The 72,089-nt window shown below is 38.6% G+C and overlaps 2 protein-coding genes and 1 pseudogene across 2 annotated transcripts in view; all 3 read right to left on the bottom strand.

The window, feature by feature from the left end:
- LOC114401836 (probable N-acetyltransferase HLS1-like) overlaps positions 1 to 4,011 on the bottom strand; it is a 6,734-nt gene extending 2,723 nt beyond the window's left edge. The window contains exons 1-2 of the mRNA XM_028364421.1: positions 3,998 to 4,011; positions 2,625 to 2,735 (exon numbers count right to left, since the gene is read on the bottom strand). Coding sequence (XP_028220222.1) covers positions 2,625 to 2,735; positions 3,998 to 4,011 — 125 coding nt within the window. The remainder of the gene's footprint in view (positions 1 to 2,624; positions 2,736 to 3,997) is intronic.
- A 19,411-nt stretch (positions 4,012 to 23,422) lies between these two features.
- On the bottom strand, positions 23,423 to 26,734 carry LOC114401835 (annotated as a pseudogene).
- A 15,224-nt stretch (positions 26,735 to 41,958) lies between these two features.
- Positions 41,959 to 45,381, bottom strand: LOC114401834. The gene is made up of 7 exons (XM_028364420.1): positions 45,315 to 45,381; positions 44,272 to 45,131; positions 43,485 to 43,681; positions 42,919 to 43,398; positions 42,460 to 42,564; positions 42,272 to 42,371; positions 41,959 to 42,171 (listed from the first exon to the last, which is right to left on the bottom strand). Exons 1-7 carry the CDS (start codon positions 45,379 to 45,381, stop codon positions 41,959 to 41,961), a joined length of 2,022 nt encoding a protein of 673 aa, XP_028220221.1.
- Between the last annotated feature and the right edge of the window lie 26,708 nt (positions 45,382 to 72,089).

Here is a 72,089-nt window from a genome sequence, read left to right as displayed (position 1 = left end):
CAAGGATTAAATACTTTTATAAATTCGAACCACCTTAAATCTCTATGCATAATAATAAGTAAATTATATCCTAATTTTCTCACATAGGGATATAGTCACAAATAACATTATTTAAGACAACACTAGAGCTAGTGAACCGTGTCAAAGTTTCCTCTTCAAGATATCATTTAGAAGTGCTAGAAGTTAATTGCAAGCTAAAGCACATAATACCCAAAACTGCAAAATGGTGAAAAAAGAACTGAATTTTCTTTCATCCATAATAAACTTCTCCATAGTTTCCACCATGAAACATCGTGGGCACTTGTACAAAAGCTAGATTTGGCATGTACTGTTGATTCTTACTGTCACTACTTGGTTACCTAACTTTAACAACCACAAGATTTATAGAATTGTAAGTAAAGCGTTTTCTTTATAATAACAATCATATATATTATACACCAGCTGACCTATATGGTTGTACCTTACCAAAATGAAAGAAAAAAGATTCCTGAGCATGCAATAGTAGCCACAAGAAAAGCAGATCCCAAGATAGAATCTACATCATTTTAGTAAAGGAATCTGGTTTTGGTACATCTAGAGATCTAACTTCTCTACCATTAAAAACATGTTGACTTTCAACCGGATGCAGCCATGTATCAACCCTCTTCTACACTACCCCGTCAACTGCATCTCTTACAAGTTGTGACGAATATGTCTCCTTTCCACTAGTGATATATAGAAGCACCAACAAGAAATTTTAAGGGTTAAGTTAGTCCTCCATGTCTCAAAATATACAAGTTGACTGCTCTAAAATGACATCTTTATCGATTAAATGAGGTTGTCGAGTTATCCTCATACTGTCCCCTTCATGCATTGTTGTTATCTATTCCACTACAAGCTTGATTGGGGACTGGAACATGACCTAAATCCCTATCCAAGCTCATTTTCTGTACCTCAGCAGATGACAATATCTTTATGCTCTGGACACAGCTTACAAATTCTCTACAGGGAATTATAAGTTCAAGAATAAGATAATAAACCTGAATAAGATAAAATAGTAGGGGCTATGAACTACAAGGAATTGACTACTTACTCCCTAGGGTCGTCACCAACAAGAAGAATGTCGTTTTCCATCAAAACACTCCCACTTTTCCTTTCCATTCCCCCTAATTATTGCACTGCTAATAGTTATGATTAACTTCTTCAGTCATTTAAAATTTACAGTATTCAATATGTGATTGACCAGTTTTCTTCTTGTCACTGCTAATAGTTATAATTAACTTCTTCAGTCATCAGTTATTGTCTTTGTGACGTGCTAAATTGTCTGTTTGGGCTGCAATCTTTATCATGTATACATGCTTCTACTTCTATGAAAGAAAAAATTGTAAAGTTGACACTGAAATATTTTCTATTATAATCTTGTGAAATTTTTATATAGTGGCTTAATTGATGCAAGAAGAGTTGTTGAAATAGAGCTTTTGACCAGATTTCCATTTGGAGGTACGTATTTAGTCTCTTACATTGCTTCCAAGGAGGTCTGAATTAAATCTACTCTAGTTTTACAAGTTGGTAAATTTTATCTTTTGGCTTGTAATGTGTTTGCTATCCTAGTGATAATGTGTTTGCTATCCTAGTTGTTATCCTTGTAATGTGTTTGCTATCCTAGTCTCTTACATTCCTATTGATTTTGCATACAGGGCATAACAGAAAAGATTTTGATTCTAACATAATTACAAAATAGCAGGTAGGATAATCTTCTAGAGCCAATATCCTCTTGCCATGTCATCATTCTCTTCGCTGGACTTCCTTGACGTAATCTTGCAGATACTAAGGTTTGTTTGCTACCCTTTTTGGCCTGTGATTCATATCTATGCTTTGTATGATTTGCTTTGCTGATGATTTTGTTGGTGAGAATTGCAATTGTTATATGGTGAAATTGATTTGGTGATTTTATATGAAAACCAAAAGCCCAGTCAAAAAATAGGTAAGGAATATAGATTACTTCATGAATATAACAACCACAACAAAGTTGTATGGTGCAAGAGTCAAAATTGAACGATTAAAATCTCTTAGCCACAAATAAAGTTGTATGGTGGCAATAATTGCCCAACTGCATATAGTCATGGCAATTAAAATCCCTTAGTGTCACATATCATATGAAAATTTAAAAAGCTATAGTAGTGAATATTCATTGACTCAAAGGAAAAATAACCAAATACAGCTATGAATATGAGTGTGATTGATTACTTCACAGTTGTCGACACACACACACACACACACACACACACACACACACACACACACACACACACACACACACACACACACACACATACACATCTCCCAATCACACACACACACACACGTGACAAGATATTCCTATCTCCCAATCTCTCTTTGATATATATATAAATGCAAAGATGCCTTATTTCTTCGAAGTCTAAATTGTCCCAGCCCAACTAACCTAATTAACTAACTACCTTTCTCACTGAAAAACTAACTCTAACAGTCATCTAACAATTGAGAGACAGAGTTTAGTCACCTTTGCTGGTACATCCTCCTCCACTCAAGAGGTCAGGTCTACTGGTTTCGTCCCCCATGGACGTCAGGATGTTCTCACAACTGCTATTGGACGTCCAGAGCACCCTGGAAGTGTCTGTGCTACTGGAGCCGGTGTCACCATCAAGCAATACTTTGGATCAGCACCATGGATGTCCCACAGCTCTTCCTCGCTGCCTCCTGAAGAATTCCAGCAGCTGACCCAGCAAATCAAGGACCAACTAGAGGAGTCAATCACAGAAAAAAAGTGACTCGGCAGCTCATGGCATCGTTCAGCCAGATGCAATCCCAGTTTCAGTCCCAAATGCAATCTCAAGGACTTGCACTGCCTCTGGAGCATCTGGTTGGTCCCTCAGGTCCTTGAGTAAGCACAAAAGAGAGTTATGTTGATCCTTCAGGAAACGATCTTGAGACGAGTGACTCAGATACGTGCGGCTTGTACATTGAAGCAAATCCTGCCCACCTGGTTACCTTGGGGAGAGTTTATAAGGGATCCACTATTGTTCATAACACTCCTTTGTTGCCTGGGTAAGTAAAGGTGGGTGTGGAGGAGGTTAAAGATCCAGATGCTCCAGTTCCTGTACCCACTGATGAGGTTTCCTTAGTGGGACAGACAATTCACACCTTTCTTGCTTGGCCGACACATCTAGTCTAGTCTTTATCACAGCAGGTACTTTACTCTTACTATATGTTTCTTCTTTTTGAATTAATTCATTCAGCGTGCCTCAAATTAGGCCATTTAACTTTGTTTCATGAACAACCAGTTGTTTCTCCGGCAAAGCCACCTCGAAAGCCAAATTCGGAGGTCAATGATCCAATTTATCTGATGACATTGACCATCCCAAAGCTTTTCTTGAGGCCTTACCAGGTTACATGGGATGCCACTGTGTTCGGAGTCTTTAATCCAGACTTCCCGCTCTACATAAAGCACAAAGACCTCTCCGAAATCGCACACGGTGGTCAATGTCTCAGCATATCAGTGTTACAGTTGTGGATTTTGTAAGTCATTATAGATTACTTTAATTACCTAACTTATTGCTTTCAATTCATAAATATTTAACTGACTTAACATAAACATGCATCTAACTGAAATAAGTATGCAAGTGAGCAATTCTGATATCTATGGATTCCTCGAGCCACAGTCCATTCAAAGGTCTTGGCAATCGTAGTTTGAGACTGAAAGTTACATAAAGAGTTGGATACAGAGTTCAAAACGTGATGTCTACCTTGGAGCCTACCTGAATGGGTAAGTGTCACAAAATAACTTAATTTAATTAATTTTTACTAATATACTAACCCATATTCATCCCCACCGCAGTGGACACTGGCAGATGGTGGTCATCGTGCTTAAGGAACACCTAGTTGTCTGATTTTGTTCATTGCATAACAGGCCAGACAACTACCTTAAGGGGATAATTAACAGGTTAGTGTTCTTTTCAATGCATTTGCATTCAAATACCTCAACAACGCCATTTTTTAATTGTTCCTCGTCTGGAACAATGCTTTAAAAGGTCTTGATGATGCTCCACAACCTAAATCAAAGACTCCTACTAGGTGGATTGTCATCAAAGTATGTCATTTACATAAAACTTTCACTTATATATACTTCTTATGTGTTTGTACACCAATTGTTTAATTAATATCCAAATTTCATAATGTATTTAGTGTAATAGACAAAAAGGAAGTACTGAGTGCGGCTATTATGTCATGCACTGGATGTCCACCATCATTTTAGGAAGTTTCAGGAATAACTAGGAAGCGGTACGTTTATTTCAAACAAATTCAATTTTTTTTATAATTTGTATTATATTATTAACTTATTATAATTTATTTCATGATGCAGTATTTTAACAATCCTAGACCATTGGAGCCAGAGAGATTAAAGGCGCTGTGGATCCAATGGGCACAATATTATCTTCGAGTTAGAGCTCAGAGCTAGGATTTAGGGATATTAAGTTTAACTTAGTTTACTTTGGTTTAACATTTTTGTCATTTCCTATGTAATTTGAAAATTGAATTCATTTGTTGATAGTTGTTAATAATAAATCAATTATTCAATGTTTATTGTGATTAAAACTGCTTGAAAGCAGAATAAAATGTTTATTTGCTGTGAATTGGATCAGAAATTGCATTTTACAGGTACAATTTTGGGTTTATTGTAAAAACAAAAAGTTTATATAAAAAAAACATAAAAACAACATCGATTATTAATAAAAACCGATGTTAATATAGTAAACAACATCGGTTATTTAGAAAAACCGATGTCAACATGCACCTTAACATTGATTATTTATACATAACTGATGTTAACATACAAACGTTAACATCAGTTATTTATAAATAACCGATGTTATATATAACTAACTACAACAAAATAAGTGTATAGATGATGGACGTTGACATCGGTTTACTAGAAAAATCGATGTTAATATATTCGTTAACATCGGTTTTCTATAGAAAACCGATGTTAATCTTATAGATTAACATCAATTTTGTATATAAGATTAACATCGATTTTCTATAGAAATGAAAATCGATGTTAACGAATATATTAACATCGGTTTTTCTAGAAAACCGATGTCAACGTCCATCATCTATACACTTATTTTGCTGTAGTTAGTTATATATAACATCAGTTATTTATAAATAATCGATGTTAACGTTTTTATGTTAACATCGATTTTTCTAAACCGATGTTAACAATAATACATTCAACATTGGTACTTTCAACATCAGTTTTAAAACCGATGTAAAATGCTGTAAATAACCGATGTTGAAAGTGTATTTTCTAATAGTGACTCCCAAGGATGCCAAAAGGGGTGACTGTAATTAGTTTGGTTATTCGCTTGAAGCATTGTGATTTGTTGGAGAAGCTTCACGAATTGGCAACTTGACGAAAGTGAGTCGCATCTTGACGCTTTGTGACTTTGTTAATTATGATTGCCACGTGTCATCTGGTGAAGGACGAGAATTTTCACAAAAGTTGAAGAGGTGTGAGGAAAGAACATACGTGCATGGCACATGCGATATTGTAATCAATGTGGTCCTTAGGGTTCCCACTCATGTGCACTCGTTGGGGACTTATAAATATCTCTGGGTCCACGAGGGGTCCTCCCACTTGTTAAAAATCATTCAAAATCCCTCGTCAACCTTTCTTGTTCTTGTTACCGACATTGGGTGGCACAATTTTCGATGAAGCATTTGCAATGGTACTAGCAGTGGCCAAGGAAAAAGCAGTTGTTGGAAACTGGGTGTTGATTTCTTTGGAGAAGAAGGTACATCCCCCTTGTTGTCGTCTTTATTTTTCAAGTTCTTTAATTTACTAGGGCACGGGGTCATAGAGGCATATTGGTGCCTAGCATGGAGGTTGATTATGCAACACACTATCCTTGGGCCAAGGAGGAGGTTATCAAAGCGAGGTCAATGTATTATGATTGGCCGTCACTAGAGCGTGTAAGGGACGACTTCGTTTTGACCATTGACGGTTATGATGAGAATGTGATCATAGAACCATGCTTGGTTAGTGAGCTAGCTTACACCGACACCGACACCGACAAAGGAATGAGAATAATTTTATGTTATATTTTTGAAATAGTGCTTTCTAAATTAGGAATTAGGTTTCCATTGACCGAATTTGAAAGTGGGATGTTACTAATGCTAAACGTGGCCCCCACTCAACTACACCCTAATAGTTGGGCCTTTGTGAAGGTCTTTCTACTGCCGTGTAAAATCTTCGGCCTTACATTGACGATAACACCTATGAAGGGGTTTTGATGTTGTTTATGTCATCGTATAAAAATTTCAAAGATAAATTCTTTATGGTTAGGGCCTTAGCTCATAATGCAGAGGTACTAGACAGGTTTCCTAAGTATTGGACTAGTAACCCCCAAAATTATGGGAATTTAGATTTGGAACGAATGTTGGATGCTGAGCAAGCTGGGATCGAAGATATCAAATAGTTAACAATGTATACAATCATGTTCAAGACGCCTAGGATTATTGAACTTGAGTATCGTTGGGTGGATTTGAGGGTTTATATTGGTATGATATATATCTTGTTTTTATTTTCCTATCAATTCAATGTGTTGATTGTTGACTGAATGTGTGTATGTGTTGCAGAAAGGACAAGAAGAAAAGCCATGGCTCCCTTGAAAAAAGACAAAGTTGAGAAGCTAAAGGCCGATCTAGCTGCAGCTAATTAACACTGAGTTGACAATTCAATACGTTTATGGTTTCCAAGCGGCAATGGAGCAAGTGAATGTTGTTGCTAGGGATGTAAATTTTCATGTGGTTGACCTTTTCAAAGAAGTCTTTAATGGTGAGATTGTGGAGGCAGCCAACTGAGATGCCATAGATCAATTTGTTTTTTTTTTTTTCCAGCATTGTTAGTACTACTCAATGTCGACCTGTGAGCCCTCTAGTTTTGTTTGTAATAGTTATTTGTGTAAGTGCCACTAGGCAAGAAATATGAATGAAAATGTATTGCTTTTATATTTGACAAAGTTACTAACTATTTTTGTTGAATCATTCACTTTCTGATGTACAAGTGTGAAAGAAACATAATATTTGGATAAGTTAGAACTTGTCATTTTGATCATTTAATTGTTGACACAAAAGTGAGAAAGACATAAAATTCAACTAAAGTTAGAACTGGTTTGGATTTCTGATTTAGAAAGCAACATAATATTTGGCTAAAAGTTAGAACTTGCCATTCAATCGTTTAATTTCCGATGCATAATTAAGATAGGAACACTACTTGGTCGTGTATATTGCGCTGAGTTAACACTTTCCAATCAATCATCTAATATCTCCTAAGTTAAAACTTGTTATTGAATCCTGTTGTTCGTCTAGATTTTGACCATGTACTTTTGGTATCATGGTGGCTATTAATCTTGTTGTGTGTGTTGATTTTGATCTTGTACTCTTGGTATCATGATGGCTATTAGTCATGTCATTCATGTTGATTATGACCATATACTCTGTATCATGACAACTATTAATTTTGTTGATTTTGATGACCATGCACTCTTGGTATCAAGGAGGCTATTAATTGTGTCATTTGTGTGGATTCGGACCATGTAGTTTTGGTATCTTGACCACTGTTAATCATTTCATTCATGTTGATCAATCAAATTAAGAATCAAATAAATGAATATATAATCTCATGCATGCCTCGTTTTTCTGAATGGTAAAACTTTGTGTCAACAAAGATAATTGAACTTGTCCTGCGGTGGAAGATCGATTAGAATTAGACATCCCAACTGGGTTTACCTCCAATTCTGACCACGGTTCAGATAGGCATCCTAACGAGATTGACACCCCTATTTATAATTATATATGAAATGTATCCTTATAATCATATATATTCATTCAACAAGATACATTAATAATTAATATATTTATCCTAATTTAAATTCATATTGAACTGTGAAATGGCTCCTTCAAATTAATTAATATTCACCAAAATACATTAATAATCAGTATATTTATAATTATATATGAAATGTCTCCTTCAAATTAATTAATAACATTAATAATAAATATATATCCTAATTTAAATTCATATTCAAATGTGTAAAAAATACAATTAAAAGATTTTATTTATCTATCGCAATCCTATCTCCCTTCACGCAATTAACATTTTTTCCTATTTTTTTTATGTTATTTGTGATGAATCTTATCATTATATGAAAGTTTAATTTATCATTTTTAAGGTATTGGTACATGAGAAATTCTTTCTCTACTTCGTCTTGTCATTTAGTCTGCGGTTTGTTACAAATAATAATATTCAAAGTGATTGAAAGATGTAATAATCTTTAATAATATTTTCACTATTACTCAATTGGTTTATTTTTAGGATTAGATCTTCGATCATAAGAAGAGTCTTTGTTACAAGAGATAATACTTATTTCATGGATCTTTATCTCCGAATAAATTAAATTAATAGTTGAAACGAAATAATTTCATTTTTTTATCTTCCTAAATTGTAACTAATAGTTTTTATATATTTTTTTCATTAATTTATTATTTATAGTTTTATTTTTTTATTTTATGATTTTATATTTTCTTCATATAATGTAATGTTTATTTTTTATTTACCTTTTATCATTTTAATATAAACATAAATAATATTTTTTATACAAAAATAAATAATATTTTGATTAAAATAAAGTAAAATCCTAATTATATGTATTTATACTCAAAAAGTCAAGAGAGAGAGAGATTTTCTGATTGTAGAGGATCACAAATCTTGTGATGAGTTAGACGTACGCTTGGTCAAAGCCTTCGATGCCCAAGTGCAGCTATGTATGCATGCATGTCGAAAATGAAGACAAATCCACATGGCAATTGATAGGTTGTTGTTAGATTTGCAGCTTCTTTAAGAGAAAGTCACATGGTGGCACAATGTAACGTAAGGATATCATTATTCATGTCATGATAACTCATTATCAAATTCAGCCTTTTATTTGAAACTTTCAACAAGTGGGTCAATAGCACGCTCTATCGTATAAAATTAAATTTATAACTCACATGCTTTTCTTCTATTTTCACACAACACATGGTATCTTTCTACCTTATACATGTACTTATCAAAAGCTGGTATACGTCGTAGTAGACGTGACTATGGTAGAATCTCGAACCTCACACATGGGATTGAAAATGATCTTTGTTAGGAGAACAAGAAAGAATCTTTAATACAAAAGATTTTGACACTCAAGTAAATACATAAGTTAAAAGAATAAGTGAAAATATATGTGTAAAGAGAGTACAAGAAAACTTGGTACTTATAGTGTTGAGTCGGAGCTGCCGATCTTTGTTTATAGGGACTGTTACGTTATCGTAACAATCATTGCAATAATTATCAGCAGATAATAGTTGGTAGATAATGGTGACTTATAGATAATGTTACAGATAATAGGTAGCTTAAAGATAATTACTAGTAGATAATTGTAACTTAGGAATAATGTGTAGCTTGTAGATAATTGATGATAATATATTCAAATAATAAGAGGTTAGAGGTAACATATCCATTAAAAACTCGACTGCTAAGGGCTGAAGTTGGTGCTCCTATGCTAGGACTCGCATGTGTAATGAAGTATCACGTAGTTTGTCATGTGTACTTTGTGGATCCTGCACAATACAATATATATGATTTATTAGGAGTAATGCATTGTTGGAGTACACTACAATTAGGTCACTATATCATATAAAAATGATATAAACAATGAGGTATAGGGGTGTACAAAAACTAGTTCGATAAAAAAAATTGAATCAAATTAATTTTAAACTGTTTTAATTGGTTTGATTTTATATTCAAATAGACAAACTAGTTTGGGAATCGGTTCAAAATCAAACTAATTTTAAAAAACTGATTTTGAATTGAATTGGTTTTAAATAGATTGTAAGAGTCAAACCAGTTTTAAACTATTTTTTTTTCAAATTAAAAAATATTCAAGTGAAAAAAGTTGGATTAATCAAACTGATTTTGTAAAAACAATCTGATTAACCGAATTAATTTTGTAAAATAATACATTCATTTTTTTTCTTAAACTAATTCAAGAAAAATCAATTTAATTTATGTTTGATTATAATTCAATTCAAACCGATTTTTTTCAAATCCCGAATGGGATGTGTCATGTGTGAGTGTGTACTTCATCGGATTATTATTCAACCAATATATGAAAATCCCTCTTATACCACAAACCAAGTGGACTTACGATATCTAGCTAGCTAGCTACTTACAACTCATGAATATGAAGATACTTTTCACTTAACCCCACAACATTGCATCAATTTGCATGACTAGGAGGTAACTGCCTAAGATCTTTATGATGAGTGGAGATCACCATAACAAGAGCTCAATTAATCTTCAAAGTTGACTGCTGTGATGATGAGCACGTTTGGCTTTTTTGGATATAGTGGTAGAAAGGGACTTAGCATGGGCTAGCTTATCAAGATGTTGGAGATGCTATTATATTTATAATTTTTTGGCATCCTTTGTTATTCTTTCTATCCTTTTCCCAAAAGCATCAATTCTTGTACAGTGTTAGACTTATTATAATATGAGTTTAATGTTAATTTTATAACCTTTTATTTTTTTATTAATATTATATGTTTATTTGCCTATAAAAAAATCTCCAAGGTTGATGCCGATATAAAAAACCCTTCAAGGTTGATTATTTTTTTTGGTATTGGTTGACCTAATTACATATGAGATTTTGGATAATTTGGATGAGATTTTAAATTTAAACTACATTATTGTCACTATAAAAAATGACAAGGAGTTGGGTAAGCATAATTTGGTTAAATTTAAATATGTCGGTCAGTGTTAAAAAAAATATATTTGAGATAAGACATTTTTTGCTTTTTCTAAAAAAAATATTTACCGACCAAAGTCCCCATTAAGACTAATTAAGGTCAAATTTGAGAAGTTTGTCGTGTTTTGATCATTTCCCCCATTATATGTTTTGTTTTATTTATGGGAAGGCATGTTCACACTACTACAAAAAAAACATTATATATATATATATATATATATATATATATATATATATATATATTATGTTGGACAAGTGATCTCAATAATTTAAGAGGGAGGGTGAATTAGAAGAAGAAGAAGCAATCAATTTAACAATATTCTTTTAAATGCTCAAGACAAAGTAAACAGCAGTAAAATAACTAAGATAAGGGAAGAGAGAAATGCAAACTCGATTTATACTGGTTCGGCCACTTCCTGTGCCTACGTCCAGTCCTCAAGCAACCCACTTGAGATTTTCCGCTATCTTTGTAAAAATCATTTTTACAACTTTTGAACACCCAAGGAATCCCTTTCCCTTGTGTTCAGGAAACTCACAATTCAAGAGACAACCAGTCTCTTGATTACAATTGACTTTCTAAGAAAAATAGAAAGATTTCTCTCCTTTAGAGTGGATAATACAATTTGAAGTTCCTGGATGAACTCTCAATAGATTTGCAAATATTTGCCCAAAAGTTTTTGAGAGAGCATTTGACAATGAAGTTCTCTTGGAATATCTCTCTTTTGCTTTTTCAAATTAGACACACATATATATAGGCCCTTCGTGCCTTTTCAAAATGGTTTGAAGAGATGTGTCTTTTCAAAAAGCTTTTTCTGAATTTTTTAACTCGTAATCGATTACAGGTTTTTGGTAATCGATTACACAGTTATATTTTGAAGGGTCATGACTTTTGAATTTGAATTTCAAGAGTTCCGTTGCTGGTAATCGATTAGAAACATCTTGTAATCGATTACATGTTCAAAATTCAAATTCAAAATCCTTTTTAACATCTATTTTTCAAAATTGTCTTTTGATAATCGATTACACTGCCTGGTAATGGATTACCAAAGCCTTGGATGTCTTGGAAACACTTTGTTTTGAGGCAAGGCTTGATCTTGAGTTGATCTAGAAGCAAGACTTTGTTTGTTGAAGCAACCTTGTATTAATTTTGAAGCAATGCTTATCCTTTGAAGCAACCCTCGCTTAAGAGCCCCAATGGGACGACCAAGGCACCGTTAACAACAACTACTCCTCTTTCTCAAAGACAATCATCAAGGACAGACAAAACTCAATCAAAAACAATTATCAAAAGCAATCATCAAAGACAATCAAAACTCAATAAAAAACAATCATCAAAAGCAATCATAAAAAACAATCAACATAACTCTCAAACACAATCATCAAAAGCAATCAATCGAAGACAAGTAGCCTTTTGGTATCATTTGATACCACTTGTTGGACAAGTGACCTTAATCACATAATTAATGAATACTTAATAAACCATGCATAAGATCATCAATAAGTAAAGCATTTTTTTATGGAGGTAGAGGGATTCGTGCCTATTTTTTCAACTCCAACAATTTTACCTTTGTTTGTTGTCTCCATAGATCACATATTCACTATCTTTGGGAGAAATATGAATGATCTTTGATGCATCTCCCATCATGTGTTTGGAGCAACCACTATCAATGTGCCAACTCTTCTTCATTTTCATAGTCTTTTGCAATGAGACCCAGATTTATGATTTTATTTTCTGAATCACTTGATGAATCTTCAGATGAATCCATGTCATTGTCTTCCCAAGTGATGTATGCTTTCTTTTCTTTGAAATTTCTTTTGTCGGATTTTTTCATCCTTCCTTTAAGGATAGGACAATTGAATCTCAAGTGTTCAGGTTGATCGCATTCATAGCATTTTGGGGGTAAGGAGGAATCTTCTCCTTTCTTCTTTGGATTGATGTTTGCTTTTCTTTGATTTCTTTTGTTTCTCAGAAACTTATTGAATCTCTTCACAAAAACTCCGAAATCATCGTCTTCTTCTATTTCATTCAAGTCCTCTTTGTCACTTTCTTCTTGAATAAAAGATGATGAGGCTTTGAATGTTATTCCTTTCCTCTTTTTATCATTGTCTTCATGTTGATGGAGTCTCATAAGTTCCATTTCATGTTCTTGAAGCTTTCCAAAAAGAGTGGCAAGAGACATATTAGTGAGATCTCTTGATTCTGCAATTGCTGTTACTTTTGGTTACCATTGCCTGCTTAAACATTTCAACACTTTGTTAATGAGATCTTCATTAGGAAATATTTTTTACAATGATGCAAGATGATTAACTATATAAGTAAATCTCTTCTGCATATCTTGTATGATATCATATTGATACATTCTAAACAATTCATATTCATGTGTGAGAGTGTTTATTCTAGATTTCTTGACATCAGTTGTGCCTTCATGGGTTACTTGTAATGTATCCCACATTTCTTTTGCATTTTTACAATTTGAGACTCTAAAATATTCATCCATGCCTAATGCAGAAGTGATTATATTTTTGGCCTTTAAATTGTATTAAACCTTTCTTCTTTCATCATCATCCCATTCTTCTCTAAGTTTTTCTATAGTTGCATTTCCCACTACCATTGTAGGAATAAAGGGACCAAATTCAATGGCTTCCAATATATTTAAATCTATGGCTTCAATAAAGATTTGCATTCAGGTTTTCCAATAGTGATAACCCTTGCCATTGAAAACAAGAGGCCTATTAATAAAATTTCCCTCAGGAAATGGAAAGTTAGATGAGGCCATATCTATTCTTGAAGTTTTTAAACTTTAGACAAGAATCTTGCTTTGATACCACTTGTTGGACAAGGGGCCTCAATAACTTAAGAGGGAGGGTGAATGAAGTTTCAAAATTTTCCCACTTACAAACTTAAACCACCATTTAAATGATAGGCTTAGAATGTAGAAGAAGAAGAAGAAGCAATCAATTTAACAATGTTCTTTTAAATGCCCAAGACAAAGTAAAATGTAGTAAAATAATTGAGATAAGGGAAGAGAGAAATGCAAAATTGATTTATACTGGTTCGGCCACTTCCTGTGCCTACATTCAGTCCTCAAGGAACCCACTTGAGATTTTCCACTATCTTTGTAAAAATCCTTTTTACAACTTTTGAACACCCAAGGAATCCCTTTCCCTTGTGTTCAGGAAACTCACAATTCCAAAGACAACCAGTCTCTTGATTACAATTGACTTTCTGAGAAAAACAGAAAGATTTCTCTACTTTAGAGCGGATAATACAATTTGAAGTTCCTGGATGAACTCTCAATAGATTGCAAGTGTTTGCCCAAGAGTTTTTGAGAGAGCATTTGACAATGAAGTTCTCTTGGAATACCTCTCTTTTGCTTTTTCAAATCAGACACATATATATAGGCCCTTCATGCCTTTTCAAAATGGTTTGACGAGATGTGTCTTTTCAAAAAGCTTTTTTGAAATTTTTCCCTCGTAATCGATTGCAAGTTTCTGGTAATCGATTACACAGTTATATTTTGAAGGGTCATGACTTTTGAATTTGAATTTGAATTTCAAGAGTTCCGTTGCTGGTAATCAATTACAAACATCTAGTAATCGATTATAGGTTCAAAATTCAAATTCGAAATCCTTTTTAACAGCTATTTTTCAAAATTGTCTTTTGATAATCGATTACACTGCCTGGTAATGGATTACCAAAGCCTTGGATGTCTTGGAAACACTTTGTTTTGAGGCAAGGCTTGATCTTGAGTTGATCTAGAAGCAAGACTTTGTTTGTTGAAGCAACCTTGTATTAATTTTGAAGCAATGCTTATCCTTTGAAGCAACCTTGTTTGATTCTTCTTGGGCATCATCAAAATCATGTATTGATACATTCACACTCTCCCCCTTTTTGATGATGACAATCATTATCAAGTGATATCTTTTCAGCATCATCAAAACATGCATGATTCACATTCTCCCCCTTTTTGATGATGACACTCATTATCAAGCAAATTCTTTTTGACATTATCAAAACCTGCATTATTTACATATTATATTTCTCTTTCTCCGTGTGGGACTCCCTAAGAAGAACCCTAGGCTTTTCAAACCCTCTTTCTCCGTTCCACCCAAGCTCTTGTGAACCCTCGCTGAAGAGCCCCAATGGGACGACCAAGGCACCGTTAACAACAACTACTCCTCCTTCGGCGTTCTATCCGACCCTAACTCCCTCACCGAGCGAGCCTTCTCCCGATCCTCAAACTTTCGATTCCATATCTACCCGAAGTTGTTCGTTGTACACCACCCACGCATTTTGCGTCTTGTGAATCTTCTCAAACACCATGTTTAAGCTCTTGAACCGCTCTTTCAGCATCGACTTATGCACTTTCCCATTCTCGTTCAAACCTTTAGGGCTAAGAGAACTCAGAATCTTGCTCCATGTTTCAACCTGGTAGTTCTTGTGGTAAGTTCTCAGCTCCATGGATCACTTGCGACACCACGTTTCTCCCATCACTTCGTAGATCTTTGTAGAGCCTTTTATCTTTTGAACTATGTACCTTCCGTTCATCATAAACATGCAGCTTAGTGGTACTTCTTTGTACAGCTTCGCTTTTCCTTCGAGATTTGTGTCTAGAAGCTCCATTACCCTCATTAATTGCACCGTAAAAGGTGACACATTTTCTTTCTATTTGTTGTTGTTGTTGTTCTTCTTCTTCTTGTTTGGTTTGGTATCTTCGTAGTGTGGCCTGCTTGTTGAATCTGCATGCTCCATTTTGGAGTGTTCTTTGAACACCTCTTCTAAAGTTTCTTTGTATTCACATGCTATCCTTAAACCTTTTTTCCTCTGTATATTAGTTACTCATATAGTTATATTCTTTGTGCTTGAGTTGCATTCACTTTTCCTATTACCTTTAGAAACCGAAGTAGGAATTTTCAAACAGATTTTAAATGGAGATCTTGATTTCGTTTCTAAACCGTGGCCAAGTATCTCAGAAAATTCTAAAGAAGTGGTAAAAAAGATGTTGGATAGACCCTAAGAAAAGAATTTCTGCTCATGAAGTTTTATGTGAGTTCCTTTAGTGCTAGTTTTAATTGGATTTTTATTATGTGCTATTGGTATACTATATGCCAGATCATTGTAGTGTCGTAGCTTTATAGCAGATCTAATAACGACTATGGAGTCTTGTACAATCAGGTAACCCTTGGATTTGTTCTCACTTTACTATCTTTCGATAATTGTTCTCACCTCCTCTCTCAAAATCATAAAGAACATATAATCTTGTTTGGAAAGGGAAAGGTTATGCAAACTACATTTTATTGGTTTCTTTCTATTAGTAAGCATCCCTGTTCAAATGTACCAATGCATAGTTAGGTGTTAAGCTGATTAAATTGACATGAATAATCATAGTGCATTATATAGGTTTTTTATTCATTGAATGGTGTGTCAGATTCCCTAGCACGCAGGGACTAGTTAAATAGTTGCAACCGGTAAAAATTGCATGCGATTTAGGCCTATATAATAATTTCCTGGGTGAGTCTCTGGTGGTAACTCCAACGTGCCAATTTTGTCAATTTTACAACACAAAATTAAAATCAGAGTGTGCCAAATTTAACTCAGGAAAACATGTTTTGGTTACCCTTTGTATGACATGGTGTGAACAGTTCCATGCTAGGTTATTTCATGGCTCAAACATATTCTGCCAAAAAGGGAAGAATGAATAGAAATAAAAAAAAATTATGTGCTTGCATGATGTGCAGATGTTCCTCCCACTGTTTCTTAGACAAAGTTAAGGCATTGAAGGCCGAGATGGCATCTTCCAGGCCTACATTAAGGCATTGAAGGAAGATTCAAAACAATACAGGTTAGAACATTGTGTAATTATTGTTATGCCACGGAACCAACAATTTTGGACAAGGATAACCAATTCATTTAAGACTTATTATTATTATGACTTGAATTTATTCAAATACTCATTTCATTACTGTATTTTGTTTTGCAATTTGAAGTTGAAGCTACCAAGTCAAGTTCTCATTTCTCATCTACTCATATTTTGAAGTGCTTAATAGATTTTGCCTGATAAGTTGTCATCCAAGGATTGCTCTCATATCATGATTGTAAAAATTTATATTTCATAAATCCAAATGAATCTTTGGTGTTAACATAACAACTTTGTGTAGCTTTGAACATCAACAAAAGAAGTGTCGATCGGGACTTGGATGTGTATCGTATCCTACTTTCAAAGTTGGTTCAAGCAAAACAGTTGTTGAAGGAGTATATTGACAGGTATGCATCAACCTTTCTATGTTGTTCATTTTTTTTTCTCTGTTCTCATGGCTTTTAATTTAAGATATAATTGGTGAATGTAAAAACTTCTACCAAAAAAAATTCTAGACATTGCCACAAGTTTGAATTTGCAATTATATTAAATATATGTGATACATAATAATCATATCTGGTTTGAACAAAATTACCTTTCTTAAAGGACACTTATGGTTTCTACTAAAAAATAGAATTTATGTTTCAACACATAATTTAAATGAGATGTTTTACTTGACCTATTTGAGCTTGCAGTTGTAGCTCTAGTGAATGTCCATTTGATTTAGAATTTGATAAAAGTGATTTTGAAATATTGAATGTGATTGAGATGTGTGCTTAAATTAATCCGATAGGGACTAAGTTCTTTAGTTTTAACGCTGATTGACATTCTATCCTAAGTATCTCCCTTTTAGAAAACATGAGATGAGATTCCACAAGTTTTTGGTAATGAACTAGCAAGTGAGATCAATAATCTCAAGCTCACATTTTATTTTACTTCAAAGTCTATGTAGTCCTGAACATAAATCCTGAAACAAAAGGCTCCATTCTCAACTAGAAAGTAGAAACCGAGTAAAGCCTCAATCTAAATAGGGAAAAGTTGATATATTCATGTAATTATTAATCCACATATAACAATTAGCAATTACGTATCAATTGTGGACCACTGGCAGAAATTGAATTCAAAGCAAATTTTGGTTCTTGCTAATTAGTGTTATAATAACATTGGTAAAAGAATTAATAAATAGATAGTTTCTATTGAAGTATTGCATTCAAAATATGGGAGATTATATTATTACACTTTTTAATAAAAAAAATTCTCAAAGGGCAAGATGCAAGCAAATTCTCGTGCTTAACTGTTGCTCCCCAAAAATTTGAATGTTATACTCTTTGGCAGATGGGGTACAAATGAAGATTAACCGCTTTTTCAATTCCCCCCCACCCCCCATTTAATCTTAAATAAATGGGATCTTGGGATCTTAACAATGAACACAACAATGTCTCTTCTCATTTCTTTTTATGTAAAAGATTCAACACTGCTGGAAAACAAGAACATAAAAATGGACCAAATAAATAAATAAACACTACATTAAAATTTTGAAAATTTACAGTTGTGCAGAAAAAAATACAATTGTCTAGAATCTACATGATAGATCAGACATTGTCTACTTATTAACTGAAACTTTATTTTTATTAATTAGATTGTAAAATGCTCCCATGGTATAAATCTTATTGTTAATGTTCCTTTGTAATGTGTAGCAAATATGTCAACAACTTCATGCACTATGGTCAACATCATTTCGTATCATTGTAGCTATTGTTCTCCTATACTAGCAACTAGGTGTCGCTTCACTTATTGGATCATTAATGCCAGTTCTCATTATCCCTCTACAGGGAAGTTTTGTCACTTCTTTTATACCTCAAACATGTGTATTATTGTTTTTGGTGTCAGAAAGCCAAATATTAGGAAAGAACCTGAGAGAATCCTTTTCTAGTAGCACTTGATATCTTTCTATCCTTTGTACAATACATTTGGTACATTAATAATATGATTATATTCCTATTGGTGAGAAGCTAAAACTTAATTAATTTTAATAAATAGAGCAAATGTTATGGTTGAGGTACTCAGACTCAGTACTCACCCTCATGCAATTTCTCTCTTCATTGGAATTTGATCCCTTCCAATGAGTGTTTGTTTGTGTTTGGTCTTTGGATTGATGATGCTTGCTTTAAGTTGAGAATGACATGTTTTTTGATAACCAAGGTTGTTGGTGTCTATGTGTGTGGATTGATGATGTATGTTGTCGTAGACTTTTTAATTTTTTTTAAAAAAGACATTCGAAGACGGTTCTTTGGAAAATTGTCTTAGAATCCTAAAATTATTTTAATTTTTTTGTTTTAAAAAAATTATAGGACAGCTTTCTGAAAAAACCGTCTTAGATTATAGGCATTTTAAGACGATTTTTTGGAAAACCGTCTTAGAATCATAAATTTTTTAAATTTAAAAAAAAAATATATTCTAAGAATGTTCTAAGAACCGTCTTAGAATGTCATTTTAAGATGGTTATTTTCCTAAAAACCATCTTAGAATGTACAACTCTTCTAAGATGGTTTTTTAAGAACCATCGTAGAAAGTTTTGACTTTCAACATCGTTGGCTACAAAGACGGTTCAAAATCGTCTTTAAAAGTGTTATATAACCAATGTAGAATCATTTTTTTGCAGTAGTGTCATAGTAAGTGATTTATAAAAGAATAACTAATTCGAGTAAAATAGAAATTAATATCATTTTCCCCCTAAGATTCTCTGAAAACAAATATTAAAAAAATAGTGAAATTAGACAAACCATTTATGTAAAAGGGCACCAATTCGTTCAAGTAGTAATTTAAAATGGTAAGACCAAGTATCGTGTCCACATAGATTTTCTTGTACGCAAATAGTGCGTATTCAATTTATATGCAATTAATAATTTGATTTTTACGAAGTTTAGTAAATCATTTGAGTTGCGAAGTAAACAATAATTTAATTCTATGTTAAAACTGAGTATTAGAAGTAAACACCGAGCTTAGTGAACGAAGGTAAATATAGGGTTGATTATGTCGGGGAGCACCTTACCGGAACCTCTCTTGACGTAATTGTAATAATTTTTCTCTATTTAATATTATTCTAAATGTCACTTACACCTATAAATTTACTCTAACTGCAATTCCTCACATGAAAGAGTCTAATCCTCCTAGTTTCATTCTCGATTCCTCAAAGAAATCAAACTAAGTGAACATCATGACGAATGAGATGCAAGCTATAACTAAATTCTTCATTTAAATTACTTCACACTATCCCTAGAAATGAAGAATTTTAGCTACTCTACCAAGTTCTAAGGATTAACCCTATTTTCCAATACTTAAACCCTAACATAGCATATAAATGGATGATCAAACCAAATACATGGAAATAAACACAGGAAGAAGCAAAGACAATAGTAATAATATTAAATAAATAGTAAGAGTTTTTACATCAAGAGGGTTCAGTAGAAACTCCCTAACAATAGAGTGTTTAGCCCTCCATTAACATGAAGAGCTCATCTACAAATGAAATAAAAAACAAGGGAAGGATGATATGATGTCACAAATGAGGAAGAGGTGGGCTAGTAAAATTCCTTCCTTCAGCCTAGGCTCTAGGGTTATTGCTTCATACTCCTAAAAAAATGATCCATCTTCCACTCTTTTTGTTTGCTTTAAAGTCTCTTGGGTTTCACAATCCGTGAATAAGCACTAAGCGCGCAAGTTGCGCTAAGCGCGAGTAAGTGGTTGGGCGCTAAGTGAGCTGGCTGCGCGTTGGGCACGAGAAAATGTTGACTGCAGATTCTAGGGTTTCTTCTTCGTGCTGGGTGGATGCCTTCCGTTGAGCAGCTACACTCGCTAAGCGAGATATATGCGCTGAGCGCGTGCCTTCAGACTTCACCTCCTAACTTTCCTTACTTGATATCTGCAAAATTTCAAATTAAAACAATATAAACTATCATGTTAAGACCTCCACTCTGTAAAACTCATATGAAACCAAATTTCTAATGATTTAGTGCATATTTTACTCCTGAATATCAATTATCACTTCTCTTTAGTTATCTTGATTGAGCAGCGTATAGTGATAATATTTATAAAAGACCCTTTAATGTTCTTTGGTTTTCGGCAAAGTAATATTATTATAGTAAAGAAAAGAATGTTTTCCTTGATGAAGTGAGTGTTTGAGCTTGTAACAAGTAAGGAGGTGGGGTCTTTTGACCAAAAGGGTAATTGTTTTTGAAATATATTGAATGAGGATAATTTTTGAACTAATTTTTAAATGGGGTTTTGTATGGATGTTCTTAATTGATTTAAAGTCAAAAGTTACATAAACTTATGGGCTTCTACTTTTTTATTTTAATTTTATTATCTTAAAACTCATAAATTTCTATACGATTTTATTATTTTTATTATTTTTTTATTGTTCTAACATAGAAGTGGTAAGTTCTTACAGAACTTCAAATTCTTAGACGTATATTATGACTTCATTATTTTTAAAAAAATATTATGCTGATTTTTCATAGTTTTAACGTAAAGTTTTAGTTTCTGAAATTGTTTAAGATTTAAACATTTATGTTAAGTAAAATAATAATTTCTTATGAGGTTTATAGTATTATTAATTAATTTGATTTAATAAAATTATTTTATATTAATCATAGAAAATAATTTATTAATAAAAATACTTGTTATGACTTTGAAGTTGATGGATTCTCATGACTTTGGTTAGCGCATGCGCAAGTATTTTTTATGGGGTTTCATGACTTATAAGTCGTGTGGATATTTATGATTTCATTAAAAAGTTTAAAAGTAGAGGTCACAAAAAGTTATATGACTTTTGGTTTTAAAGTGGTGGATAACAATATAACTTCCCTCCATTTGAGAATTAATTAAAAAACTATCCCCATTTGATAATTTTTTTTTTAAAAAATTGTCCTCTTTTGATCAAAAGGTCGGAGATGAGTGAATGAGACTCATGTACATAAGCAGTAGTTAATATGTTGAAATTAATATTGAATTATTTGAGTATTATTCGAGTTTAATTATTGATAGAAATAATTATTTGAGGGTTAAGATAAAAAATAAGATTCATGTTCATATATAAAGTCCATTTTTTGTCATTGTAATAAGTAAACAGTGATATGTAAGCCACTCTATTTTGGGGAGTAGGAGGATGAAACAAAGGAAAAAGAAAATAATAAAAAAGGAAAGAGAAAATGATATATTATCTTTTATAACTGATGTGATTTTTTTATGATTATAAATACTGTGATTAAAAATTTAAAAAAGATAAAAAATAAAAATGATGTAGTAATGAAATGAAAAAAATAGAATAGTCTTCCTAAGGAAATGCATTTCAGAATTGAGATGAAATCAATACTAGAAGGCAATATAATATAACAATAAAAATATATAACAAAATCTAAAATTAATTACAATCTCAATTTTCAATTTTTTATTTAGTGACTTATTATCATATTTTATTCCCTAAAATATATACTTCGTCAGTTTATATTAGAAGAGAAAAAAAAGTTACTTACAATTTTCTTATGTTCTTTTAGGGTTATTGTCCGATCAAACTTAGAATTTTATTTTAATAATAATTATAATAAAAATTTGCATTAAAAGTTAATATAAACTATCAAAATAAAACTTCAATTTCAATAAAAAAAAAAAGAACTTGGTTTTATGTGGGATGGGCTGTTTTAGAAGCCTTATCATGTATCAGACTTAATGTTTCGAGTTACATGCACACCTAGTGCTGCAACTCCTATTTATAATACGTTTCTTAGCCTTTCAAAAAAACAAAAATTCAATAAAAGAACACTAAAGATATTTTAAAAAAATCACATCTAAATTTTATCATAAGTAATATCTCCACTACTAGAATAAGCAACTTTTAAGTCGGTCTTTTTCTACCTTCTAAGTTGGTTTTTGACCGTCTTTGATGAGCACGTCGTAAAATGGTCTATGCTCAACCACGACGGTTATTGAACTGTCTTAAAAGTCCCTAATTCTAAGACGGTTATGACGTAACCGTCTTAGAATTTGTCATTTTCGAAGGCAATCTTCGGGCACAACCCGTCTTAGTACACTCCCCTTTCTAAGACGGGTATAGAAGGAACTGTCTTAGAGTTAGAGCCAAACTACATCGGTTATCACCAAAACCGTCTTAATTATTAGACATACATGCTGGGAATCTAAAACGGTTATCATATAACCGTCTTAGATTGTCCAGTTAAAATTTGTGCATCTAAGATGGTTATTTAAATTACTGTCTTAGATTGAGCATAGTATATCTCCCTTTCTACGATGGTCAAAGTCCTAATCGACTTAATTGAGCTACCCCTCTAAGACGGGTAAATAATAATCGTCGTAGATTGTTTTTTTTTTTTTGCTGATTTTTGCTATTTATTTGGAAATTTTTTTGGTTCGATTTTTTTCCCTGCGAATTTTGATCAACAAATGACAACTGCACATTGATGGAAACCTAAAAATCATTTTAAACAATTATAAAATCAATTTATTACATATTACCACAATTTACATCATAAATTAATGAGACAAATGTCAAGTATATGAAAAAAAAATATTCTATGTTTGATGTTTGAAACACCAACCCTATACAAGCATGAACTACATAGTTCATAATAAAGAACATCTCGTGTTGGGCAAAACAAACTAGAAAATTTGTCATTATTGTCTTGGAGCCAATCACAGAACCTTATGAGGCTTTCCGTAATACCTGTTAATGAATGACTTGTCCTCAAATTGCAGTGATGAGCAATAGTGGAAGTACGACACAAACTCAGAGGGATATGATTTGCAGAGCACCATGTTTACACAAACACATTTTTCAATGGATTAATAAAGCAGAAGTATGATCTGAGACAAAAGTGGGGAAATTTTACAGGCTATGCCAAGTGCCTACTGTTGAAAGCAAAGATTAATAGAGTTAAGAATTAAAAAGTGAAGAAAAACGTGAGAGCATTTGGTCAATCTTAGTATTAAATAGAAGTAGAACACTTAATTCCAAATTTCTAGTGTAAAAGAAACCTGCAACAATGCTTGAATAAGTATTAACATTCAAATGTCCAAACTACTGTGGAGCTGGCTTTCAAGTCTGGCCTGTCTTATTATTAGCCTACATGGCATCAAAATATCTAACCTAACTTGTATCAAATCAAGATCTAGGGTTGACAGATCCAGTTAATCATCATACCTCTATGGAAGTTGACACCTTTGTCTCACTGATTTTGTCATATTTTTGTTTTTTGGTGCTAGCCTTCAGTCCTTGCCAGGGAAAACTAAAAAAGGAAAATGTAAGAAAGAAAGATGATAGTGAGAAAATTATGTAATAACATCCAACTTCCAAAAGGGGTAAATTAGAAGCATTTGTCAATTATCTAACCTTCCTTTTAAGAAATACATGAGCACATAACCAAGAGATTCCAGATCATCCCTTCTGCTTTAATTTGTTCTACTAGTAAAATAAATATAATTAGTTTATAGAAAACATTTAAGTCTAATAATGCAATAATTCACCTCAAACTTTTTGTTGTCAATAGAAAAAGGAAGCACAAAATACTACTCACCAATTCCAAGATGAGTGTTGACACTTGCATAGCGTGTTGTGCCTGTAAGGTTCTTGTTTTCCCTATGCAAGGAACACGCAATCATTAGAAAAACAAATTGAGATCAAAGAGGCTATATTTCAAGCAAGGGGATTCTGAAGCTGTGAGTTGGGTCTGGATGGGTATCACACACTCTTCTACCAGAGGGAATTTTTTAGAGCAAGTTTGATGATACTGACAATAATAAAATTATTATTATTACCATTATTATTAAAATCAACTAGTAATAGTTACATTTAAGTGAAGACTTTCCACTAGAAGACAACAAAAATACATAATAGCCTATTGAAGTGATGCACATGCATAGAAACAGAGAAAAGAAGTCATGAATAACATCCATAAAAGAGAAAACGATTGTTACAAACCCAGGAAAGAGAGATGAGAAATTGAGAGAAACAAACAAAAGGAACAATTTTATTGAATGACTAAGAATGGGATAAAAAATTATTCAATGGTGTCTTCTTCACAAAAGGTTTCCCATTTCATACTAACTATATATAATTCTTTGAATGAATAGTTTCATCCTTTTTTCCCCTATTTATGTAACTAATAACTTGTAACTAACTGCTCTACTTGTGCCTAACTAACTGTTCTAAATTTCCTAAACTATTTGACCTCCTCTTCTGTATGTCCTAACAGAAAATTAACTCAAAATGATGGCCAATCACTAAGCATATCTGATGATAAAGAAAACATTTCCCCTTTGAAGAAACCAATTGCTTTGAGCTGCAAGAAGGCTACAAAGTGAAGTCTATCATAGGCAAGATTCGATCATCTTTTCCCTGATAGGTGCTACTCCTACTTTCCCTCATGCATTAGTTCATAATCTTATATTTTCTTGTATTATTCTTTTTTTGCTACTTTATTACCCATTGCTGATCTTGGCTGGTCCATAAATTTTTCTGAGCTTGAGAGCCCACATGAATCCTATGATTTACATCTCAGGAGCTCCCTATCTTTCATCTTTACTATGTACGATAGATACAAGATACCTAGACAGTTCAACTTGCAGTATGATATAATCTCCACTTTTCACCTCTAAGCCAATGCAACACAAATAGACAAACTCTTCTCTGGAAAGCAAACAAAAATTGAAAGAAATTATCTTCAACAAAACATACTTGGTTTGCTTTTCATCCTAGACCCATTACAAAATTGTCCGGCTTTATGTCACAGTGAAGGAAACCTCTTGAATGCATATATTCAACTCTGTTAATATGAAAATAAACAAGAATATTATTAAGCAAATAAAAAATTAGTATCACTTTTTAAAGTTCCTTCTTTGAAAATAGTTGCCATACATACATACCAATTGATCAACAAGCATTAACAGTGTCTTCAAAGTGAACTTCTGATCACAATAGTTGAATAAATCTTCTAGACTAGCTCCAAGAAGGTCGATAACCATGACATTGTAGTCTCCCTCAACTCCAAACCACTTGAGGTGGGGACATGATGGAAAAGGCATATTGGATAACTCAAACAAAAACATCTTCATTGTTCTCTAAACAAAATTTCATTCTTCATTTTGCTTTGAAGGCAAGGTTTGAGTACTGTTTGAGATTAATGGTTCTGATTTCATTACTTAAAAGAAGATATGGTGAACCAATCATCTCAACAAAATCATCAAGAAAATAGGGAAAAATGCATACATGTGTGTGTGTGTGTGCGTGTGTAGTATTAGGTTAGATAATACATTTAATATCCTAATTCCTAAATACTAAAAAGAAAGAGGGATGTAGACTTACTTCCTCCTTGAAGAAGCATATACAATTTTGACTCATAGTGAAGCTTATACAGTTGTCTATGGTTGCCAATTACCCTCAACTCCTTCAGAACCTTCCTTCTCAACACATTCATGGGTTGCTTGCTTAGTTGCTCTATTTATCTTTTTCTTATGGTTCTTAACCAAATCCCCCTTCAACATCCTCGTATCTTTCATCCCAGCTGACTCCATCGCCATCTTATCTTTACTATTAGGAAGAATAAGTGGTGCCCCAGAGTTCCTAGGATCCTTAGACGGATCAATTGTCGACAAGAGCAAGATGTTTTCGGGCTTCAAGTCAGTATGTATGATAGAAAGCTGCGGGTGCCAGTAATCCAATCCAGCCAGAATATGAAAGCAAATATCTTTAACCATGGCAATAGGCATCCCCCGATAATCTGAGTACTTAATAAGAGTCAACAGATTGTCCCCAAGGTACTCAAACACCATGCAAACATGTTGTCCATTGGGACAACAATGCTTGAAATGGTCGAAAAGCTTCACCACACACTTGTGTTCATTAGGGTCTCCCTCCATAATCTGCTGCAAAATTGTTATCTCTTCCATGGCTGCCTTAGTGTAGTGCTGAGCACTCTTCTGAACTTTCAAAGCCACATATCTCTGCATATGTCCACACACACACAAAGAAAACAAGTCAACAAAAATCGAAAATAAAAAACTGCTCCTAGTTTAGTGTCAAGCCATCGCTAAATGTTAATAATCTCTTGTTAAATCTCATACTCTCAAACGCAGCTTTAGTTTCCTCACTCATTTCTTCAATGGCTTTTTCCAAGCTTCCCTTGCCTAAAATCGGTAAAATAGGTATTAAAAAAAAACAAGTTGAAAGCAAAGCAACATGCATAGAACCAACAACGCCAAAGGTACCTCTCTATTAGCTTTCTTAGCTTCACGAACCTTTCCCTTGACAAATTCCTAAAAAAAGAAAACATATTGTCGCAACCTACCCTTCGGCGGGAGGGCGACGCGTGACTCGCGGGATGCGTGTTCCACGAAAGGAATACGCGCGGAGTCGCCACCAACGTTTATTTGAGGAAAACGTCGGAAAAACCGGAAAAGACGCGATCTACGAACTTTTAAGTGAAAGGTTCGGGAGTTGTATTTACGCACGGGGAAGGTATTAGCACCCCACACGTCCGTCCCAAGGGACGGCAGCCTTTAATCGAATGTGCAAACATGACCTTGATTTTTATGTTCCCTTTTTATGTCTTTATATCCTTTACACTCTTTTTATATTTTTTTCTCTTTTTGTGGTCGACAAGGGTGTTTCCCTTTGCTCCTACGTATTCCTCAATTGGGATGAGAAAATCAGACCTACGTAGTTCTTTCTTATCAAGTGATTCTTTTTTACTTAAGAGGTGATCATTTTAAGGCGTTGGACCTTGAAAATGATCCATTTTACTTAGTGAGAAATTGAAATGACAAACTTCAAAAGCCTATTTTTATGGACGAGCTTGACTAGGCGAGTTGATTTTAGCCTTAGTTTCACTTTAGTTATTAATCAATTCGATTAAGAATGAGAAATCCCAAAGAGAAAACGTCCGATTGATTTTCCGCTTTATTTTGCTAAAAGATATTTTTTTGATTATTATATTATTTTTTACCTCTTTTTTGATTTCCAACGTGGTTACGGCACGACCGAACGGTCGGAATTTATTTTAACCGAAGTTAACGGATAATACAATTCAAACGTTTGGTGGAAATTGATTTTTATTTTTAAGTTAAGCGAGAAATGACTTAAGTAAAATGGCTTAAGCACGTCAACAGGGGGTATAAAAAGTAAACAAAACGAGAATAAAAATGCACGAAACACAATGTGGACCACTAGAGTACATAGAACGAATCGAAAAGCTTGGTTCGAGGTACTTACCCGTTGAAGATCGAAGAACGAATGAAGAACGTCGAAGAACGGTCGAAAACCTTCGCGAAATTCCTCACGGAAAACGTTACGGAAACGTTTCGGAAGCGCCTCGGCTTAGATTTTCTTCACGGAAACAATTTTTCCAAGCAAATTCGAAAGAGAGAGAAGTGCCTAAGGGGCTGAACCCTTTTCTTCTTCACTTCCTCCCCTATTTATAGCAAAATAGGGGAGGTGCTTGCCGCCCAGCTCGCCCAGGCGAGCCAGGTTGCTTCCTCCTGAAGCAACAGCCTTCTGGAGGAATATTCTGGAGGGCCCAAGTGGGCCTGGGTGCTATTTGCACCCCCATTTTTACTAAGTACACCCCCTCTGCTTTTTTTTGGTGATTCTTTTTTCGTAAAGTTACGGAAACTTACAAATTTTGTAACGATACTTGTTTTCTTTCCGTAATGTTACGGAACCTTGCGGATTACATAATCATCCCCTTTTTGACTTACGGAATGTTACGGAACCTCACTTAATTATGCAACGATGCTTCCATTTGATTTCCGGTGTGTCACGGAAACTTACGGATTGTGCATCAATATTTTTTGATTTTCCGGCATGTCCTGGAATTTCACAAATTGCCTAATGATGGGTGCCAAGCACCTCACAAGGACCAAAGAAAGGTCGCACAGTTGGTCGCTCTCCAATATAAGGGGGTGGCCCAGGAACCGTTAAAAGGAAACTACTAGCCCCTTAACCGGGAGTGCAAGTCTCGGTTAAGCATTTAAGGGTAGAGGACCTTAAATTCTCTTAAGGTCTGGAGGTGGAGCACACTGAAAATGAGGACACGTAGCCCTCTAAAGGTGAGGGCGTGCAGCCCTCTCAAGGCGAGGATGTGTAGTCCTCTAGAGGTGAGGGTGTGCAGCCTTCTGATGGCGAGGACGTGCAGTTCTCTGATGGCGAGGGCGTGTAGCCCTCAGAAGGTGAGGGCATGTAGCCCTATGAAGGCGAGGACGTGAAGTCCTCTGAAGGCGAGGGTGTGCGGCCCTCTGATGGTGAGGACGTGTAGTCCTCTGACGGTGAGGGTAACTAGTACACAAGGTGAAGGCGTGTAGCCCTCTCAAGGCGAGGACGTGTAGTCCTCTGACGGTGAGGGTAACTAGTACACAAGGTGAAGGCGTGTAGCCCTCTCAAGGCGAGGACATGTAGTCCTCTGGAGGTGAGGGCGCGCAACCCTCTGATGTGTAGTCCTCTCAACGGTGAGGGTAACTAGTACGCAAGGTGAGGGCGTGTAACCCTCTCAAGGCGAGGACGTGTAGTCCTCTGATGGTGAGGGCGTGCAGCCCTCTGATGGTGAGGACGTGTAGTCCTCTCAAGGCGAGGACGTGTAGTCCTCTCAACGGTGAGGGTAACTAGTACCCAAGGTGAGGGCGTGTAACCCTCTCAAGGCGAGGACGTGTAGTCCTCTGAAGGTGAGGACGTGCAGCCCTCTGATGGTGAGGACGTGTAGTCCTCTCAAGGCGAGGACGTGTAGTCCTCTCAACGGTGAGGGTAACTAGTACCCAAGGTGAGGGCGTGTAGCCCTCTCATGGCGAGGACATGTAGTCCTCTGGAGGTGAGGGCGTGCAGCCCTCTGATGGTGAGGACGTGTAGTCCTCTCAAGGCGAGGACGTGTAGTCCTCTCAACGGTGAGGGTAACTAGTACCCAAGGTGAGGGCGTGTAGCCCTCTCAAGGCGAGGACGTGTAGTCCTCTGATGGTGATAGGTACAAGTACCCAAGGGTCCACCCTTATGAGAAAGCAAGAGATCGACTCATCGAGAGGGCCGGTCATCCCAAATCCACAAGATTTGGACATTAGATGTAGGAAATCTATGCAGTTAACATGATTTTTAGGGATGCATATGCATGCAACCTTTGTCGTGAAATTTGGTAAATGCGGACTTCATATGAAACAATGCAATGTAATGGAAAGTTGTACAATGTTCATGACATTCTTTCCCTTTTTTGTGATTTTGATTTTGATTTGATTTTTTGGGAAACACAGATTGACTGTCCTTTTGAAAGAGGTGATAATTCATGAACCTCATCCTATCTTTCTGCAAATCTCTCCGGGAACTCCCTCAAAGTGTATGTTCTGTTTGATTTAGTCACTTGACCATTTTGGAGTGACGGCAATGGAGTCGTTTGATGTTTAATCAAGCCATTGAAATCCTAGGGTTTGTCCCCCCCCTTTTTTTTTGTTAAAAACATCGATGGGTGAGAACTTTTGATCGGCCCCTATGTTCACTTGAGGCTCATGCACGGTGCCCCTCATTGCCCCAGTGTAAGGCTTTGAGGTACCAATTGTTATCTTTCGTCATGACCTTGTAGCTGGGAACCTATTGGGTGAAAACTTCTAATCTGCCCCTAGGTTCGCTTGAGGTTTTTGCATGGTGCCTTTCGTTGCCCCAGTGTAGGGCTTAGAGGTACCAATTGTTGTCTTGTTTTCACGACCTCGTAGTGAGGAAGAATGAAAGAAGCAGTTGATTCTTGCAAAAAGAATTTTCCAAGGACGAGAAATAATTGAAGGATCTTTCAGTTGATGGATTAAGTCAAATGACTCCTATGTAGAAGCAAGATGTTTTGATGTCTTGATGATGCTAAAGGATCAAGTGCTTCTAAGTTTTATTCAAGACAAGAATCCAAGAAAATCAAGATATATGATCAAGTTTGATCTCTTAGAATCTTTAGGAAGAAGTTTCCAAATTGAAACAAACAAAAGGTTTGACCAAAAAATTCTATCATTTCAAATTGAGATTTGCTCTCTGGTAATCGATTACCAGCAGTTGAAAATGTTTTAATTCAAATTTTTAAAACCTGTAATCAATTACATAAGTCTTGTAATTGATTACCAGAGGGGATTTTAAAAAAAAAATAAAATTTCCAAGAGACATATCTATTCAAATGTTTTATGAACGACCATTCAAATGTTTTAAAGAGAGTTTTCATTGCCCAAACAGTTTTATCCTCTCGAAAGATCAAGAGTTTTTCTGAACTGAAATGTCTTATCCTCTCAAAAAGATTCCTTGGTCAACCACTTGCATATTCAATAAGGAATTTTGATTGATCTTCATTTTACAATCTACCTCTTTTACGAGAGACCTCTTCTTCTCTTCTTCTTATTTCTGAAAAGGGATTAAGAGACCGTGGGTCTCTTGTTGTAGAGGATTCCTGAACACAAGGGAAGGGTTATCCCTGTGTGCATTGTTAATCCGAAAAGAGAGTGAAAGTTTAATTGGGGAATAGTCTTTGTATCTTAATTCAACCCCCCCTTTTTCTTAAGGTAACTGAGGCTATTTGTCCAACATCCTATTCTTGATAACCCACTTCTCTCTAAAAAGACAGACTTTCCGGAATGAGGTCACATGAACGTCTTGAAAACACAGTCAATCAAATGCTCCCCTTTTTTTTTCTTTTTGAAGCCTTTTTTTTTTTATTTTGGAACTTATTTGTTTTGAACTTTACTCGTTGTTTTACAGCGCTCCCAACAACGTGTAAGATGAGTAATCTCTGATTGAAAGGTCTTGGAAGTCCAAACTCAGGAGCACAGGTCGCTTGAGCAAACAGACCAATGGCTTGCACCCACATTCCGGTGAAAGTTGAATAAGCAAAGATGCGTTTGTGAGAGGATGAGGAACAAAGATATCAACTTCGTCCATTTCATTTAACATTGTAACTGTGGTTTACAATAATGGTACAAACTTGAAAATCCTGATGAGTCATTAAAGACATCTAACAACAGCTTTCAAAAATTGCCCCATGTGTGGCATCTCTTGTCAATGTCAGGATTTATACGCAATTCTCCTCAAATTTCAGCCAGCCCGCATCAATTAGACCTTGCACCTTACGATTCAGAGCCCTACAATGCTCCATGGAACGCCCTGGGGCTTCTCCGTGACCAGCACACGTTGCGTTCGAGTCGTATTCTCGGAGAAATGGAGGTTGATGAACCTTGGCTGGGGTTATGGCTACCATTGAATTATCAAGTAGATATGGGATCAAGTTTAGCATATGACAACGGAATTTGGGGTGAACCCTACAGGCTTTCTCGCTGCAAAATTCATTTCTTGTTGGTGTTCTTTTGGTTTGTGCTAAAGGTGGTTTTCGTCATTGGAAGTGCGGTAGACAGGCTTTGTGGTTGATTTAGGGATGGCCTTTGTGGATAACTGGGAGGTGGGTAAGGAGGAGGTTTGTTATTGGCTGAGTAATGACATTGTTGGGTTGGTGAGAAACTTGGCCATATAGGAATGGCAGTCACATCATGGGTTTCTCCCTCTTTCTCACCCTCTTCATTTGCCCCAGTTTTCTCAGTCGTCCTAGCAGGATGATTAAATTTGCCTCTTTTCAGACCCACTTCGATCCTTTTGCTGGCGAAGACCAAATCTATAAAACTCGAAGGTGTGTAACCCACCATTTTTCATAGTAGAACACCGGTCACGTGTCTACTATCATTGTGATAATCTCTTTCTCTGTTATTGGGGGTGCTACTTGAGTTGCCAAGTCTCTCCATCTTTGGGCGTATTCTTTGAAAGATTCGTGCCCCCTTTTTGCACATGTTCTGTAGTTGCATCCTATTCGGAGCCACATCAGAATTGTACTGACACTGCCTAACGAAGGCAACCATTAGGTCCTTCCAAGAATGGACTCAAGAAGGTTCCTAAGTTAGTATACCAGGCGACAGTTGTCCTAGTAAGACTTTCTCAGGAAAAATGTATCAGCAGTTTCTCATCTTTTGCGTATGCCCCCATCTTCCGACAGTACATCTTTAGATGGTTCTTGGAGCGAGTAGTCCCCTTGTACTTGCCAAAGTCCGACACCTTGAACTTGGGAATGACCATGTTTGGGTATTAGGAACAACTCTTCTAGGTTAGCAAAGGCATAATCTTCACCTCCTTCAATGGCCCTGAGCCTTTCCTCTAGATGATCCAACTTTCCCATTCCTGCCATAGTCATGAGGGTTTTTAACCGCTGTGGAATGCAAGAGGTGCAGTTGTGGGTGATACTGAGGGCCCTCCAAAGGGTTTTGTAGGGGTGTACCACCAACTGCTTGCCCTTCAGTGGCATATCCGAGCCAAGGCTCGAAGTCGGCTAGATTGTGATGGGGAATTTCATGGGTCTCTTCCACGGTTTAAGAGACATGTGCATGATCAGTTTGGGGTTGCTGGCTTTCAATGGGTATAGGAGTGGAGTTATTGACATTCTTATTGGGAGTGTACGCCACATTGGGTGGCGTATAGTTGAGAGGCAAGCCATATGACGGGAAGGCGTGCTCGTTTTGAATTTGCACATCATGGGGGCCGCCCGTACTTCCTAAATCTTTGCCTACCATATTTGAGGTTGGATGATTCATTTGCTTGAGGCCGGATGGGGACGTCGGGTTCACCTTAGCAACAACGCTGGTAGCGGCAATTGCAACCGCATTGGCTTCCATTATCTTCTTCACGCTCATCATGGCCTCCATCATTGTGGCCATTTTCTCTTTAATGGCCTCCATGTCGGCCTTCATCTTCTCTTGTATCTCCTCTACTTCACCCATTACTCTAGCTCTAGCACGAGTTCGGTAAGGGCGTCGTAAAGCGTGCCCCTTTCTTTTTGATAACAATGATTAAGTTCATTTTATTTTATTTTATTTTATTTTTCATGGAAAGAATGCAATGAGCAATGCAACCAATGAAAAGCATGGATGCATGCGAATGATGTACAGTTGAAGTATTGCGAATTTTTACGCAAGATATGGGGTTGAATCAATTTAGATTTTCAACATGGTCCATGACATCTTTGTCAAGGTGAAACTGGAAGTAACAAGGACATCAATAATCCTAAATATGTTTGGCAGTAGACGAAGCAGTGATGTGACTCGATTCATCTTTTGCCCCAATTTTGCAAGACGGTTACTTCCATATTTCAACTTGACTTGATGAACCTTTTTGTAAAAGCATGAGCTTGGTTCAACCCTATAATCCAAGGAATGGCAATTCTGATCGCCAATACTTCAACAACATCTCATAGGGATGAATGACTCGGGCATACTTTAAGCTTATGCACGGAAAATGTAATTATGAAATTGAGATGCCCGAAGAAACACCATTTCCTAGTTAACCATGCATTAGGTACCATGTTCAATTATTTTGTTTTGTTGTTGTGTGTTTTTTTTTTTTTTTTAGAAATGGGTTTATGATCCCAACATGGTTGGCTCATGGTGCCTAACACATGCAACTAAGAATGTAGCGTGAAGTTTCACGCTTCCTCTTTTTTGTTTTTGTTTTGTAGAGGAAAACGCAAGGATGAGCAAACATGAAAACAAAGGGTATGCAATTTTGCAGATCAAAAGTTTGTTGAACGCATATGATGATGCCATGACTCATGCAAAAATGTGAGGCTGGAATATGATAACGGACAAATGCAGGAACGATATGTTCATTATGAAGAGATGCTTATGTGATGCATGATATGAACGCATTTTACAGACACGAGAGTCCGGAAAATTATCTCTTCTTACTTGCGCATTTGGGGGCGCAGTGCCCTATGTGTACAATCAAGAAGGTGATATGGACCTTCCGGCTTCCCGTGACAAAGGACGAGACCAACATACAATGCATGCTAGAGATAATATGCGGGAGTGACTTGATTCGCACTGATTTTTGGAGTAAAAACGTGGGATAAACTCATTTTATTCAAAAAGCTATAACTAGTCAAGATCTGAGCGACAATACAAACTTCCTAGCGGTTTCTAATCATATGGTCCATTAAGTCTATCATATGCTGACAATAGCTGAGAAGTCCGTGGATCTCCTCGGGGGCAGAGTAGGTGTCTGCCATTGCTTTGGCCTTGGTTAGCAATCGGGGAAGTTCTTGACTCCTGTTCAAAGTAAGAGCAAATCGGTCCATCCACATTGTTGCCTCTTGGTGCAATGAATCAATTACCCTTTCCCTTGCTTCCCTTTCTGCTGATAGCTTGGCGTACTCATCCTCTAGCCTTTGCTCATGAGTCGCTGCTAGATTTAGCTTCTCTTTGCACTCATCGATGATGGCCCACATATTCCCTTCAGTCTCGCTTAACTGTTGGGACAAATTTCTTTCCGACCTAAGGCAAGCCTTTAGCTCGTCCTTCAAGATCATGCCTTTGACCCGTGATGATTCCTTTCACCTCTTCGGAGCTTGAGCTCACTATTGCTGCCCTATAAAGCCCCTCAAAACTTTGTTTTGGTCGTGTTCTTACTTTCGGGCCTTCTTGGTTTCTCGTTCCAAGGCTTCAGCGGTGGCCATATTGACGTCCCTTAGTTCATCATACTCTCTTCAAACTTTGATGGCTATGGACTTGAACTTCTCTTCGACTACCCGGGCTCTTTCAAGCTCTGCCTTTAGGGCTTGTACCTCATCACTTTCTTCCGAAGTTTTAACCTCATCGTCTCTCACAGTCTTTAGATTTGGGAGCCAATCCAATCCTTGTGTCCGGACTCTCAGCCACTTATGATAGCCGCCGATGATCCCATTACTGCTTCCCCTAAGCTCTCTGTCCTTTCTTCACGCCGCATCCCATGCCTTGCGAACTCCTTGGAGTACCCTCGCATTGTGGTCACTGAAACCCTATGCGATGAAAGGCGTGATGCTTTCGTCTGATGGCACTCCTCTCATGGGGTAGCCAAGCTATCTTATGGCGAGGACGGGATTATATTTAATACAACCCCTTGTTCCATCAAGGGAACATTTGGACATCCTTCGCATGAAGATAGAATCCTGATTCTTCCTTCCTTCTAGCGAGGGAACCAATTAACAGACGCCCCTCTATGCTAGCCAAGAGTTGGTCCCAATTCGTCTTTCTTTTTTCGACGCACGAGCGGTGACCTTGTAGCGGATAGACGGGCCTACCTTCTTGGAGAAAAAGGTGCAAAACCAGCCACACATAGAGAGCTGGAGTACAACAAACAATCCTTGCATTGCTCTTTTTACATCCCCGGTTGAACGTGTCATACATGGCCAAAATGGCGACGACCGAGCTTTCCTTGCCATGATGAAAGGCGAGGAAAGCGTCCACCGTTGCTAGGTCCACTAACCCTTCCATATTCGGAAAGAGGACAACTCCAAAGATCAAAAGCGCCAAGATGTCAATAAAAGAAAGCCCATTTGCCTTGATTTTCCAAGGCCTTTGCTCTTTCCTCCAAACACTTCCTTGGTACTCCGACTACCCCATTCCTGTTTTGCTTTACACGGTCCAACTCTTGTGCTGAGATTTTTACTACCTTGGCAACTCTTGTCGTGGAGGGATAGAACCCAGAGAAAAGATATGGCTTCCTTCCTCCAAGTGGGCATCCCAGGATTTCTTCAAACTATTTCACAGTCGGCACTAGCTGGAAGTCCTCAAATGTGAAGCACCTTAGGGGCTGGTCATAATATTGGGAAAGGGATGCAATCGGTTCCATGGAGACTTCTACCCTAGCTAGGTCCCAAATCTTACCATAGGCTTTGCGGAAAGCTTGCCGCTGGAGCTGACCCATCAATCGCCCTAACTCTCGTAAACTAGTGACCTCTAAGCTCTTGATTTTGACTTGATAGAACCTCTTTTTAAGCGAAGGCTTTTGACTTGATCCCATGTTTTACTAAAGTGAAATAAAATCTAGCGCGAATCAAAACTCCGACATCTATCATGGGTGGAATGGATGAATGCATGAAGAAATGCATATGACACAGATGCAATTTACGAATACGGGAGCCCGAGAAATTGTTTCCTTCTTGGATACAACGTTTGGGCAGCATGGCACCCAACGTATGTTTTTTTTAAGAAGGCGACACGGACCCTCTGTCGGTTTGCTAAAGTGAGGGGATCAAAGACGAAACCCACGCATGATGCATATGCGAAAGGCACAACACGGGGATGTACATAGTACGACAATATTCACAAACAAATATAAGCAAAAGGGTATATGATACTTATGCATGGCAGTGTGACAAAATGGCACGCAGCGTGTTGGCTCCGTGCCCCTATTTAAGGGACCTATAAGGGAGAGAGCTAACTAGGCATTTAGTGATAACCCCCAAGGTAGTCATATCTCTCTTGACGGTTTCTAGAGGTATCATCCCCTTCGAAGAACATACTGCAGCAGTAGGGACTACTAGCAACAATATGTTTTCAAAGAGAAAAACTCTAGATGAGGGTTCACTGTAATCAAGCAAGTCGGAGACCTAGCATGATCACGAATTCACCTCCACTCCTTATGTTCCCACGAACCCGGGTATAGGGCCCTTTTTCACTCACAGTGTGTGCAAATAGTGTTGGTGTTTGTGTGCATCAAATGAATAAATATTTACCTCATGCATACATTTTAAAACGCACCAAAAGCAATAAAGAGTTTATATACACAAGAACATAATGAAGGGAAACCAACAAAGAGGTAAGTCACGATAAAACATAGCACAAGATTAAATGGCCTAACTCTCTAAAAACAGTCCCCAGTGGAGTCGCCAACTGTCGCAACCTACCCTTCGGCGGGAGGGCGACGCGTGACTCGCGGGATGCGTGTTCCACGAAAGGAATACGCGCGGAGTCGCCACCAACGTTTATTTGAGGAAAACGTCGGAAAAACCGGAAAAGACGCGATCTACGAACTTTTAAGTGAAAGGTTCGGGAGTTGTATTTACGCACGGGGAAGGTATTAGCACCCCACACGTCCGTCCCAAGGGACGGCAGCCTTTAATCGAATGTGCAAACATGACCTTGATTTTTATGTTCCCTTTTTATGTCTTTATATCCTTTATACTTTTTTTATATTTTTTTCTCTTTTTGTGGTCGACAAGGGTGTTTCCCTTTGCTCCTACGTATTCCTCAATTGGGATGAGAAAATCAGACCTACGTAGTTCTTTCTTATCAAGTGATTCTTTTTTACTTAAGAGGTGATCATTTTAAGGCATTGGACCTTGAAAATGATCCATTTTACTTAGTGAGAAATTGAAATGACAAACTTCAAAAGCCTATTTTTATGGACGAGCTTGACTAGGCGAGTTGATTTTAGCCTTAGTTTCACTTTAGTTATTAATCAATTCGATTAAGAATGAGAAATCCCAAAGAGAAAACGTCCGATTGATTTTCCGCTTTATTTTGCTAAAAGATATTTTTTTGATTATTATATTATTTTTTACCTCTTTTTTGATTTCCAACGTGGTTACGGCACGACCGAACGGTCAGAATTTATTTTAACCGAAATTAACGGATAATACAATTCAAACGTTCGGTGGAAATTGATTTTTATTTTTAAGTTAAGCGAGAAATGACTTAAGTAAAATGGCTTAAGCACGTCAACAGGGGGTATAAAAAGTAAACAAAACGAGAATAAAAATGCACGAAACACAATGTGGACCACTACGGGTACATAGAATGAATCTAAAAGCTTGGTTCGAGGTACTTACCCATTGAAGATCGAAGAACGATGAAGAACAAATGAAGAACGTCGAAGAACGGTCGAAAACCTTCGCGAAATTCCTCACGGAAAACGTTACGGAAACGTTTCGGAAGCGCCTCGGCTTAGATTTTCTTCACGGAAACAATTTTTCCAAGCAAATTCGAAAGAGAGAGAAGTGCCTAAGGGGCTGAACCCTTTTCTTCTTCACTTCCTCCCCTATTTATAGCAAAATAGGGGAGGTGCTTGCCGCCCAGCTCGCCCAGGCGAGACAGGTTGCTTCCTCCTGAAGCAACAGCCTTCTGGAGGAATATTCTGGAGGGCCCAAGTGGGCCTGGGTGCTATTTGCACCCCCATTTTTACTAAGTACACCCCTCTGCTTTTTTTTGGTGATTCTTTTTTCATAAAGTTACGGAAACTTACGAATTTCGTAACGATACTTGTTTTCTTTCCGTAATGTTACGGAACCTAGCGGATTACATAATCATCCCCTTTTTGACTTACGGAATGTTATGGAACCTCACTTAATTATGCAACGATGCTTCCATTTGATTTCCGGTGTGTCACGGAAACTTACGGATTGTGCATCAATATTTTTTGGTTTTCCGGCATGTCCTGGAATTTCACAAATTGCCTAATGATGGGTGCCAAGCACCTCACAAGGACCAAAGAAAGGTCGCATGTCATCAAGCAAAGGTCCCCGGACGAAATTAGGGTATGACACATATCCAGCTAACTTATTACTTAAAAAATAAAGGCAGTATTGAATAACCATATGCCTTCTATTATTTGGTAACTTGAAGGCATCCTTTTGATCTTCGGATAACTCCTCCTCCTCTCTAAGCTTATCAGTAAACTCCTGCAAAATATAGAACAAATGAGTGTAAGAGGCCTTTGTCCATTGCCATTTGATTTTCCAATTGCCCTTTAATTTTCTCCTTTACTTTTTCCTATTGATCTCAAAGTCCCCATCCCACAATCAAGAGTCAAGATTTTTTAGAATTCAATAACATAGCAACATGCAGACATTAAGACTCAACAATAGGAAGTGCAGAATGACAAACAAAAGAAACATTTGGAGTCATTTGGTTTTGAAACTGCAAAAATGTTCACTATATTCACTTTTGAGTTTTAATTACAAAAGTGTCACCTAACTTTGACATTACTTTCTGTTTTCAAAGACTAAAATTAATAAGTTGAAGTTTAGCTGGATATATAATTTGAACTTCAGTGCTCTGTTCAAGTTCATCTTCCTTAAACGACTGATAGAAATCTGTAGAATGAATAACAGTCATTCAAAAACTACCATACTAGGAAAATTAACAGTAACTAATGAACAATCATTATGCCTTGACAAAATGAAGCACCAATAATTCATCAAAAAAGTCGTATTGTCCAGAATCCACAAGTCCCCACAATTCTCACTATTTTATTTAATAAAAAGCCATATCTTCTTCCCTGTATTAAATAAAACTAATATACACATGAGAGCAATTGTAATATTCTAAACCCAGTAGACTTACAAGGCAAGCAGTAGTCATATTTCCTCAGGTTGGCAACAACATAACAGTCTCCCAGCAAAAGCAAAAATCTGTTACATGGAGTACAAGATATTCGAACACCGGCTGAATGCAATCATACAAGTTAAGTCATTTTTTAAATAGTTTTTCAGTGACATACAAAGTATTTTGCATTGAACAACTTCAATAAACAATTTCAGTCCATAACATTGCGACAAACAAATTTCCAACTAACATAACATTTGTAAGTTAACTTCAAACATAACATTTACTCCTACATAATCTAAATCATATTTAGCATGCACTTTTTCTAATAGATAAAAAGTAAGTAGCCCATTTCTTTCGAAGATCTGTCATCGCCTCCATGTCTAACGCTGATCCATCACAAAACCACTACAAAATTAGCAATAAATGAAATTATTAGTAACGACTCCATACATAAGTAAACAAATAATAACAAAACTAACACTTCACATATGAAGAAGTGAATGTACCTTGTTCCATTCATCCTTCAAACCTCCAGTAACTATGCACCACATCCAATGCATGACGTAATATTCACACTCGTACCCTCTAGTTTGAACATGACTCTAAATTTTAAAGGGAAAATAGTATTACTCATTCAACCCTTCAAATATTACAAAGGGGTTCATTGCAAACACCTAATGATTAAATAGTTCCACTGGATTTAGGTACACATCATACAATATCTTCATGATTTCTCTCAGTGGATCCTTTACAACATCTGTATTCGACTCAGTGGCACGTTCATCTGGTATGCACACTTTAAGATTTGATTTCTATATGACAATATGCAAACAACTATTAAATTTAATGACAAACATAGTATTCCCTATCTATGTGGCCTTTGTTTCATATCAAGCCGATGGAAAATTGGTTTACTTACATCAGAGATAGGTTTCACAAGATGTGTTGGCCATCCAATGAATGTGTTACTGGCGTCCCTGACATACTAAATTTCTGAGGTGGGAAATGGGACCTTCGCGTCACCATCATAAATTGTTTCAACACAAACCCTGACCACATCATCAACGTAAGGAGCATTGCCTATGGTCCCGAGTTGTCCAAACACCTTACCTAAGGCCACCAGCTATGTATTGTTGCCACAAACAATGTACAACCGCATACTAGTCACATTAGCTGCAGATGGGTCACCTACAACAACATTTGCAGCAGCTTCAACACAACTTTTTTTCGTGCTAACACGTGGAATGACTGCATCACCGTTAGGTGGTCTTACTGGGGCTGATTGCTGGGTTTGCATTTGGGATAACAAACTCTATCGCGTCCAACTCTTTTTTTCATTATGTCCATTGTCTTTTTGTTTTCGTCTTCTACCTATCTCCTCCACTCTTGTTTTAGAGTTCCTATTATATCCACCCACTGATTTGGGGTGATCCATGCTGCGGAATTCTGGGAGCCACTAGCACGCTATCCAAAGTATTGACCAATGGTGACACCATGTCCAACAACATGAACACGCCCAGGTTGCTCTAGTCAGCCAAGTACAGTGTTTAGTATGTCATGACAACCGTGGGGCACAAAAGTTCCTTGTGTTGTTTGTTCCTCTAAATCATCTTATTTGAACACCAAAAAAATGTTTAATCAGTTGATTTCGCAGAGCGATTAACATCATCCAAATAGGCTGAAAAATTAAGCTTACAATTTTTTTAGAGATTTCTTGAGCTGCTGTAGACGTCATTTGCTCATGCGCATTTGTTCTTGCCATTCTCCACTTGACATGTCGTGCAATAGGTGATGGAGGGTCTACGACCATATGTGTATTGTCAGTTAACTCAGCTTCATTCAGTCTTCTCTTCATTTTTTCAGCCATCAACTTTTTTTCCAATAGATCGTACCGTCCACGAGACAATAGGTGAGGAGACTTATTGAATTTTTGGATTTCCTACGTTTTTTTTTCGTATTCCCTGTTGGCAAATACAAATACAATCCAGTAAATTAGTATTTTAAAAAAATTACATTAGTCAAATGTTGTGTGAAAACAATTTCATTCATACCTACCAATTTGGTGTTTGTCGACTCTTGGCAAATTCTTCCCATGTTTGCCGATCCAAACCATACTTAGAAGATGGATCATGGTTCTCTTCACCGTCTTTTTCAGCATATACATATCTTGTGGTCAGGGACGACTTAAATTGCCTCCATCTTGTCGCAACTGTGGACATTACCTTCTTCTTCGTAGCTGTTCCTTTCGGGATGTCAAATTTGGCCTAAAATAACACATAGAAATCAAACCATTGTTGAATTAGCAACATCAAAATGGTAATACCAAAGAAGTAAATTCAAAAGTCGTTAATTAAGTGCACTTACCAAGATGTCATCCCATATGATATTTTTAAGAGTTTCTGGGACAACTTTCCAACTAGAATGGACAATAGGGATTTTGTCACGAGCCATGACCCCCAGGTAACTGTGAAATTTTTCTTTGTTAGGGCTAGATCCTCTACCAGTGATTGGGTTGATGTTCACAGTGGGTCGTGGTTGATCCAAACCTCTACCTGTCAATCTTCGCAGCCTTGTACTTTGTCAAGGCTTCCTTTTGGATGTTGCACCTGGAAATTGGATTGAAGTTGGAGGGGATCCCGGGGGTGTTGCCATGGATGCTGAGAAAAACACAAAAATCAGTAAGTCAAATGTATTAAAACAACATATGTAAATATAAAATTGTAATGAAAGACAACTAATTGTAAATTGAAAATGTTTTTATACAAGTTAAACAACATATACCAATTTTAAGAAGCCATATTTTCCCATAAAACTTCATCATGATCGATACGATTTGCATATACATCATCCTCCTCATTTTCAACATTTATGGAAGGCATTTGCTGTGAGAATGTGGCCATCTCACTAACATCGAGGGTAGAAGCATCATTAATATCGAGAGGGATGCCATTGCTTTTCCCCTGAAGAACAACTGACCATCTTGAGTCAGTAGGATCTTAAACATAAAACACCTTGCTTGTGTTGCCATTATGAAAGGCTCGTCCTTGTAATCAATCCTTTGCAGGTGAACCAAAGTAAACCTCATTTTGTCTTGGCACACACCAGCATTTCCATTAACCCAGTCGCACTTGAAAACAGGCACTCTAAATTCACCATAATCAAGCTCCCAGATTTCCTTAATGACTCCATAATACAACATGGACGCTTGAATAGGATGGTTATCTAATGCACTACTAAAGTGGTCCGAATGAGCATCAATTGACATTGCACTGTTTTGAACGGTACTTTTTTCGTCCTGTGACTTTGTGTAGAAGGAATAATTGTTAATGTCATAACCCTTCCAAGTGAGAACATTCAAATTTGGGCCAACAGCTAACAAGGATAATGTCTTCGAATGACTATCATTAGCAAATATTGTGTTTCTAAACCAATTAATGAAACTCCTATTGTGCTCTGCAACACCCGCATCATATTCATGTTTGGGTGACAAGCTGCGACATATTCATTGTGATAATCCATATACGGGATTACCTTAGCGGTGTTGTTTAGTACATATAGATGACCTTGTGAGACTTACTTGTGATCCATGGTTACAACATTGAATCCACGTGTGCCCCTACTTTGTCGTGAGCTGTCATGGTGAGTCTTTGAAAGACCAACAGGTGCAGCATTTTCGATGTACTCAGAACAAAACTCAATAGCTTCTTCTGCAACATACCTTTCGACAATGCTTGCTTCTAGCCGATATTGATTCTTCGTATAACTTTTCAACACCTTCATGCAATGCTCAAAAGGATACATCCACCAAAGATAGATGAACCCGCACAACCGTATTTCTCATACAAGGTGGACTACTAAGTGAATCATGATATCAAAAAATGCTGGTGGAAAATACATCTCCAACTGACAAATGATAATGGAAGCCTTATGCTCCAAATCATCCAACTGTTTGGGATTGATTACTTTCTTGCAGATCGCATTAAAGAAAAAACACAATCGAGTTATTGCAACCCTTACTTTCTCAGGCAATACACCCGAAATGGCTACATGCAATAATTGTTGCATTAAAACGTGACAATCATGGGACTTCAACCCAACCAATTTCAAATCAGTCATAGATACAAGGCTCTTGATATTTGAAGAGTATCCTTGTGGGACTTTTACATTTTTGAGACAATGACAAAAGATTTTTTCTCAGTGGTTGACATCGTGTGACACGCTGGGGGAAAATATGTACGAAGACCTTTTGTCATTGGATGCAACTGTTGTCGTATTCCCATTTCTACTAAATCTTGACGACATTTCAAACCATCTTTTGTCTTGCCTTTAATGTTAAGCAGCGTGCCAACCAAACTATCACATACATTTTTCTCAACATGCATAACATCCAAACAATGTCTGACATGTAAATCACACCAGTAAGGCAGATCAAAGAAGATAGACCTTTTCTTCCGAATATTGTTGTGCGAGCCATCTTTTTTGTGTGTCTTCCCATACATATTGCTGATGTTCCTCACCCTATCAAAAACATCATGACCTGACAAAGGAATTGGTGCACTGTCCATCTCAGATGTCTCATTAAATGCTTTCTTCATTCGCCTATATGGGTTAAAAGGTTGTAAAAACCTTCGGTGTCTTGTATACACTATTTTTTTCCCATGCTTTAATTGGATGTAACTTATGCCTTGCTCACATATCGAGCAAGCGTGATGGCCTTTGACACTGTATCCACTCAAATTCTCATATGTTGGAAAGTCATTAATGGTGCAAAATACCAACACATGCAACCTGAAGGTCTCTTGAGCATTCCCATCATACACATCAACCCCTTCTACCCACAATCTTCGGAGGTCTTCAATCAAGGGAGCAAGATAGACATCAATGTCATTTCCTACCTGTCTTGGACCAGCAATCATCATAGACATCATTATGTACTTCCGCTTGATGCACATCCAAGGAGGAAGGTTGTAAATGATCAACAAAATAGGCCACGAACTATGGTTGCAGCTCAAGTTTCCATAAGGATTCATTCCATCGGAAGCGAGACCAACCCTTAGGTTTTGGGGATCTTTGCCGAATTCCGAATACAACTGGTCAATAGTCTTCCACTGAGGTGAATCAGCAGGATGACAAAGCAATCCATCTTTGATCCTACCAACAGCATGCCATGTTAGGTTTTTTGTGTCTTCTTCATTAGCAAACAATCGCTTAAACCTTGGAACTACTGGAAGATACCAACACACTTTTAATGGACGATCTTTGTATGTGCTTGGATCTTGACTACATTAGTCAGAATTTGCTTTGTAGCATGACACCTCACATGTAGGATAGTTGCGCAATTCAACAAACTCATTTTTATACAATATACAATCATTAGGGCAAGCATATATTTTTTGATATTCCATACCAATAGGGCATAAGATCTTCTTTGCCTCGAAATGATTCTTTGGTAACGTGTTATCCGCAGGAAGCATATTCTTCAATAACAAAAGTAATTCATTGAAGCTTTTGTCACTCTGTCATACCCTAATTTCGTCCGGGGATTATTACTTGATGACATACAATAAATGAAGTCCCAAGACGTCTCAGAAATCAAAAGGAAGCAGGCTTGCGCGATCCGTGAAATTCCGTAATGTGGCGGAAATCAAAAAGAGGTGTTTTTGCGCAATCCGTGAGTTTCCGTAACTTCTTCGAAAGCTAAAAATGAGTAAATACATAATCCGTAAGGATTCGTAACCTTGCGGACGGAAAATAAGTATCGTTACGAAATTCGTAAAATTTCGTAATGTTACGGAAAAAGAATTACCAAAAAAATAGAAGGGGGTACATTTAGTAAAAAGGGGGGTGCAAATAGCAACCAGGGGGCCCTCCAGAAGATTCCTCCAGAAGGCTATTGCTTCTGGAGGAAGCAACCTTGCTCGCCTGGGTGAGCTGAGCTCGCCTGGGCGAGCTGGGTGGCAAGCTTCTCCCCTATTTTGCTATAAATAGGGGAAGAAGTGAAGAAGAAAAGGGTTCAACCTTCTTGGCACTTCTCTCTCTCTCGAAATTGCTGAGGAAAATTATTTCCGTGAAGAAAATCCAAGCCGAGGCGCTTCCGTAACGTTTCCGTGAGTAATTACGTGAAGATTCTCGACCGTTCTTCAAGATTCATCGTTCGTTCTTCGTTTTTTTTAGTCTTCAACGGGTAAGTACCTCAAACCGAGCTTTTCAATTCATTCTACATACCCGTGGTGGTCCACATTTTGTTTCATGTATTTTTATTCTCGTTTTCATTTTCTTTTTATACCCCCTTTTGACGTGCTTAAGCCATTTATTTAAGTCATTTCTCGCTTAATATAAAAATAAAATAAATTTCCACCGATCATTTAAATTGTATCATCCGTTAATTTTGGTTAAAATGAATTCCGACCGTTCGGTCGTGCCGTAACCACGTTGGAAATAAAAAAAAGGGTAAAATAATAATATAATAATAAAAAAAATATATCTTTTAGTAAAGTAAAGTGAAAAATCAATCGGACGCTTTCTCTTTGGGATTTCTCATTCTTAATTGAATTGACTAATAACTAAAGTGAAACTAAGGCTAAAATCAAACTCGCCTAGTCAAGCTCGTCCACAAAAATAGGTTTTTGGAAGTTTATCATTTCAGTTTCTTACTAAGTAAAAAGGATCATTTTTAAGGTCCAACGCCTTAAAATGATCACCTTTCAAGTAAAGAGAATCACTTGATCCATGCATAAGAAAGAACTACGTAGGTCTGATTTCCTCTCCAAAGGAGGGTACGTAGGAGCAAAAGCCCCACTTTTGTCGACCTCAAAAAATAAAAAGAAATAAAAGTTAAGGTAACACAATTTCCACAATTCTAAAAAATAGGTTGTTGTCCTTTGAGACAAACGTGAGAGGTGCTAATACCTTCCTCAAGCGTAAATACAACTCACGAACTTAGAATTTTCATTTTGACCGGTTTCCTTCGGTTTTTTCGACATTTTCCACAAATAAACGTTGGTGGCGACTCCGCGCATCTTTCCTCCTTTGGAAAGCGCACCCGTGAGCCTCGCCCTCGCTCGCCCGCGAAGGGCATGTTGCGACAGTTGGCGACTCCACTGGGGACTATTTTTGTAGGTTAGGCCTATTTTAAGGAATTGTGGATTTGTGAAACTTCGTGGGTGCATTTGTTGAACTGTGTCAAATGTAAATAATTGTTGTCTATTTCGCATCCTTTACACTGCATTCTAAGCACCCACGGGTTTGAGTAAAAAAGGGCCTTACACTCGGGTTCATGGGAATTTAAGGAGTGGAGGTGAATCTATCATCATGCTAGGCCTCCGACTTGCTTGATAATAGTGAAACCTCGTCTAGAGCTTTCTCTCTTTATAATGTGTTGTCGCTGGTATTCCATACCGCCACAACATTATTATCTTGAGTGATGATACCTCTAGAAAACAGCCGTGTGAGTTATAAATTGTTGGGGGGTAGTTATTAGAGACCCCTAGATATTGTCCTATAGGTTCCCAAATAGGGGCAAAGAGCAAACACGCTCCTGTGCCATTCGTTCTCATGCATTTTTGGTTTATAGTTTTTGCTAGTGATGTTTGGTTTCTTTAGAGTAATACGTAACCTTTTTAATGCTACATTGAGGCGCCATCATGCCCAAAACGTAGCATTAAAATTGGGTCTCTGCGGTCTCGTGTGTATGAATTACCCCTTTTTCTTGTTTCTTTCCGTTTCATGCATACGCATCGCATCATTCATGTCGGAGTCTTGATCCACCCCTTTTTTTTAGGTAAATGATGGGGACAAATCAAAACAGCAAAACATTTTATCAAGTCAAGGCTAAAAGTCTAGATGTCACTAGCCTCAAGGAATTGGGACGATTGATGGGACCCCTCCAAAGGCAAACCTTCCGCAAAGTTTACGAGAAGATTCTAGATTTGACCATAGCGGAGGTATTTACGGAAGCTGTTGTATCCCTCGCCCAATACTATGACCAGTCGTTGAGGTGTTTCACGTTAGGGGACTTCCAAATGGTGCCAACTATTGAAGATTTTGAAGAGATATTAGGATGCCCTCTCGGGGGGAGAAAACCGTATCTTTTCTCCGGCTTTCTTCCTTCCTTGAGCAAGATTGCAGCTGTGATTGGAGATTCAGCAAAAGAGTTGGATCGCATGAAGCAAATTCGGAACGGCGTAGTGGGCCTGCCTCGGAAATACTTGGAAGGCAAGGCAAGGGATATGGCGAGCCAAGAGAAGTGGGGCCCGTTTGCGGATATTTTAGCTTTGCTGATTTTTGGGGTTGTCCTCTTTCCGAACGTGGACGGTTTGATAGACTTAGCCGTCATTGATGCTTTCCTCGCAAATCACCATAGCAAGGAAAGTCCAGTGGTGGCTATCTTGGCAGATTTATTTGACACCTTTGACCGGAGATGTGAGAAAAACAGTGCACGAATTGTCTGTTGTTTACCCGCTCTCTGTGTGTGGTTGATTTCACACCTATTCCAACAAGACACAAGACACCCGTGTCGGCGTCAAAGCTATCGCTCATGCGCCGAAAAAGGAAGAGTCGATTGGGACCAACATTTGGCTGGGATAGGGGGCAGCACGATCAATTGGTTTCCTCGTTGGAAGGAAGGCAAGGAAGGAGTTCTTTTCTCGTGTGGGGACTATCCTAATGTTCCACTGATAGGGACTAGGGGTTGTATTAATTATAATCCCGCACTCGCCATAAGACAGCTAGGGTATCCCATGAGGGGAGCGCCAACCGAAGAAAGTCTCTCGCCTTTCCTTGTGAGGGATCTAGGCGCGCAAGGTCTCAAGGTTATACAAAGAATCCACAAGGCGTGGAGGAGTCCGTTGAGGAAAGACAAGGAACTTAGAGGCATCCGAAACGGCATCATCGGAGGTTATCATGGATGGCTAAGAATTCACACGCGGGGCTTAGATTGGCTCTCCAAATTGAAAGTTATCGATGAGGAGAACTTCGAAGCTCCGGAGGAAGATGAAGAAGTCCGAGCTCTAAAATTAGAGCTAGGGAAGGCGAGACTCGCCAAGGAGAAGTTCAAATCAGCTGCTACACACATCCGGAAAGAGTGTACCGAGTTACAAGAGGAAAACGCGGCCACTGCAAGAGCCCTTGAACAAGAAACCAAAAGGGCCCGCAAGGAGGAATATGGCCGAGAGAAATTCCGAGGAGCATTGTGGGGTAGTAACAATGAGCTCAAGCTCCAAAGAGAGGAGAGAGATCGGTCACGGGTGCATGGCTTGATCTTAAAGGGAGAGTTAGTTGCTTGCGCGAGGTCCAAAAGGAGTTTGGCTCAACACTTGGAAGCTACGGAGCAAAGCATGTTAGCTATCATAGGGCAATACAAGGAAGAGTTGAACCAGTCTGTGGCCCATGAACAAAAGCTAGTGGAGGATTTTGCACAAGTGTATGTCGGAAAAGAAGCAAGGGGGAGGGTGATTGATGCACTGCATCAAGAAGCGACTATGTGGATGGATAAGTTCGCCTTGACCTTCAATGGAAGTCAAGACCTCCCGCGTCTATTAGCCAAAGCAAAAGCCATGGCCGAAGTGTGTATGGCCCCCGAGGAGATTCATGGGCTAATCAATTACTGTCAACACATGATAGATTTGATGGCCCATATAATTAGGAATCGTTAGGTTCTCTTGTAACACCTTTGTATAATCTTGGCTAGATGAAAGCTTTGTTCTTTTTATAAAATGAGAAGTTCTGGACTCATTATGTTATCTAAAGACCTTGGGGTGGATCCAAGTGCTCCGATCATCCATTTGCATACTCATGTTTTGGTGGCATACTCACCGTTGTTTATTTCTTTAGGAAATTCATCATAACTAAGAAAACACCAAGGCACCCCTATAACACTCGATCCAGAAAAATGGATAATGAAGAGGGCGTGCAGGAATAGATGAAGGCCGATCTATCGGCCTTAAAAGATCAAATGACTTCCATCTCGGAGGTCATGTTAAAACTCCAGAAAACCATAGAGGATAAAGCCATAGCAACCGCCTCCAGTACGGTTAGGGAAGCGAAGCCGGTGCTGCAGCCCGCCTTGAATCCGGGCCTAGACAGAAACACGGTCGTGTTCGGTTGAAGGTATAGTCCGCAAGCTTATCCTTATGGCCTGCCTCCGGACTTCACCCCCCGTGCCACCCTGGAAGATTTAAGCCAAGCCCCTACTTTCGAGGGGCAACTCCCACCATATGAAGACTATCCTGGGCAAGACGATGGGGAAGGAGATACCCATCTTGGCCCCCTGCTCCACCTCAAAGATCCGTCCCCACATGAACTACCCCAGCCGAACATAGTCCGCCATATCCCGGCCTCACCCACACTCGTAAAAGAATCTGTTCCCTTCGTGGAAGATAAGGGAAAGATTGAGGCACGCTTGAAGAAAGGTTAAGAGCAGTCGAGGGCCTTGGCAATTACCCATTCTCGGACTTAGCGGATTTATGTCTCGTGCCCAATATCGTCATTCCTCCCAAGTTCAAAGTACCAGACTTTGATAAGTACAAAGGGACGACATGTCCGAAGGGGCATCTTCGGATGTATTGCCGAAAGATGGGGGCGTATTCTGCGGACGAAAAATTGTTGGTCCATTTCTTTCAAGACAGCTTGGCCGGGGCAGCTATAGCAGGGTATACCAATCTGGAAGCTTCCCAGATCCGATCATGGAAGGACTTGGCAACTGCCTTCATTAGGCAGTACCAGTACAATACGGACATGGCTCCCGATCGGAACCAGCTTCAGGGTATGACTAAACGAGAGCATGAGTCCATTAAGGAGTATGCCCAAAGATGGAGAGATCTCGCAGCCCAAGTCGTACCGCCCATGACGGAGAGGGAGATGATCACAATTATGGTAGATACGTTACCCACGTTCTACTATGAAAAGCTGATAGGCTACATGCCAGCTAACTTTGCGGATCTCGTCTTCGCCGGAGAAAGGATTGAATCCGGACTACGAAAAGGCAAGTTCGAATATGCTGCCAATATGGCCCCCAACAACAACAGAAGAGCCCCAGTAGTGGGCGCGAGGAAAAAGGAAGGACATGCCCACGCGGTCACCACCGCCCCAACATGGATGAAAGCACCCCAAAATATCCAAAGCTCATACCAGCCCAATCCCCCAAATTTTTTAATCCAATCAAGTGTGTGTACCATAGTGGAGTTCCTGGACACAATATTGACTCCTGCATCCTGTTCAAGTATAAAGTGCAGCACCTGATTAGTGCCGGCTGGCTAGCGTTTCAGGAGGAAGGCCCAAATGTTAAAACCAACCCGCTAGCTAGTCATGGAGGGGCTAGCGCGAACGTCGTCGAAGAGGACGGGCCATCACGGACAAAGAGGTTAGGAGACATAGCTACTTCTAGACGCTTCATCTATCAATCACTGCAAGCGGCGTGCATGGTCTCCCGTGGTGGAGGCGAAAGGGACGAATGTTTATTTTACCTCGGGGAGTCGCACGACATGGAAACCTGTCTCGCGGTAGAAGAATTGCTTCAGTGGCTCATGGATTGCGGGCAGCTTGAAGTATCCATAGGAGGGAGGGAAGAACCACAAATTTGCATGCAGTCGGAAGAGAAGAAGGTTCCTTTAACCCCCAAGGCCCTAGTGATATGTTTTACTAGAAAAGGGACCGGCTCCACACCCATATACCCTCGGGCGGCGCCCAAGCCAACGCCATTTGCATATCAAAGTAATAAGGCCGTTCCGTGGAAGTATACCCCTCCCGCGTCCAGCGAAAGAGTTGCAACCGAAGTTGACTCCCTATCAGCTAAGGTAACCAACATCACCGGCCTCAGTGGCGTAACCCGCAGTGGTCGGGTGTTCGCTTCCCCTCACCCGACGGAATTGCCCTCTAAAGGGAAAGCGCCCATGGTCCAAGAGCCCACAGATATAGCCACCCCCTCGAAAGAAGTAGATCCTCCAATGGTAAGAGGGGCCGAAAAGAAAGAGGGACTTCAAGGAAAAACAGTGACTTTGGAAGAGGCCCATGAGTTCCTCCGCCTCATCCAACAAAGCGAGTTTAAGGTAGTCGAGCAACTGAATAAAACTCCAGCAAGAATCTCTTTGCTTGAACTACTCATAAACTCCGAGCCTCATCGGGCGCTGTTGATAAAGGTCCTTAACGATGCCCATGTAGCACATGACATCTCAGTGGAGGGGTTCGAAGGCATCGTTAATCATATAACCACCAACAATTATATCGCATTTGCGGAAGAAGAGATTCCCGTTGAGGGGAGAGGACACAACAAGGCTCTACATGTGTCGGTGAGATGTATGGACCACGTTGTCGCAAAGGTACTTATCGACAACGGATCGAGTTTAAATGTAATGCCGAAGACCACTTTGGAAAAGCTTCCTTTTAGTGCGTCACGTTTAAAACCGAGCTCGATGGTGGTGCGAGCCTTTGATGGTACTCGGCGGGAAGTAATGGGGGAAATCGATATTCCCATTCAGATAGGCCCCCACACTTGCAGTGTGGTGTTTCAAGTAATGGATATAAATCCCGCCTATAGCTGCCTCTTGGGAAGACCGTGGATTCATGCCCTGGGAGTGGTCCATTCAACGCTTCACCAGAAATTGAAGTTCGCAGTGGGTGGACTTTTAGTGATTGTGTCGGGTGAAGAGGATATGTTAGTGAGCTGCCCTTCCTCCGCACCGTACGTAGAAGCGGCAGAATAATCATTGGAAACGGCTTTCCAATCCTTTGAGGTGGTGAGCTGCGCCTCGGTGGAACCAAGTCCGTCGCTACCTTCTCTCTCCAACGCGGCCATAATGGTGGCGCATGTTATGCTCAGGAACGGATTTGAGCCCGGAATAGGTCTAGGCAAGGACTGCCTCAGGAATGCCAACGTGGTCGATATCAAGGGAAATCCATACAAGTATGGATTAGGGTATGAACCCGGGATGCCGGGGAGGAGGAACGTGCCATCAAGATTTCGGGCGGATAGGGTATGGCCCGGCCGTATTAGCCAGTGTTTCACCAGTGCTGGAATGGTGTCTGAGGAGGAGGTGGCTGCAATAGAAGAGGAGTTCCCTCAAGACCCACCAAGTTTTGTGCAACCATGCCACCCCGATTCCCAAGTGGGGAACTGGCGCGTGATAAGCCAGTCAGAAGTCTATACCGCTGATTCAATGTAATTAGAGCCTATAGATTTCCGTTCTCTTTTGTTTTGTGAAACCTACCTTATTAAATAAACAAAGAGATCTTGTTTCATCTGTTCTTGCAGTACCACCCTTTCTCATATCATTTTGCATGTTTTTTGTTTCTTTTGTCTTGTTTGGTATAGATATGAGGGTCGATTCTTTAAGGATCCTAACAACGAGGGTTTGACAATCAATTTCGATCGACATATAAGCCAAACGATAAATGAGGAAGAGGAAGCGGACGTCCTGTCACCGGAATTGGAGAGGTTGGTTGCTCAGGAAGAACGTGAAATGAAGCCACACCAAGAAGAAACCGAATTGGTAAACTTGGGGACCACGGAGGAAAAGAAAGAAGTGAAGGTAGGAATCGGTATGACCGCGCCTATCCGCCAAGGTTTGATAACCCTTCTTGAAGAGTGTCAAGATGTCTTCGCGTGGTCATATCAAGACATGCCCGGTCTAGATTCCGACATTGTGCAGCATAAGTTGCCTTTGAATCCTGGGTCTTCCCCGGTTAAGCAGAAGTTACGAAGAATGAAACCTGAGATGTCTTTAAAAATTAAAGAAGAAGTAAGGAAGCAATTTGATGCAGGATTCTTAGCTGTGGTGCGGTACCCGGAGTGGGTGGCCAACATTGTCCCAGTCCCGAAAAAGGACGGCAAGGTTCGAATGTGTGTAGACTACCGGGACTTGAACCGGGCCAGTCCAAAAGACAATTTTCCCCTGCCACACATTGACATATTGGTAGATAATACAGCCAAATTCGCCCTTTTCTCATTTATGGATGGTTTCTCAGGATATAATCAAATAAAGATGGCACCCGAAGATGTAGAGAAGACCACTTTCGTCACCCTATGGGGGACTTTCTGCTATAAAGTGATGGCCTTCGGGCTGAAAAATGCTGGGGCAACCTATCAGCGTGCCATGGTGGCGTTGTTCCATGATATGATGCATAAGAAAATAGAGGTCTACGTAGATGACATGATTGCCAAGTCTTGGACTGAGGATGAACACCTTGTCAATCTGCGTAAGCTGTTTGGAAGGTTACGGAAATACCAACTAAAACTAAACCCAACCAAATGCACCTTCGGGGTAAAGTCGGGGAAGTTGCTAGGATTTATCGTAAGTCAGAAAGGGATAGAGATAGATCCCGAGAAAGTGAAGGCCATCCTTGAAATGCCGGAGCCATGCACGGAGAAGCAGGTTCGGGGGTTCTTGGGCAGATTAAATTATATCGCGAGATTTATCTCGCAACTCACCCCTACCTGTGAGCCCATTTTCAAGCTATTACGTAAGAACCAGGCGGTCCTGTGGAACAGTGAATGTCAAGAGGCCTTCGAGAAGATCAAACAGAGTCTCGCAAAACCCCCGGTGCTCATGCCACCTGTAATAGGAAGACCTATTTTCCTATACATGACTGTGTTGGACGAATCTATGGGGTGCGTGTTGGGTCAGCACGATGATTCTGGGAAAAAGGAGCAAGCCATCTACTATCTGAGCAAGAAGTTTACCGTATGTGAGATGAATTACTCAATGCTGGAAAGGACGTGTTGTGCTCTGGTATGGGCATCACATCGGCTTAGGCAGTACATGCTCAGCTATACCACGTGGCTTATTTCTAAGATGGATCCCGTGAAATACATCTTTGAGAAACCGGCCCTCACGGGACGAATCGCTAGGTGGCAGGTACTATTATCTGAATTTGATATCGTTTACGTCACCCAAAAAGCGGTAAAGGGAAGTGCCTTAGCGGATTATTTGGCCCAGCAACCCCTCCAGGATTATCGGCCGATGCATCCTGAGTTCACAGATGAAGATATCATGGCCCTGTTTGAAGAGAAGCGGACGCACGAGGACATAGACAAATGAATTGTTTGCTTCGATGGGGCATCTAACGCTTTGGGCCACGGAGTAGGGGCAGTCCTGGTATCCCCGGATGATCAGTGTATTCCTTTCACGGCTAGGTTAGGTTTTGATTGTACCAACAATATGGCCGAGTACGAAGCATGCGCCCTCGGGGTTCAGGCGGCCATTGATTTTGATGTAAAACTACTCAAGGTGTATGGAGACTCAGCTTTGGTGATACGCCAGTTGAAAGGAGAATGGGAAATTAGGGATCCGAAGTTGATACCCTATCAAACTCACATCTTGAGGTTAGCCAAGTACTTTGACCACATTTCTTTCCACCACATACCTCGGGAAGAGAATCAAATGGCTGATACGCTAGCCACCCTGGCATTCATGTTTCAACTTGCCCCACACGGGGATCTGCCATACATCGAATTCAAATCTCAAGGCAGGCCGACATATTGTTATGCAATAGAAGAAGAGCGGGATGGGAAACTGTGGTATTTCGACATCAAGCAGTATGTCGAGAACAAAGAATACCCACCAGGGATTTCTGACAATGACAAAAGGACGTTGAGGAGATTGGCTACTGGTTTCTTTGTAAGTGGTACTATCCTATACAAATGAAACCACGACATGACCCTCCTACGATGCGTAGATGCCAAAGAGGCGAACTTCATGATTGAGGAGATCCACGAGGGTTCCTTTGGGACACATGCCAATGGGCATGCTATGGCCAGAAAAATCCTTAGGGCCGGTTATTATTGGCTCACCATGGAAAGCGATTGCTGCGCTCATGTCAGGAAATGTCATAAATGTCAGGCATACGCGGACAATGTCAATGTTCCGCCACATCCTCTCAATGTTATGTCCGCCCCTTGGCCTTTTTCTATGTGGGGAATAGATGTCATTGGGGCCATCGAACCCAAAGCGTCGAATGGTCACCGCTTCATTCTTGTGGCGATAGATTACTTCACCAAATGGGTCGAAGCAGCTTCTTATACTAATGTCACAAGGAATGTGGTAGTTAGATTCATAAAGAAGGAATTGATTTGTCGATACGGACTCCCCAGGAAGATCATTACTGACAATGGCACCAATCTGAACAATAAGATGATGCAGGAGATGTGCGAAGACTTCAAGATCCAGCATCATAACTCTACCCCTTATCGGCCAAAGATGAATGGGGCTGTAGAGGCTGCGAATAAGAATATAAAGAAGATTGTTCAAAAGATGACAGTGTCATACAAAGATTGGCATGAGATGTTGTCTTTCGCCCTACATGGATAAAGAAACTCGGTGCGAACTTCTACTGGGGCAATGCCGTATTCCTTGATGGAGGCAGTACTCCCATTTGAGGTAGAGGTTCCTTCTCAGAGGATAATGGCGGAGTCAGGCCTAGAAGAGTCAGAGTGGGCTCAAGCGCGCTATGACCAACTTAACCTTATTGAAGGTAAACGTTTGGCCGCCATGAGCCATGGGCGTTTGTATCAACGAAGGATAAAGAACGCATTCGACAAGAAGGTATGCCCGCGCAAGTTCAACGAGGGGGACCTCGTGCTGAAGAAGATGTCCCACGCTGTTAAAGATAATCGAGGCAAGTGGGCCCCGAATTATGAAGGACCTTTCGTGGTGAAAAGAGCTTTTTCTGGGGGTGCTCTGATACTCACCCACATGGATGGCGAGGAATTGCCTTCGCCCGTGAACTCCGATGTAGTTAAACGATATTACGCTTGAAGTCTGGGGCAATCGAGAGAACCGTTGCACGTTCTTTTAATTTTGAGTTTTTGTTCTTCTTAGTTTCCTCCAGGGATTCCCTTCCTCTGTATTTGTCTCGTTCCTTTAAAAGAAAAGGAAAAATGGGCAAGGTTTCAGTCCTCCCTTTGGTTTCAAACCTCGTGTTTTAGATTTGTTATAGCTTGAGCCCTCTTCGCTCGGTGTATGGGGTGCCCCAAACGCTTATTTAAAATTGAATCTAACCAGCCTTCACTAAAATAAAATCATCGCATTAGAAACATTCATACATGCACATGCACATGCATATCTTGTGATAGGAAGGAGTAGAATAGTCTCAGGCCACGGTCAGAAGTCAAGACAAATCAATGGCAGAAATCAACCAAGGTAAGACGATGACCGGTCACGATTGGCCGCGTATTTTTGTTTCCTACTTACAGGTACATAGGGACGGATGCGAGTGGGGCTAGGGTCACGACCGACCGATCGTTGCCCCTTCCCGGTGCTAAACAAGCAGAGAACGTCGCTGCAGGGCAGCCCAATATCCTTTGCGTTCGCAGTTTCTTTTACTACTGTTTGTTTTTAAATAAGTAATCGACACCTAATGCTAACTTAAGTAGGTTCAAGTTAGGCAAAACGCTAACCCATAAGAGGGGGGAGGCTTGGTAAATGCACCCAAAAAAAAAAAAACACTTAAAAAAAATGTGTGGCAGGTTAGCTCGCCTGGGCGAGCAACCCCTGCACTCAAATTATAAAAAAACGAGGGAGGGGAACGTTTTGGCATCCAAAAACTCCCCCCCCCCCCTCATTCAAAAGATAAAGAACATGAAGGCTTGCGGTTTCTTGCTCCCCTAAGCCACTTTTGATCACGTTTTGCTTTCGTTTTTGGTGTTTCTATTTACTCCAACAAGTAAGTATTCCATCCTTGATGTTTTTGCTTCCCATTGATGTGTTTTCTTCATCTTTTGGTGCCTTAAATTGTGAGAACATGCTTATATTTGTGAGGCATTTTTGGTTTGCTTTGGTGCTTGTTTTCTTGAATTAAGGATTTGAATGAAAAGGCCTTAGGCCTAGGTTGTATTCTGAAGCAATGGGGCATGCCACATTGCTCCCATTCTCTTGTAATTTATGTCCAAACATGCGCTCACCAAGTGCTCGGTGAAATGCCCCAATGATATATGAATATGATTTTGCAAAATTGGGATGGTGGGGCTGTTTTATGTATGTAGAGACAACATAGGAAAGTCAAAATAGGTGCCCAAATGCAATCCCAAGCTTAGGAACCCAAACTTTTTAAAGCTTCAATGCAAGGAAGCATGACTTATGCCTAGGAATCTAAATTTTGGTTTTGAATGTAAAGAGGCATGAATATTAGAACATGTTTGAGAGGTTTTTATTAGAATTTAAATTTGGCTGCCCCATGAGGAATACCTTGCACCAAGGTAGCATGGGAAATACCTTTCAATGGTATGTATATATGTGAATGTATATGGCATAAAAATATGTTGCAAAGTGTGTGAATATATGGCATAAAAATACCTTGCAAAGTGAATGAATAGTAAATAATGCATTTAAAAAAAATGTATATTTGTGGATAGGTAGCGTAAAAATGCCTTTCAAAATACGTATATTTGTGGATAGGTAGCATAAGAAGCCTTTCAAAAAAAAATGTACCCATGCCAAAAATGGCACAAGAATGCTTCCCAAATGAATATATGATGTGGAATTGCCCCTCAAGTGTAGATAGATGGCATGAAAGTTCCTTTTCAAATGCAAGTGTGTGCGTGACGTGAGATTGGCTCTCCAATGTGCATATATGTATAAATAAATATGAATGAAACAACAAATATTTGTATGTTAATAAAATACTTCAAATGTGTGTGGGTAGTTTGTGGTAGCAAAATAGTTAGGATATGAACATATGTAATTTTTGGCACAATACCTTGAGCATGCGTGTAAGTATTCTTTCCGAAAAATATATATGTGTGGTAACTAGAATGTTTTGAATATCCTTGTATGTTGATATAAATAATAGGATATTTTCTACACATACACATGTGCATAAATGGATTACATGAGTCCGTTCTCCATCAGAGGGATTAGCACGACCTTTTTGCATTAAGATAAGCATTATCTTGTAAAACTAACTTCTAAATGTTTGTTCTCGCAAGAAATGGCCCCGAGGAAACTTGCCTCAAAGAGATACAGGAAGGATAAGGCGGCCGAAGGAACTAGTTCCGCTCCCGAGTATGATAGTCACCGTTCTAGGAGCGCTGAACACCAGCAGCGCTTCGAGGCCATCAAGGGATGGTCATTTCTCCGGGAGCGACGCGTCCAGCTCAGGGACGATGAGTATACCGATTTCCAGGAGGAGATAGTTCGCCGGCGGTGGGCATCACTGGTTACCCCCATGGCCAAGTTTGATCCAGACATAGTCCTCGAATTTTATGCCAATGCTTGGCCAACAGAGGAGGGCGTGCGTGATATGAGGTCCTGGGTGAGGGGTCAGTGGATCCCGTTCGATGCAGATGCTATTGGCCAGCTCCTGGGATATCCTTTAGTGTTGGAAGAGGGCTAGGAGTGCGAGTATGGCCAGAGGAGAAACCGGTCCGATGGGTTCGATGAGGAGGCCATCGCCCAGTTGCTATGTATACCGGGGCAAGATTTTGCCCGGACTGCTGCTGGGAGATGGGTGCGGATCATGCGCACCAACATGACCACCCTGACTCAGATATGGATGACTTTGCTGCTCAGCAACATCCTGCCCAACGATCATAATTCCGACCTCCCCCTGCCGAAGTGTCAGCTGGTGTACGCCATCCTGACGCGGATGAGCATTCATGTGGCTCAGTTAATCGCTGATGCCATCTATATATTTGCAGGTATGGCGCCTACCAGGCACCCTCTGGACCCGGATAAGTCCAACAGGGCCCTGGGATTTCCCGCCTTGATCACAGGACTCTGCCAGTCGTTCGGCGTCCCCGTCACACCTAGTAAGGTGATTCGGCCGCCCATCACCTGAGCTTTTATTGAGAAGTACTGCACGCAGAGACAGGTCCAGGGTGATGCACCACAGGCCGCGGATGCGCCGCCACCTCATCAGGCTGGTCCAGCCGGATTGTTTGATACGGAGCAGTATTTGCGAAATTTGGTTCGCCAGCAGGCGGCCAACCACCGAGCACATGTACAGACCCATGATTGTCTCTATCAGATGAGTCTCAGCCTGCAGAGCCAGGGCTTTACTTCTTTTCCGTGCCCTACTCCGGACCAGTTCAGGGCAGAGGTCGCATGGCCTGGAGATTGGCCTAAGGCCCAGGCAGGAGAGGCACCAGCAGGGGCACCAGCAGAGGCTCCCGACGAGGCAGATGAGGCCTGCGAGGACGAAGAGATGACCGATTTACTTGATTTCTTAGGAGGGAGCGGGGCCACATGATTGGGAGATCTCTTGATCCATATTTCTTTTTGTTTCCATTTGTTTTTTCTGTTACATATCATCTTATTTTGTGTTTGACTAAGGGACTGGCGTTTGTTTCATGTTTTGACTTTTGTTTTGTACATACATATCACTTGAGTTGTTACGTCGGTACTTATTTCGTTGTTGTCAATAATGTTTGTTGAAGTTCCGGAACCGTGTAGAGTTTTTCATTTAGGAACGCCGTCCTAAAAAAATAAAATAAAATGAACCAAAAATCCTAATAAAAAGAAAGAAGCATTGTGAATAAAAGTCATGTTCATAAAGAAAAGAAAAAGGTTTTTATTTATACATGTATGTAAAGGGAAAATGTGTATAGAAGGAAAGGAATTCTTGTGTGTGTGAGCAATGAGTGTATATGAAGAAACTTTTGTGTGAACCATAAGTGTGGGTTGGGAAAAAATGAAAATCTTTGAATATAAATAGGGTTTGTATATAGACCGTGTGACGTAAAGAGAAGAGTTCTAATGCGTGTACAGAAACAGTTTGTCATGTATAAAAATATAGATGTACAAAGAAAGGTTTTCCTCATAACGGACCACAGGTGTATAGTTTTAGTGAACATATATAAAAATAAAACAAAAAGTAAAGAGAAAGAAAGACCGCGAAGGTCGACATGTTATAGTTAAGAAGCATAAATCATTCGTAAAGAGCAAACGCATCTTCTGGAAACAAGGGACTGATGCTAAGAGTTTATTTTCCAGAATGAACCAAGATAAGGATGGATGAATTCATTGAACTGACGAAAGAACATAACTTGGAAACGTTGGGTCTGTCTGGCTGAATTCCCCAACCGTAGTATCACAATGCCTAAACGGGATGCTTGAGTGCCTACCTGGCTGTAGCCATGACTAATTTTGCACGTTGTTTTCAAATCATCATTGTCACGCGTGCCTTATGGAATAATACGAAAGTTCAGGCCGAGAGCGACACCTTGACACCCAAATTTGTTTCGCCCCAAATATCAAGATTGGGTTCCCACGATAAAAGACCCCATTGAAACACAACCTTAGACCTTTTTGAACCTTGGCCTGTAAAAAAGGAATCCTCATTCTTTCCCCCGAAGCAAAGGACAGCGGAATCTCCTCAAGGGAGAGCGAATAGAATGCTAAAACCCAATTTCCCAAAGAAAGGGATGGGGAAGGAGAAAAAAAAAAGAAAAAAAGAAGAAGGAAGAAATGGAAAAAAAGAAAAAGATGAAAATCAAGAAAAGAACAGAAGAAAGGAAAGAAGGATTCTCGATCAAAGGTCGAAAAGAAGTGAAAAGGGAAAAGAAGCAATTCTCGATCAATGAAAGAAAGAAGATAGAAATTCTTCAAAGCCAGATTGCCACTCAGAATCATTCTTGACTGGCAATATCCCACCCCACATGAACAAAGAGGAAAAGACCGAAACACCCAGCTTTCTCTCCAAAAACGCTAACCTCGAGAAAATCCTATTGGTCCATGATCGTACGTTTGATCTATGATTCGATAGGAAGTCGCATGCAAAATAGAGTCATGGTGCAGTTATGGTTTGGGAATAGGATAAGACACTTGCCTTGTGAGTTTTATACACTATGAGTGATTTCTTTTCAGCTTAGCCCCATGTTTCCCCTGCGTGTTCATTTGAAAGCTAGAAGTTGGCATCCTACCCTTCGTTCTCGATTACAAGGAAGATTACCCTTGGCACAAGTATATTTTTTCTCTAAGATGTGGTGCTCTCGCGAATGATTTATTTTCTTTGCAAAAAGCATGTTATCCTTTTAGGTGGAAAAACCCGGTGGACCGTTCGGTCCCGCCAACACCCTTTTTCGGAGCCACATGAATGTTATTTCTTAGGGCTGTTCATGTGTCCTCCACTTTCGAGTTTGGAGCTGTGTTTCATGATTGCCTAAGTGAGGACCCTCAAGGCAATCCTCCATTCTCACCCTTTTTCAGAGCCACATGAATGTTATTGCTTAGGGCTGTTCATGTGTCCTCCACTTTCGAGTTTGGAGCTGTGTTTCATGATTGCCTAAGTGAGGACCCTCAAGAAAATCCTCCATTCTCACCCTTTTTAGGAGCCACATGAATGTTATTGCTTAGGGCTGTTCATGTGTCCTCCACTTTCGAGTTTGGAGCTGTGTTTCATGATTGCCTAAGTGAGGACCCTCAAGGAAATCCTCCATTCTCACCCTTTTTCGGAGCCACATGAATGTTATTACTTAGGGCTGTTCATGTGTCCTCCACTTTCGAGTTTGGAGCTGTGTTTCATGATTGCCTAAGTGAGGACCCTCAAGGCAATCCTCCATTCTCACCCTTTTTCGGAGCCACATGAATGTTATTGCTTAGGGTTCTTCATGTGTCCTCCACTTTCGAGTTTGGAGCTGTGTTTCATGATTGCCTAAGTGAGGACCCTCAAGGCAATCCTCGATTCTCACCCTTTTTCAGAGCCACATGAATGTTATTGCTTAGGGCTGTTCATGTGTCCTCCACTTTCGAGTTTGGAGCTGTGTTTCATGATTGCCTAAGTGAGGACCCTCAAGGCAATCCTCCATTCTCACCCTTTTTCGGAGCCACATGAATGTTATTGCTTAGGGCTGTTCATGTGTCCTCCACTTTCGAGTTTGGAGTTGTGTTTCATGATTGCCTAACTGAGGACCCTCAAGGCAATCCTCCATTCTCACCCTTTTTTCGGGGCCCCATGAATGTTATTGCTTAGGGCTGTTCATGTGTCCTCCACTTTCGAGTTTGGAGCTGTGTTTCATTATTGCCTAAGTGAGGACCCTCAAGGCAATCCTCCATTCTCACCCCTTTTCGGAGCCCCATGAATGTTATTGCCTAGCGCTGTTCATGTGTCCTCCACTTTCGAGTTTGGAGCTGTGTCATGATTGCCTAAGTGCGGACCCTCAAGGCAATCCTCCATTCTCACCCTTTTTCGGAGCCCCATGATGTCATTGCCTAGCGCTGTTCATGTGTCCTCCATTATCAAGCGCGAAGCCTCTGGTGACTGGGAAGCACGTTATTCTGTTATTTTCCGGATCGGTTCCTTCGCCAAATATGTGTATATGTGTATATGTATATTATATTTGTTGTTCTTGTTGTTGTTTGTATTTTGTTTTGTGCAGAAGAAAAAAGAAGGAGTAGAGACGAGAGTCGTCATCACGGAAAGGGCAGGGCGGACGAAATCAGTGTCCTATCTTTGCTTTCCTCTTATCTCCGATGAGAGGTAAGTAAAGAGGGGCAACTGTCATACCCTAATTTCCTCTTATCTTTTAGTAAAGTAAAGCGAAAAATCAATCGGACGTTTTCTCTTTGGGATTTCTCATTCTTAATTGAATTGACTAATAACTAAAGTGAAACTAAGGCTAAAATCAAACTCGCCTAGTCAAGCTCGTCCACAAAAATAGGTTTTTGGAAGTTTATCATTTCAGTGTCTTACTAAGTAAAAAGGATCATTTTTAAGGTCCAACGCCTTAAAATGATCACCTTTCAAGTAAAGAGAATCACTTGATCCATGCATAAGAAAGAACTACGTAGGTCTGATTTCCTCTCCAAAGGAGGGTACGTAGGAGCAAAAGCCCCGCTTTTGTCGACCTCAAAAAATAAAAAGAAATAAAAGTTAAGGTAACACAATTTCCACAATTCTAAAAAATAGGTTGTTGTCCTTTGAGACAAACGTGAGAGGTGCTAATACCTTCCTCAAGCGTAAATACAACTCCCGAACTTAGAATTTTCATCTTGACCGGTTTCCTTCGGTTTTTCCGACGTTTTCCACAAATAAACGTTGGTGGCGACTCCGCGCATCTTTCCTCCTTTGGAAAGCGCACCCGTGAGCCTCGCCCTCGCTCGCCCGCGAAGGGCATGTTGCGACACACTCCACCCAAATCTTACTTTCAAATTCACCAAAGCTAACACCCTTGATAACCGTGTGTATTTAGTGTATCCGGTATACAATGGTTTCTTTGAATCAGTATCTAACTTCTCATAATAAGGTGCTTGTGCTTGCCTAAAACCTTCTTGTCCAAGATCACGTAGCATGCTTTCTATACAATCACCAACTTGCTCATCAACTGGACCAGTTGGAGGGGTCGATGAAGTTTTTGGTAACTCACCATGCCATATCCATTTTGTATAAGTAGGACAGATACCATGACATATAAGATGTGTTATAATATCATCCAACGATTGTCGTCACCCATTCAAACATTTAACACATGGATAGAAGTATAGTCCACCAATGCTTGCTGCATTATTTTTAGAAAATTGCAAAAAAGCTTCAACCCCATTCTTGTAGTCTTCAGTTATGCGTGGTCTATTCATCCAACTTCGATCCATTTTTGGTGTACTGTCATGAGAGGTACATTATACTATATGCATGTGAACCTTTTTCTTTTCATAGAAAGGTGTGACCCTACCTCATTCAGGAAGACAATTTTCCACTTCATTCAAACAAACAAGTTAAGACGGTTATGTTAAATTTGAGTAAATTTCAGCAGCATTTCGCTTTAGTCTCCAAGTACACGATATGAAAGCGGTGACATTAATTCACCACGATCATGTATGGCTCGCTCAATGAAGTTGAATAAATACTACACAATAGTTACATGTGAACCAACAATATATTAATTAACAACATAACGGTGAGAATGACATACATACCTCAAAATATGCCACTGACGAACTGTTTGTTATCACTAACGATCAAAGAAGAAAAGATGATTGTATCTTAAGTCAACGAATAAGTACTTTTGGGGTAGCCTTCAAAGATGCCACACGTTTGAGCAGCACTACCTACAAATGGCACAAAATATTAAACAACACAGTACCAATAAAATTGTGTAACGAAAAATAATTTAAACTCTTATAGAACACGTGTATTTGTCATGCAGAAATAGAACTATGGCTATCTATAATAGTATTTGCTATCTCTAACATAATTTCTATGTATTAAAGTGCAATGTCTTAATGGGTTGACTTACTACAACTTGTTGTTAAATGATGACATGCTCAATTCCTAATGTATTCATACTAGAAGAAACAAATATCAGACTTGCAATCACCTAGTCATTCAAGGTATGAATCAAACTGCAATTCATCAATGTGTCTTCTAATATGCTGCAGCCAGTAGCCCATGTAATGACAGAGAAACTGTCTCAGCACCTCCATGAGAAACCATATAACAATAAGCAACTCCAAGCATAATAGGCACTACATAATTCATCAAGATACAGTTATGATTGGAAGTGGTCCCAACAAAGACAACACTTTAGTGTTCCTCCACCACCATATTCAAATCCAGGGTAGCAGGGTCAACATTCGAACATGAAGTTCGTTGTTTCTGTTTTTCGCAAACAAAACATGCTTAGTTCACTTTGATTTGTATATGTCCTAAAGGAAGTGCCATTTTCTAGAATTTATGAACAAGCGGTTAGTCCTTGCTGACCAAAGTATGCATCTGTGTAGGTCAATGCCTGTGGCAGCACTATGTCACATATTCTAGAAATGATTCTGCAATGGCAGTACCAAATTGTAATAATGTAATTAAGATGCCAAAAATTCTACAAACATAGTAGCATTATTGTTTCATTTCGCCTTTGATCTACTCCCCACCACTGTCCCTGGTTACACCACTATCATTATTTTTAAGTACTTTGCGGCTTTTTCACAGGTTGACACATGAGGGTCACTTGGGTGCTCTTTGACAAATCCCGGTTCAGCAGCTAATCATGAAGTCAGACAAATAAGGGACACTTGGGTAAGGAAACATGTTTGTTATCTGTAGGATTACAAGATTTCTAAGATGGGTAAAAAAATGGTTGACAAAGCGATTAAGGTTCCTAGACCTAACCAAAACTCGTTTGTTGTGTCTAACAAAAAAACAGAAATTATGTGCAGGTCGTGGCCTGGAACAATGGTGGCCAACTGAATCAGAACTTGTGCAACTAATCCATAATAATCCAACTCTTCAATACCAGAGCCATTGAAAAGAAGAACATGCTTTACTACCAGAGCCATTCTGTCATCCACCAGAGAAGATGTCTTCAAGCATTTCAGCGAACGAAGAGCTCTTAAGGTAAGTGTAACTAAAGTAAAAATCCATTTACTACTTTGTCTTCCATTTTGTCATTTTGATGCTTTTCTTCACCTAGGTGTAGTTATTTTTTCCCTCCATGTGTTTGGTATCTTTGGGCTGGTTTGTTTAATGTTCATTAAGGTGTACTTATTATCTCAGGCCTGCAAAATTTCAATAAAGACAATGTTGCCTCGGTTGTCACTACTGCAGACAAGGTTTTGTTCACTTCTCTCTTGTTACTTTTTTTTGTTTGTAGGTCATGCACGATTCATCCACGGAAAAATAAAATCTAGAATCCATGCATTGGTTTTGTATGTAATAGTTAACATATGGATAGGATAACCCAAAATCTATTCATATGAATTATTCTCCTCGAGGTTGACACTTGAATTTTAGAATGATCTTGTGTTTGGAGTTAGAACAACAGGACCACAACTACCTCTGCATAACTCTTCAATAAAAAACCAGTGACCATATTGTAGATAGTAACTTTTCATGATTTCCTCTGTAAAATATTTCACATTTCAATATAAACTACCATACTAATGTCAAGTATGTTTTGTAATCCTTTAATTTTTCGTTCCCCCCTCCCCCCTTTCTTATTTCTTTTCTGAAACCATTACTGTCATAGATATATATGTATCCAACATATATTGAGCAAATACAAATCCCAATCTGAGGTACCAAGAGTGGTGAAATACATTATGATAAGCCAGTTGAGTCACTGTTATTGGCTAATCACTTGTTTTCCTGTCTTTTGTTATGCAAAGTAAAAACAATTTTTACTCTTTCAATAAATAGGAGGGAAAGGGAAACAAGGGAAAGAAAGAAATTTTTTCCAAGAGAAGGGTGTTTCCAATATAGAAGATAAAACTTACGGCTCAGACAGAAGAGGGTAAGAGAGCCTAGAATGGGAATCATGACATGAAGTCTTTTGTCAGAGGGTCAAGAAGTGAAAAATCATGTATGACATGACCAAAGATTCTTTCAACCAAAATAGAAATCCTAGACTAGTCCTTTAAACCCTAACCAGATTCACCAAACCTCATTTTCTAGAAGGAGGGGAAAATCAACTAAGCAAATTTAAACTTTCAGACCATTTTATTATCTTGGGTGCTCACAGATTCTGAGCTTGTTTGGGACAGAAAGCAGAAACTTGATGCATGATAAACTTTTTTGTTTCTCATGCTGCAGATAGTATAGCATGCCTTTTTCCTTAACTGTTTTACCAGACATGAGTGTCAGAAACTGTTTTACCAGACATGACTCTAAAAAATACTAGAGAGAAGGCAGAGTTTGTTTGTGAAAGTGAAGACTACAATGACATAACTTCAGGTAGTGGTCTGAAGAGTTGGAAACTTTAGTTATCTGCCTTGAAGGATGTTGGTTTTGACGCGAGTAAATGGATTTCAGCAGTTAATGCTCACAAGAAAAATGGCACAACACAGAAGACATGGACAATATAGGTCCTTCTTCTGTGGAAAACAACGATGCCTAAGGGGTGGAAACATTGTTCAAAGGGAATAGCATTGAGTTCATATTATTGTTCATAATCTGGTACACTCAACTTCAAATTAAACATGCGCATAGACAGGGAGTACAAGGTTGTGATGACCTACTAGAATTTTATGTTCTATAATTGTACTTCTACATGCTTATCAAGCTAGGAATAAGTTGAATTGTGTTTTTTAAGTCATGGTTTTTAAATTTACAATGTTGATAAGCAAAAGCTGAAGTAATTTTTGTAAAAAGATATGCTCCTGTCTCCATGGTTTTTGTGCTTTGTTTCATATGTAAGGTTCATATTATTATTCAATTTATATGTATTGGTTACTGGTTTTACCATATTGTGTTTTGTGTAGGTTAACAAATTGTAGCGGGAGAAAAGACTAGAGACTAGTGTTGACTTCAACCTTAATGAATGATACAACATAGAGGTTGTAAGAATGTTAGAGGGAGAAGGGCTACCTAAAAGATGGGAGGAATGGCAGTATGTGGAGGTCAATACAAGCCAACATTATGCAGGACTACAAAAAAGAATGAAATTGAAAAGGAAGGGAGGGAAACAACTCACAAGTGATGAAAGCAAAGCTATATGGATGAATTTGGGGTACCCTACTCAACTGTCTACCTGCTACCTTTGGTTACCTTTGTTTACAAAAGGTAAAATTCACAAGTTTCTTAAAAGTAAGGGAAACTCGATAACAAAATAGTTAATGAACAGGCCACGGGAGATGGTACTGCTCTCATATTATGTTCAAAGATGGAAAGGAGAGCCATAAAGTTGCTGAAACCGTGTGTCTGAACTACACAATGGAGTTTAGATAGACTGATTGCAATAAATACAAATAATTGTAGCAGATCTCATTTCTATGTACATGGTATGATATGCCTGTAAATTAGATCCTAATAAATACAAATAACTACTTTGTTCATATACTAAATTTATATGCTACCACCAAGCAAGGTATAACAACGACGCAAAAACAAAAAAAAAATCAAACATAGCCTGAAGTATTCTAAAAGGGTTAATTTAGTATGAAATTTACTCTTTATGCTAACCTTGTCTAATGCAAGACTGAGGCATTTCTTTGCTGCAGTTAGATCTTCTTTTTTCCAAATGCAGTTTCCTAAACGTAGCCAAGCATCTGCAAGATATGGGTTTAACAACACACATTCAATGGAGTCATCCCTCATATAGAAAAAAAAACATTCTAGTTGGAACTACTGATTAATATACTAAGCTGCTAGTTGACATCACAAACACGGACACTGAGACAATATACATTTATGTATAATGAATGTATTTTTTTAAAAAAAATTGTTATAGGGTAATACAAACTCATAATTATTGATAAATTTTTAATTTTGTAGAAAGGGCCATCTTCCAACAACTTTGGTGTGTTTTTTTTTCCTTTTGGAATTTTTGGTCAATAGTGATTTAGGGGATAATTGGTTTATTTCTGGAGAAGTTCTAGTAGGCAGCCAAAATAATAAACAACAGAAGGTTAATTTCATAAGGAGACAAAAAAGGGGTAGCAAAACAATATATACCAATAATGGAAACTCACACTCAGAACTCAGAAACTTAGCTATATTATCTTCTGCAAAATCTACACAAATCCTAATGTGTGCATGCATGAAAACCAATTTCAATTTTCAAGTAGCAAAATCTCCAAAATGGAAATGATTATTCTCAACTTTAATATGTAATGATGGAAGTAGTGATATTACTTGATGTAAGCTCCATTGGAGCTTATAGACCTAGGATCTTCTTCATCAATGGATTCCTTTGCTTCTTGGAAGATAAATGACAGCAAAATGGAAAAGGAAGAGATAGAGGAGACGCCACTTCAAGGAAAAGATGAGTCTAGAAGAAGCTCACCACCATAGGAGGCCATGGATAAGAGCTTGGAGGAAGAAGGAGATGAATGAAGGGAGAGGGAGAGAAGAGCACGAAATTTTGTGCTCTAAAAGAGCTCTAAAATCTGAAGTTAATATTCAAATGATCAAAGTTTTCCAAAAAATGCACACACATGACCTCTATTTATAGCCTAAGTGTCACACAAAATTGGAGGGAAATTCAAATTTCACTTGAATTTGAAATTGAATTTGTGGAGCCAAAATTTCACTAATAATGATTAGTGAATTTTAGTTATGGTTCAGCCCACTAATCCAAGATCAATTCCAAGATTCTCCACTAAGTGTGCTTAGGTGTCATGAGGCATGAAAAGCATGAAGGACATGCACAAATCGTGACTATATGATGTGGCAATGGGGTGTAGTAAGCAAATGCTCACCTTCCCCTCTAAAATTTAATTGGATTGGGCTTCTACCAATTCAATTAAATTTATTTCCAACCACACACATCAAATATTCACTTAGTGCATGTGAAATTACAAAATTACCCCTAATACAAAAACTAGTCTAGGTGCCCTAAAATACAAAGGCTGAAAAATCCTATATTTCTAGGGTACCCTACCTACAATATGGAGCCCTAAATACAAGGATCAAATATAATGACATCCTAGTCTAATATGTACAAAGAGAATTGGACCCAAACTTGGCCCATGGGCTCAGAAATCTACCCTGAGGTTCATGAGAACCCTAGGGCCTTCTTCAGCAGCTTTAGCCCAATCCTCTTGGAGCCTCTTGCTCATGGCTCTAGTGACTGGTCCCTTCCTAGAGAGGATTGCATCATTACTACTAAGAAAGTTCAAACTGGAAGTAGTCATAAAATACCTAAGTACCTAATGTTAGTGCTTAGCTCTACTGAGTGTTTAAAAGATTGGCTAAGATTTTGTTAAAACATAAGCACTTAGACAATGAAGGAAAGCTGGAGTTGCTGCACATGATGTCCAACGATATGTCAAGGAATCAGATCGGGCTGCACAATGCACAAGGCAAGATAAAATGTCAAATGAAGAATTGAAGCTGCAGGATCCACGATGTCGGACACGATGTCCTGACATCCGGCCCGAAAATACTGGACACATAAATCTGTTATATCTTTAACAGAGTGTGCAGGATCCACGATGTCGGACACGATGTCCTGACATCCGGCCCGAAAATACTGGACACATAAATCTGTTATATCTTTAACAGATTAATGTGCAGTTAGCAACAGATTTGGCGATCTATCTTTAGGAACGAATTAAAAGATAATTAAAGTTCGAATTACAAACTTGAATAGTTCGTTCAGGGATTAAAGATTAAAGAGAAAAACTAAAAGATCAAACTGTATCTTTTAGATCTTTAAGTGCAGATTTTCAGGAAAATGATAGATCTCATCCAGCACAAGTAGTTGCAGCCCAGAAACGCACACTGCTATAAAAACATGAAGGCTGCACGAGTTTTCCACCAAGTCCGGGATTGAAGAGTTATTTTGTGAGTTTTGGGACTTGAGTGTTTTGTGAGCCACCTTGATGTCACCCTAACATCAAGTGTTGGACCTGAGTGTGTGGAGTTGATCTCTATTGTTCAGAGAGCAATCTCTGGTGTGTATTTGATTTAATTGTAAACACGGGAGAGTGATTGAGAGGGAGTGAGAGGGGTTCTCATATCTAAGAGTGGCTCTTAGGTAGAGGTTGCACGGGTAGTGGTTAGGTGAGAAGGTTGTAAACAGTGGCTGTTAGATCTTCGAACTAACACTATTTTAGTGGATTTCCTCCCTGGCTTGGTAGCCCCCAGATGTAGGTGACGTTGCACCGAACTGGGTTAACAATTCTCTTGTGTTATTTACTTGTTTAATCTGTTTATACAGTCAAATATAATCTCCATGTTCTGAAGCGTGATGTCGTGACATCTGGTACGACATCTGACCTCTGTATCAGAATTTCACCTAACATACATTAGGAAGCTTTTGGCTACAAGGTATCACATTGCTAAGCAAACAAGACCAGGCTACTAAATAGTGATATCTTTTACTAACACAAAATGGTGAGTCAATTTGTAACCTTGAAGTTCAATTGAATTCAATGACAAATTTATTGGATATTTATTGTTCTGTTAGGCTAAAATACCTGATTCACTATTGTTGCAACTAGCTACTGTAATGATGGTCATCACTTTAGTATGTCATATGTGTAGTTTCGCACAAGTTCAAAGATATGTGTTGTACCTTTATACATTTGAAGCTGATAATTTGTTGTTTCTTTCTTCAATTTCAGGGATGGATTTGTACAAATTATAGTTCCTAAAGTTTGACTATGACTGAGCAATATTAATTTGTCAAGAAATGGAGAAGACCTTTTCTGACTCACTCATATACATATTGTCAAGAACAAAGCTAGCATCTAACCAGCACCAGTTAGTGAGGTTCCAGGAATCAAACTCAAAAAGCATATTGTTTTTGCAAGAACCTAACATCCAGGCATTGTAATACTTAAAAATTGGATGAGTGCAATCAGTGTTTAGTTCCAATCTCTAA

Source organism: Glycine soja, chromosome 20, assembly GCF_004193775.1.
Source record: "Glycine soja cultivar W05 chromosome 20, ASM419377v2, whole genome shotgun sequence".
Lineage (NCBI taxonomy): Eukaryota > Viridiplantae > Streptophyta > Magnoliopsida > Fabales > Fabaceae > Glycine > Glycine soja.
Note: the sequence above shows the minus strand (reverse complement) of the source record. Positions and strands in the feature narration are given on the sequence as shown.

Bases quoted from the DNA above. Each gene is read 5' to 3' on its own strand.
- LOC114401834 (XM_028364420.1), bottom strand. From the start codon at position 45,381: ATGCTTCCTGCGGATAACACGTTACCAAAGAATCATTTCGAGGCAAAG. The intron at 45,132-45,314 runs GTATGGAATATC...GGTATCTTCCAG, and splicing joins GAAGATCTTATGCCCTATTG to TAGTTCCAAGGTTTAAGCGA. The intron at 42,172-42,271 runs GTAAGTGCACTT...GTGTTATTTTAG, and splicing joins TCATATGGGATGACATCTTG to GCCAAATTTGACATCCCGAA.